We start from the raw sequence: 71,655 nt of genomic DNA on the forward strand, positions 1-71,655 counted from the left end.
TTATGGCTTTGTTTCACTTTGTGAGTGATGAGGCAACCAGCCCTGATCACTCAGGATCCCAACGTCCCAGGAGGAGTGGCCTTTGTCAGTGGTTTTACCACCATGCTCCGAAGAAGCCTCAGGTTTCCTACAGCTACATCTGAGATTTTGAAAATAATAACATCTTTGCCACCAAAGAATAAAGATTCAGTCTGAGGAAGGAACATGTTAATCACTCCTTCAAAAATATATTTTATACATTGGGGTTTAGACAGCATTTAAAGAAAGCATTCTGCTGCTAAGAAAGATAGCGAGTCTCATTTTCTAAAATGCCGTGGGTCATTGAGCTACAGGATACATCTGCTCAGGGGTAGAAAGTTATCATGGATCAAAGTCAAATATCCCAGCAAAGCAGAGGAAACCAAATCTTCACCTTGGGCTAACCAAGTACCTCGCTGAAAGGTGACCCTGCCTTCCCAGCATCCCCTCCTTGATCTGCTGGGACAACGGCAGGGTTTCCTCTCTCCCTGCCGGGCATGCATTGACCTGCCCCTTCTTCAAATCGGAGCCCGGGAATGGCCAGCTATCCCTTGGCAAGAGGGTCTGAACTTGCTGGTGGCTCTCCACTCCAAGGTCCTCAAGCTCTCGGAAGTGTAGAGCTGGGCAGGATTGAGCCATCCTTTGCAAGCTTGTGGATTTTACATGTGGGACAGGTGGAGGCCCAATATCTCAGGAGGTGGAAGACATGGCACCTACTACTTCCTACTACTACTACTCAGGCTGGCCTATAGGATTCTTTACATTTCCACTCCGGGTTCGAGAACCCAAAGACCTGGCTACATATTCTAGCCCTGGGACCTGGAGGCCAGGGGTGCTGGGCAGGGAGTGCTGTGAAGTCTTCTGGAAATGCAGCTATAGCTGATATTTCCTCCTCTGTGAGTACAAGAGATTAGGAAGGTCCGTTCATGCAGGAACAAACCTGAGAAAAGCAAACAGATGAAGCAGATATACACTCAGGCCTGTGTTCCTCTGTCTCCTAGAGCCTCCCCAGTGAGGGCAGGCCTGCGTGCTTACACACACGGAATCACATTCAGACTCAGTTCGGTTATAGTTCTTAGTAAAGTGGTTTAACTAGTCAGGTCAGATAGCCTGCTTGTCTGCCTCTCTCCAGCCAGACTTACCACCTCTCCTGCGTGTCTTTTTCTACTGTAGGTAAATAACCACAGGGTTCTGCCCACTGCAGCCCTGAGCCAGGCCTGGGCTCCCTGGCAGCTGGCCCAGCCATGGACCCCTCCCAGGGCTCATCTCCTCAGCACAGTCAAGGCCAGACTCCACGATCCTCAAGATCTCAGAAGTGTAGAGCTGGGCAGGATTGAGCCATCCTTTGCCAGCTTGTCAACTTTACATGTGGGAGAGGTGGAGGCCCAATATCTCAGGAGGAGGAAAGACATGGCACCTCTATCTTCCAAAGAGGCACGCAGGATCTCTGCATCAAGCTGGAAGCCTGTCTTAATTCAGAGACCACACAAATGGCGGCCCTTGGGCTGTACCGACCCCATAGGTGTGTTTTGTTTGGTCCATGCAGTGTGGGATGCCACACATTGTTTTGTAATTTAAATTTAAATTTTTATATGGGAAATGTTAGCCCCCCAAAGTTTAGATTTCTGACTTCTCTTGAAAACTTGCACATCTGGCAACCAAGATTGCCATTCCCATGTGGCAGGAGTCTGCCGAAGGTGAAGAGTCACTGTTCCTTTTAGGCTTAATTCGTTTCTCTTTCCAGTTGAGCACCTGTGGGCATTTGTATCTGCAACCTCTGTCTGAATTAAAATAATAAAAGAATATTGATAATTGTTGATGTAGAGTGAGTATCCCACTGCTGGTAGACACCATGCGAGGGACTTCCCATAAGTATGCCCTTTGCTTCTCACTAAAGCCCTGTGAGGTCCATTTATTATCATTCCCATTTTACAGATGGAAAGTAGAGGCTCATATGAGTTCAGAGATTTGTCCAAGGTCACACGCGTAAGAAGGAGCAGAGCTAGAATTAGAAGTCAGATTTTCCCAACTCTAGACACTATGCTGATTCCAAGGTGTGGGTAGACTCTTTTCCTGGAGAGAACTTTCATGAAGGTAACCCTCAAGATTTCTCCAATCCTTTCCTATACATTTGGAGTTTTAGTCTCTGTTTCCAACAGCCAGAGGGATTTTGCTGCTTGCGTGTCTATGGGTACTCACGGAACGAGGAATGTAATAGACCAGAGGGGACTTGACTTTAGTCTCCTTTCCAGACTCTTAACCCCACCCGTTCTTCCTGACTTCTCTGCTCATGCCACAGTGGCTATCCCTCCCTTTCATGAGCCATGCGGGCACTTAGACTTCATCACCGCCTCTCCCCTTCCCTGATCATTGTTTTCAATCAACATCCAACCAGACACCGAATGCTGTTCATACGTTCTCTGCATTTCTGGTTTCAGACCTTTGCTTTCTGTCTTCCACCCACCTCAAATCCAGTCTTCGAGGCATTGCCTTATTAATCTTCTTAGAGCGTTGGTTAGACCCCATCATCCCCTCCTTATACTGGCCATCCACTGCCTGGTGGAGGCAGGCTCTCCTTCTTTGGCATAGCCTTTGTAGATGCTCTCCAAGGTTGGGGAAATTTCTCCAGGCATAGCTTTCTATAATCCTCTTCACATTTCCGTTTTTATGTTTCCAGTTAGCCAAATCTACCTCTTCCCAACTTCTCAAATGTTCCCAGGGCTCTCGTGTCTAGATGCCTGTCCCTTCTGTTTGGAATGCTCTGCTGCTCAGCCTTCCTTGTGGAATTCCACTCAATGTTTTAAGGTCACGCTCAAAAGCCACCTCTAAGAAGGCTTCCCTGAACAAACTCTTCGCCTCTCAGTTCCTTAGCCACGTCTCACCGTGTGACACCTGTTTATGGGACATCTATTACGTGACAGGCACTGTGGATCCTCATTCATGCATTCTTCTAACTTCCGGCAAGTCCTTCCTGAGTGGTTACTATGGGCAGGCACCGTCCCCATAGAAGAGATACAATACTCACTCCCTGGACATGCTATCAGTGCCATGAAGAAAAGAGAAAGCCGTTGAGTCTGATTCACAGGACGTGATCAAAACACCTGAAGAGCGAACAGGGCCCACCAAACATCAAGGGATGCATTCTCCTGGGATGTGCAGGCCCAGCTGGACCTGCCCAGGAGCAAAAGTTGAGGAAGAGCCTCTGGCCGTTCCGTGGCTCCCCCTGCATCCTGACTCCCTCTTTGATGTGGATCCACACGGTGGCTGCTGGGCTTCTTGTTTCTCTCTCTCCCAGGGCAACGCAGCAGCCCCGAGAAGGATCAGCGTCTGTGGATACAGGAGCACCAAGTGGCTGGACCCTGGAGGCTCTGTCCTCCTGCCAAAGGCGCCACTATCAGAGGAGGACGTGCAGCGCTGGCCCACGAGGCCGTGCAGCCAGAAGAGAGCCTGCTGAGACGCAGGAGGACGGACGTTTCCTTCTCCAGTGAAGTCCCAAGTCTGCGGGTGGGATTGCAAGCTTTAGCGGAGAGTAGCTCAGGGTGCTGGCAGGGCTTTGGAAATCACAGGCAAACTGGCTGCCCCCTCCGTGCCCCACTCCCTCAAGTCCCAGCTGTGGAATGTCCCACGCCCCCGCCCTCCCTGATGCTGGTGCGGATGGGGATTACCAGGGAACATGTGCGCAGGCTCCGTGCGAGGTGTGCTGTGTGGTTTTCTCATCTGAGGCTCATGCACCGCCCTGATCCTTATTTTGTTGGTGAGGACACTGAGGCTTAGAGGGGTTAGGACATTTGCACAAGGGCACACCAAGCACACGGGAGTGTCAGAATTCAAACCCAATCAGACCCCAGACTCAAGAGCCCCTGTGTTAAACCATATTGCATGGACAACTCACTGTTAAAATTATACCTGACCCAAGGCTTTGTTCAAATATCACTTCTACTGTGAAGTTTTCCTTGATTGCCATGTCCAGCCTTGCCTGTGGCACACCGAACTGCACTGAGCAGTAGTTGTAATTCATGTCAGTCATTCATTCCTTGTGTATTGCATGTCCACTCGCCCTCCTCTAGGGAAGCCCCCTTGTTCAGTGAGGATCAAGGCTAACCATGCATTTAGAACTGGTGTGTCCCCAATTATGAAGAACCCACCATCACTTCCAGGACCCGAGAAAGCCGTGGGTCTTTTCCCGTGGTGTGAGAGCCAGAGACCATCCAAGCCACGTAAGAATTCAGGTCAGACATATGGAGATTCAGCAAGCTGCAAAACAAGCAGGTGGAGAAATAGCAGGGAGCTCCGCTAGGCAACGCAGTTGCTGGAGGGAGAGCATTTATAATTCTTGCCCTTCTCCTTGCAACCATCCTGCAGAGCTGAGTTTCTGAGCCTTCCCCAGAAAAAGTGAGGATCTGCTTGTGCTGTGCTCCGAGGGATTCTGCGTTGGGGGAGTTTGCCAAGTGTTTACGAAGTCACTTTAAGCAAAGCCCTTCTTTCCTCAGGGTCTGTCATTCCAGCACCTCTGAGACTCCTCCTCCACCGGGATGGCGGAATGTCGCGGGAGCCAGCCCCAGGCCGTGGCCTGCCAAGTTCCCAGGCTCCATCAGGTCCCAGAGAAGCGCATCCCTCTCCCACCCCACCAAATGACCTCAAGGTACTTCTTTAGTCAATTAGAAGACATTTAGAAAGCAGGATGGCAGGAGATTTCACTGAAGAGAGCCCCAGGCAGGGTATTTAGAAAATGCAGTCCTCTTTGCCCCATCGCTTCTCGAAAAAGATCTGACAGGGTCTGGAGGCCGTGGTTCTCAGCATCTGTATGGAACAGACGGACCTTTGAGAATCAGAGCAAACTTATCTAATTTCTCCTCACAAAAATCCCCCCTCTCCCACACACAGCTTAGTGTCTGGTTTTAGGGTATTCAGAGGCTTCCTGAAACCCACCCATGAACCCCAAGTTGTAAGCAAACAGGATGATTTTAGATGGTATGTGGAGAAAGATCGTTTAGCATTTTAATCCTCGAGTACTTACTTTAATATGTACCCAAATCATAATTAACGCTTTAAATCTGTGGTCTTGGAAATGTTTGGGGGATGAGGCTACACTAAAAAAAATATGAGCAGAATTGAAGACAGTTTTAAAGGGAGTGTTACATAAGTGAGCAGTGGTTCCAGGGGCCCGAGATGGAGAAAAGCCTGGAAGATGCTGAACACAAGTGGACTTTTTTTTTTTTTTTTTTAAGATTTTACTTATTTATTTGACTGAGAGAGAGAATGAGCCCAAGCAGGGGGAGCAGCAGAGACAGAGGGAGAAGCAGGCTCCCAGGACCCTGGGATCATGACCTGAGCCGAAGGCAGATGCTTAACCGACTGAGCCACCCAGGCGCCCCTGCAAGTGGGCATTTTGGATGCACTGTCCTGGTTGGTGGGTCCTCCAATCTGATTTGACACTCTCACTCATCCAGGCACCTGAGGCCCAGTGGGTTTAAGCGTCCTACCTAAGGGCTCGGGGTAGTCAGAAGCAGATGCCAGGGATGTCCCGGGGTAGCCGACTCGCAGGCCAGGGCTTTCTCTGATAGCCTCATTTGTTTTCTTGTTTCCTACCCCTGTGGATTTCACCGCAGAGGGCCAAAGGAGCCCTGTCATCTTACAAGGGCTTTTACAAGTATTTTCCTTAGACTCTTCTCACTGTTTATACTTATAAATGAAAAAATGTTTCAAGATGCTTGTCATTCCTCCCACATTGTTCCAGGTTTGCCTGTGTAGAGTCTCAGGAAATGATCTGATGTCTTCCTCCAGGGGTTTATTCTGTGTAGCTGGAGTCAGAAGAGAGAGTCGGTTTTGTATGTTAGGAGGCTTCTTTCAATTTGGGTTGGCATTGTGCTTGCTGGTCAGCTTGCCAGGGTGAAAACCAAGGGTGTAGCCTATAAAGAACTTTCTTTAACTCCTCTGCCCAGGTCAGCCCCCACCAGCCCCTGCGGGGAGCATTGTTCTGACTTCTGAATGCATGCCTGTAAGGGCGACACGGACCTAGGGGACTGAGGCCGGGTGGGTGTGGCGGGACAGGTAGGAGGCTGGAGATTGAATCAGAGGAGCCACAGCGGAAGGAACTGGCATTGGCCGGCTTGCACATGGACGACCCTCGGGCCCACTCCAAGGTCACTGCCTGCAGATCTTTAAAGGGTTGTTGTGGGGCCGCGCGGGGCAGGTGGGCCCCACGGCAGGTCCGCTGTGCTGCAGGCTGAGCGGGCGGGCAGAATAGAGTGGGTGGGTGGGCACCTGCGGAGAGCAAGGAGGGATAAGCAGCAGCTCCAGGTAATGGTCCTCATGCAGGACTGCAGGCTAGAGACCTGAATGTTTATATGAAATCTGATTTTCACGTGGTGGCCATACATTTCAAAAACATCTGAGAACATTGTGTGGCCAAACAAAACACAACTATGAGTCAGATCCGGTCTCTAGACTATGTTGTAACTTCTGCCTCTATGTTCGTGAGGTTATTTCGGGGTTCCCGGTTGCTGAGCCAATACTTAAGTCCAAGCTTGCACTCCCCTTTTTGGGGGGATGCCACTTCCTACGGCAGGGTCCTGTGCTCAGCATTCAGCAGACAGGTGGACTGAGGACTGCATTTTCACTACTCTCTAGGACAAAGTGGGAAGCCCTAAAAGTTGGGGGATCCCTTCTGGAGGGAAGGGAGGGTCAAGGCTGGGGAACGTGGAGGCGGTGGCATGGACACTGGAAATACTGCTCTAGAGGCAGGATGTCCGAGTTCTCGTGCCACTCTGCCATCCCCTAGCTGTGGGTCCTGGAACAAGTGACTTCTCTGCGTCTGTTTCCTCCTCTACACATTGAGGGATAGGATTGGATGGCGTTCTGCGATCTTATGATGGTCACTCCTCACGACCCTCGGCCCACCCCTCGAGGACTTCCATGTCCCTATATCCTGTGTTCCTTTCTGGGTTTCCACCAACCCTAAGAAATCCCGCTGCAGAGCCCAGCTGGGTCAGGTTGCCTGCTTTCTCTACCCACGAGCCCTTACTCATCCATTCCCTGGGCAGGTGTCTCCGGAGTCCGGGTCAGGTCTGTTCCCCAGTCGTATGTGCCTTTCCATCAGAGCACTCACTGTGGTTGCACCACATGTTTCTTTGTGTGATGATCAGATTCATGTTAGATTATCCTGGCTTAGATCATCCTGATGGCCTCTTCTAATGCTCATATTTGGTGATTCTAGGACAATCTACCAGTGAGGGCCAGAACCAGAGCAGTGGTCCTCAACCTTTATTTCTGACCCATGCACCGGGGAGGTCACAGCACACTCCCAGTGGGCACTGGCCTACCGGATTCAGAACCGCTCACATGAAGGTGAGGAGCACATTCTCTCTGCCCCTTGTCAGTTGGGCAACTTTTTACACAAGCCCCAGTGAGTCTCAGTTTTCTCACCTGGAACATGGACACAATGATGCTGCCCCCACGGGTTCTTGTGAGGTGGAAGTTATCTAAATCACGTAGCTCCTATCGGCTGCAGAGGAAGCAGGCCATACGTGGAAGCCCTGAGAATGGCTTCAAGTCTCAGGTCTGAGCCATCCTTACAGTATAGATCCTAGCTGGACTTTTGGATATTTGCTCCCTTCACCAATGAGCATCCCCTCGTCAACCAGAGGACTAAGGGAGACATGAGGACAAATCATGGTTCTCAACTGGGGGACATTTTCCTTCCAGGGGACATTAGGCAATGTCTGGAAACATTTCTGGGTTGTCACAGTGGTGGGCAGGAAGGTAGTATTGGCATCGAGTGGGTAGAGGCCAGAGAGGCTGCTAAATATTCTACAATGCACAGACCAGCCCCCATTACAAAGAATTATCTGGTACGAAATGTCAATAATGGACTAAATGGTAACCAGGGAAAGCAGACTATGATGAAAGAAAAAGATTTCATGAGGTTTTGCATATGTATAAAATATACATACATACATACATACATATGCAGGTGTATATGTATATAGTTTCTGTATGTATATGGGCTCAACAACGTGCACTGTATTGTGTACATATCATGTGCTATGTCTTAAAGCCCACAGACTTACAGTACTGACAGCCAGCATAAAGACAAAGCCATGGCACAGACTCCTAGCAATGAGCCAAACTGACTCACCCACCGGAGGCCGATTTACTGGAATGAGAAATTAAACACTTGATCTACGCACGACTCTTTAGGAAAGTAAAGCTTCAGGGAAACTGGGGTGTCCCTGGTGTCCTATAGAGCACGATCCTGAAGCATGCCATACATTCAGGCCCACACCCTTTTCCTGCCTAAACTTTCCAGGACCGAGCAGCTCTTTAGGAAAGTGAGAGGCTGAGAGGTTGCAGGCAGCGGTGAAATGACACGGGGCTGGACTTTGTGCTGTACCACCAACCGGCCAGGCCACCAACATTGACTCACTTTCCCCTCTTTGGTTTTAAGCCTCTCATGGGTGAAATGAGATTGTGGAGGAGATGACCTTGCAAGTGTTCTTTCTGTTTGGACAGCATGGACTCTTAGTAAGGGAAATGTGGAATTCCCTCGTGGAGGGTCTGTTCTCCCAGCCACTCTGCTCGGAAGGAAATCAAACGAGCTGGGAACAGCAGCTTGGGAATTAGAGAATAAGATAAACCCAGGCTGGAAATCCTATCTCCTTCTCTTACTTCTATAGATCCCTTGGAAAGTTACTTAAATGGCAAGAGCTACTTATCTCAATGTCTGACGCAGATTAAAGAAGATATTTTTTGAACAGTCTCTGACACAGAGTAAGTACTTGATGAACAGAAACTGCTATTATTATTACTAATTATTGTTATTATTAGGTATTGGGTGATGGCAGTAGTGTGATTAAGAAATGGTCTTTATACTGAAAGACTTCACAGTCTACGGAAAGAACCAGAGAAGTGGCATAGAAAATGATGAAATGGTAAGTAGAAGCATGGCCACTGAGATGTAAGGTGGGATTTGCATTTAAGAAAGACAACTTCATTCCAACTGGGGAGATCAGGAAGACTTTGGTTGGTGGAAAAGGCAGGGAGAGGGTTGGGAACATTCTAGAATATGCTAGAAAATTCCATCACCTAAAAATGGTTGTCTGGCTTCTAAATGCCATCATCTTTACTTTCCTGGCAACAGTGAAATGGGCCAAGCAAGTTCTCTCTGTGGGCTACAAGCTGTCTGTGGAACCGATGGATTCCACAAATACTTTATGATCTGCTCGACCCTTCTGTCAGAAAGAACTGGAAAGGAAGAAAGAAAGAAAAAACACCAAATACATGCCGTGTCCGAAAGGAGTACTTGGTGGCAGGACGCAGGTGTACAGATAAAGGAGGGTGGGGGAGACAAACAGAGAAGAGCAGGAAAATTCGCAGAGCCTCTTCCAGCCAGGATTTAGAGGGAGTGTTTAAAGAGTGAATGTCTTCCCCCTCACACTTGGGTTGCTCTGTGAGACTCACAAGCAAGCTGTGCGTGGTGCCTGGCCACACCCAGGGCACTCAGGGAACAGAGTGACTTCCATAGGAAGAGAGGGGCGGTGGGGCATGAGGGTGGGAGGCCAGGGCCCTGAAGCAGGTCCCACACAGTGGGACAGAGCTAGAGCTGATGTCACAGCCCAGCCTCCTCTCGCTAATGAAAGGTCCAGCAAAGGGGTGGGGCCAAAAGTCCCAGACCTGGGGTCCTAGCTGACCTGCGAGGGTATCTCCTGCAGCCATAGCTTGTATGGGATTAAATGGGAAGCCCCAGGTAAGGGACTGGGGAACAATGCAAGGTGCTCCATATGGAACAAAGGTACTATGACTGTTATTTTCAGAGAAGAGGAAGTGAGAAGGATTGAGGGAGAGGTCTTTGGCCAGGTCTCACACAGTTAGTTAGTGGCAGCTCTGGAGCAAGGAAGGTTCCAGGTCCCCAGGCCTGATGGGCAGGGCACGGGCAGGCCTGGGCCACCTGACCAGCTGGGCGCTCTGCTCCAGCCCAGAGCCAGGGAGCGGGGAGCCGGGGCTGATAAACACAGCCAGAGGCATATCCGGTCGGCCTGCACTGTGAGGCCTGCTCGCCGCCCAGGCACGCAGGTTTGTTGTGGGAAGCCCTGGGGAGCTGAGAGGAAGAGCTTGGGAGAACATGTGGGAAATTGAGCCCGCCAAGAGAAATGAACAACACGTTAGCTGGTGTGAAGGGAAGAGGATGCAGAGACAATCCATAGCTTCAATGTTTCCGTCATCTGCGGCAGAAAAGGTGAAAGCGACCTTCTGCCAGGCCAGCCTGAGTCCGAAGCCCAGGCTGCTTAAGCGAAATGCCTCTGGGTCTCGTCTCTGTCAGAACCTGCACGTAGACAGCCACTGTGCCAGATCACCGTGGCGCCGACATGCAGAATTTCCACCGTTTGGCTCCTAGGTTGCTCCCTGGAAACCAGCTTGTGTGTACTCTGGGGAGGGAAGGCTAATCTAAAAGATTTCCCAACCTTTTAAGTCAAGGGACACAGGATGGCTTCCATGCCAAGTGGCTGTGGTTTGCTGAGCAGAGTGATTGCCCTATTCGAGTCCTGGATTCCCCAGCAAGGCATCTGGATGGGAAGTGTGGTGGGGTCCTTCCCGGGATGCAAGGGGGGCTAAAATGCAAGGGGGACTCGAAGCAGAAAACACAAACGTGACTGAGTAGGACCAGGTGTTGAGGACGAGCTTGCATAGTTTACAGGCATTCTGTCCTTCAGATTTGAAGGTTTCCCTTGAGACTGTGTTACCAGTTGTAGGTTAGATATGGGGAATCTGAGGCCTGGAGAGGTTTGCGACGTATTCGGGATCACACAGCCGATAGCCACAAAGCTGTGATTCAAAGTCCTGTCTCTTGCTCTTTAAGAATCATGGTAACTGATATTCTTCCCCCGAAAACGATGTTGTCATAGCACGCACGTTCCTTGTTTCCCTCAGGAGCCTGTCTCATGTTCTAGCTCTGGATATTTTAGGGGAAAGATCCCAGGCTTTGGAGATGAGACATGAAAGATGTATGCGGGGTCTGGTTCACACGGTCTCAAAAGTGCCGCCTGTGTACATCTTTTCCTCAATTCCATGTTCAGTGATGCGGTGTTGGTAGCTTGAAACTGGCCACAGTAGGAGTATTCGCACCATGGAAATGGGCACACTACAAATCGGCTGCCCCCCACCTCCATCACCAAATGCCGGCTAACGAACACAGCCCTGGATGGTGTCTTGTCTCCATCACCAGCCGAGAGAAGAAGCATTTGGAAAGCTATGTAGAAATGTGATGTCTCTGTGACACCCAAGTTTGTGAAAAGTGCACTTGTGTCACTGAGCTGGGTTAGGCCGGCTGGGTGTCAACGAGTGTCGGAATCTAGTCAGAGGATGGGCACCCAGGCTCCTCGAGGTAGGATAGGGTCTGCTGTATTTTCCCCAAGTTCCCTCGTGAGTCTGGAGCCCACCACAGTCTGAGAACTGTTAGCCTGAACTCCAAACTGGGACTAGGGCTCCCTCCTTGACCTTCCTCATGAGGATGATTAACATAAGCATAAACAAACAAAATCAGATCTTTAAAAGGAAGGTGCCTTATAAGCACCACTCTGAGGCTCCATCTCCTTGCCTGTAAAATATGGATAATTTGGTCCTTGTCTGCCAGTTATAGAGATGGTGATTCTTTTTTTTTTTAATTTATTTATTTTAGGGAGAGTGAGAGAGAGCTCAAGCGAGCACGAGCTGTGGAAGTGCGGAGGGAGAGGGAGGCAAGCAGACTCCCTGCTGAGCGGGGAGCCAGGGCTGGATCCCAGAACTCTGAGATCATGACCAGAGCTGAAATCAGGAGTCGGATGCTTAAGCGACTGAGCCACACAGGCGCCCCTGAGCCACGCAGACGCCCCTGGAGATGGCGATTCTCTAGTAGCGGTTTTGTAAGCGGGGACGCTGTGCAATGTGTGGCATTGTGACGGCAAAAATAGGCAGATGAGCTCTCCTTTGGCTTGGTTTTACCGGGAGTGTTGGGGAACACCCTCCTTTCCCCTCCTGTTTCCACATCCTATTTTTGAACCTGGCATATTAGGGCCTAGGGATCAAATGACCAATGGGACCAACAAACCTGCGTGATTGCCCTGCCTCTGCTTTTCCGAGCACCTCAGCTCCCTGGGTCTGCCTCTTCCCCAGGGCGACCGAGGGTCTCCAGCCTGGGCTAAGGAGACCCAGCAGCCCCCATCTCCTTTCCTGGGCTCACTTCTCAAAATCTGGCACTTAGTGTTTTATGGAGTAGCTGCCCCATGTCAGGAGGCTACCTGGCTTTAATCTGTAAACTATCCCTCTCTCCCCTGTGTTGTGGCGTAGGGCCAGCCTGGCCGTAGCCGGTGACCTTTCTTGACGGGTACAGATGAAGTCCCCAAGCCTGTGGGCAGGGGCCAAGATTCTGGTGTGCACTTGCCACGATCTTGCCAACCAGTTTCTCCTCTCTGGGTCTCTGATTCCTCATCTGGTGTTCCCAGTGGGGAAGTTGTTGGCATTTTGCATGGGATGTTCCTTTATTAAATGTCCTAGACATTACAGGAAGTTTAGCTTTCCTGGCGCCCAGCCACTAAACGCCAGCAGTGTCTGCTTTGTCACCCTGACAACTTCAAACCCCCCACAGTACGCCTGTGTGCGTGTATGCGGACACACACACACACACACACACACACACACACACACACACTTCCAAATGGCCCCGTGGGGCTGGTTCTGCTCCGGGACTATGTTCTGAAGGGCCTCCCTCTCCTCATCTGGTAAATGGGCCAGGGAGGTTCCCCAGAACCCAAGGAGCCTCTTCAGGAGCAACCGCAAGACCTGCCCAGGGCCAGAAGGAGAGGCTAAGTGTGCCTCTGCTCTGTTCCCCACAAAGTTCCGCTTAGATTTATTTAATCTATATCAGTTCCACAAAATAGCTTGTTTGGAGAAAAACCCCTGTGGCTAAAAGAAGTGTAAAAACCACTGGACTGGATCAGAGGTTGCTAAATGACAGCCCAAGGGTCCAACATACTCTGTACACATGTTTGTTTTGGCATGGGATTTTAAGATATTTGAAGCTAACATTAAAAAAAAAAATTCTGGATTTAGGCTTCTTGAAAGGATTAAAAAACAACAAGGAAATGGGAAGATTTGGCGACACTGAGGCCAGATCTCTACAGGGCAACTGTGGGCTTCAGCTGAGTACTGGCTACCCACTGAAGTGGGGCCTCCAAACGCTTGTTTCTTTTACTTGCTTGGCTCTGGAGGCATCTGTGTGCAATGCTTGGATGAGCTCAGTGGTTCTCAACCCAGAACACCTGGGGGAGCTTTAAAATTCCAGTGCTAGGGCCCTAAGCCAGACTAACTTAAAAACTGTCTTTGGGGGTGGGGCCTAGGTATTAGTACCTTTAAAATCTCCCCAGGTGATTTTACTGTCATGAGAACCAACAGATTCTAGAGGGTCTCTAGTTTGGAAACTGGTACTTGCTCCCTACCCTCTTGCCCCTTAGGATCGCCAGCCTCTTTCCCTTCCTCTGGAAACCCCTGATTACCCCCAGAAATAGCCCCATCGGTCCTCTTGCTTAGTGAGTGAGTTCTCACTTGGCAGTGCATCCATCTCGCCTCCCACTGGACTCAGTGCTCTCTGGTCAGATCCGATCACTGTTCTGTTCTTACGGAGGCCCCACAGGGCTCAGAACCCTCTCTTGGGGTCCCAGCCCCACCACTGGAAACTGCTAGCCTCATACTCACTAGGTGCTATCAGCCTCTGCCACAGAAGCAAGTCCGGGCTCTTTCCTAACACTTCATCTGGAGTGACACCTTCCAAGACAGTGCTCTCTGGGCGTAATTCATTTGTATAAATCCCCAAAAGTAACCTATAAAGTAGAGTTCTCCAACTCAGCACTGTTGACATGTGGGGCAGAAAAGTCTTTGCTATATGGGCTGTCTTGTACATTGAAGAATGTCTAGCAGGATCCCTGGCCTCTATCCACTAGATGCCAGAAAGACTGCAATCTCCACCCCTACCAAAAGTCATGACAACTAAAAGAGTCTCAGGACATTGCCTAATGTCCTTTGGGGCCCCAAATCACACCCACTGAATACCACCGTTGTAAAATAATTCATGGTCTCACTTTCTCTTAAGGCATAGATGAATTTGCTAATACTGCAATTCTTTTTTATATTTTAAAGATTGTATTTATTGGGCGCCTGGGTGGCTCAGATGGTTAAGCGTCTGCCTTCGGCTCAGGTCATGATCCCAGGGTCCTGGGATCGAGTCCCACATCGGGCTCCCTGCTCCTTGGGAGCCTGCTTCTCCCTCTGCTTCTCTCTCTCTCTCCCTCTGTCTCTCATGAATAAATAAATAAAATCTTAAAAAAAAATAAAGATTGTATTTATTTGAGAGTGCATGCACACACGCGTGCACACGAACGAGCGAGCGAGAGAGAGGATGAGGAGGATGAGTGGGGAGGGGTAGAGAGGGAGAAGCAGACTCCCCACTGAGCAGGAAGCCCTACTTGGGGCTCGATCCCAGGACCCTGAGATCATGACCTGAGCAGAGGTCTTAACCTCTGACACTTAACCAACTGAGCCACCCAGGTGCCCCTAATATTACAATTTTTATGCCCGCCTCATACCTGTACACTCCCCAACCTTGTGTCCCCTGGGACCCCAGTTTCTCTTTACTGTAAATAGATCTCTCTAATCCTACCCACCCTTAATATTTGTTACCACACCTGTGATGACACATCCATTCATCCAGTTGCCCAAAAGCCTAGAAGTCTTTTTTGATTCCTCTGATCCTCAGTTTATGTAGCCAAGTAATCAATAAGTCTTAGGGGCTCTAGGTTAGACCTATCCCAGACCCTGCCACTTCTTATCATTTTTTTCTGGATGATTTCAATAGTCTCATTTCCTCTTCTACAATCCATTCTCCTTCCTGCAGTCAGAGGGGTCTTTAAGGAATACAAACAAAATGTGTCACTTAACTGCTTAAGAGTTTTTGGTGGTTTCCCATTCTTAGACTAAAACCCAAACTCCTTATGAGGGCCTATGAGGCCAATCTGGTTTCAGCCAACTCCTCCAGCCGCTCTTCAAACTACTTTTCCCCTATTGCATTCCCATTGACTGGCTGCCTTTCTACATCTTGGCTACACCAAAAGCTTTCCTGCCCCAGGACCTTTGCACATGTCGTTCCCTCTGCCTATTAGTTTTTTACATCCTGGTTTCTACAGCTGGTTTCTTCTTAAGCTTCAGAGCTCATCTTAAGGGTCACAGTTGCAAATAGTCACCCTCCCCCACCCCAAGTTATTCAATATCCGTTGAATAAAGTGGATCAATCCATTACATTTTTTATCTAATTTTCAAGCAATTCTTACAAACTGTAATTATCTTGCCCATTTTTTAGTTTCCCTGTTACCCTGGATCTTGCCCCAGAAGCATCTGTGTGGATAGATCCCTCCTCTTCTCCATTACTATACCCTAGGACCTAGCACAGTGCTTGGCACACAGCATGGGCACAATCAATTCCTATGGAAGGAATCAGTAAATGGATACTTGCAAGCTTCAGATCCCAGACTCCTCAATGTACTCATGGTAGAGGATGACGGATGCTCTTCCAGCTCTGACATTTTATGATGCCATAGACTCTGCACCAGAAAAATGTCAATTCACAGTGGGGTGCTGGGAATTCCATGAATCACTCAGGGGATTATTACAATCTTAGTGCCTCTGTGACCATAATAGGCGTTCTTTGGTGGAAGGATACTGATTTCTTAAATGTCAGTGCTAGAAGGAAACTTACAATCAAGGCACAATCTCTTCATTTGACAAGTCAGGAATCCACCCTTGAGCTTTATTGTCCACTCGCCAAGTGCACCTGGCACTGAGCGATATGGAAGACAGCCCCGTTCTTGCCGAGAGGGTCAAACCACCTCGTGCCATTGGTGAAAGTACTGCCGTTCTCATGGGCCTGGTTGGAGTGGCCTGGCGCTTAGTCAAAAGTTCTGGCCATGGCCTGTACGTTCCGCCAGTAGAAAGGAAGAGTTTGCACCCTGTTATTTTCACCTGAGGTTGGCAGAAAAACTGGTCTCCCAAGAGTTTGTGATGATACTTGCTCACTCCCGATATCAAAGGGGAATTGCGTGATTTAGAAGAGTTTACACTCTCCCCTTAAAATAGATATGGCTTAGCGCCCCGCTTCCGATGTCCATCAGTGGAATGGAGCAGGAGAGCAGCGTGAGAACTAGTTGTCAAAGATGATAAAGAAGAAGAGGCTTAAGACTAACAGGAAGGAAAGGAAGCTCATGGAAAAGAAGGATCATAGAAAAGAGCAAGGAAATGTTGCCGTACCAGCTGCTATACGGGGCTGACTGGAAACCCAAAGGCCCAAGGAGGAGGGCTGGGGAAGAGGGTGAGTCTCCTCCTGGGCTGTATGTCACTCTCTGCCAAGAATTTGGCATGGGACGATGGGCCAACCCTGTCTCCTCTCTGGTCCTCTGTGAAATGAAAGGGGTGGGGAAATGGTCTTGGAGTAATTTCTAGAGTCCTCCTTATTTGTCACTTTTTGATGCAAAACCACAGACAGATCCCCAGATAGAACCGAGAACCTGCTCTGACATCCTTTCAGTTATGTGCCTGTTTATTCAAAGTCAGCCGGTGGCTTTTGAAAAGACTGATGGACCAGAGTGATGCAATGAAGGAACAAGTGGTAAAATGCAGAGCTACCTCCCTTCGCTCAGGCAATCAGCCAGGCATCACAAAGTTCCTGACGACACCTGAACACCACCCCACTTCTTTCTCCCCAGAGCCCAAAGTCCCAAACACTTTGAATGAAAGCCAATAATAAAAGCCCTTCCATTTGTATACATGCCTTTTGAAGCTCATAAAGTGTTTTCACAGATTTTATTTCATGTGAGCCTCACAACAAACGTGAGAGGTATTATTCTTCTCAAATTACCGACAAGGAAACTAAAACTGAGAGCAAGTGATTTGCCCAAGGTCACCCGGGGTGCCAGTCAGCCCCTGTCTTCTCTCTGTTCCTTTGCTCATACTTTTCCTGCTGTGCTCTGCATCCTGGGGACCAACAGGCTGCAGTGTGGCTAAGGAGAGTGCGCAACAGCAGACTGGGCGAGAGGTGGGGAGAAGCTGCCTATTTCTCCTCTCTCTCTGCCTCCAGGGGCACCTCCCGCAGCGGCTTCAGGTGCTCTGTCAAATAACCCAGCTGCAGCCAAATAATTCCCTGGCTTCTGGGGTCTTGTCACATCACCTTCTCCTGTGTCCTTCCACAGGAGCTCAGGAGCTCAGGAGCTGCCGCATCCTCCTGCTGTTGCTAATCTCTGGTTCCTCACCGTCCCTGTTTGGCTCCCCAGCTCTTCTCTCACCTGTGCCTCCAATTCTTGATATGGAATTTCTTAGGTTGAAGGACCTAAAGTGGTTTCCATTCTCCTGGTTGGACACAGCCCGAATCCCCTGGCTGGGCAATCACTACTATGAGGAAGCTAGAAGCATGGCAGAAACGGCCCGAGACAGAATAGCAAGTGCGCATGTGTGTGCGTGAGTGTACATGGGTAGGCATGTGCATTGCACTATTAAATGGTGAGAACCTTTTTACTCGGGAACTGAACTTACATATCTTCAGATCTCAAGGCTCTAGCACCATGCCTGGCATGCCTGATATATCGGTCGGTTTGGTAAAACAAACCCAGCCAGAATGGCTGTTTAGTTTATCACTCTATCTCAAAGTGTCTATTAGACATAAGAAATACAGGTCCCTCTAGTCTATAAAACATACCGGTGAGCAATTCAGCCACACTCGGCAGAACCACACAGGGAAGAACATCATCAGTGATTTCTATGGGCTCTTTCTGACTTTGAACCATAGTGGTTATTTTAGATGAAAGATATTAATTACTTGAAACTTGGGGAAATGTACAATTGCCAAAAAAAAAGAAAGTGGGTGAAAACTGGATGAGAGACATGGGAAAACATGGGGGAAAAAATTCCTTTTTTTTTTTTAGATTTATTTATTTATTTATTTGACAGAGAGAGAGAGAGAGAGAGAATACAAGCAGGGGGGCAGTGGGAGAGGGAGAAGCAGGCTTCCCGCAGAGCAGGGAGCCCAATGCGGGGCTTGATCCCAGGACCCTGGGATCATGACCTGAGCCGAAGGCAGACGCTTAACAACTGACCCACCCAGGCGCCCCAAAACCCATTTCTTTAAATTATGTGCTCATGCAGGCCAAGTTTAGCAGAGTGTAGCTTTGGCCCAGGATTGAGAGATCTGGGTGCTGGGGTCAGCTCTGCTACTAACCAACTGTCTGGTCTTGGGCAAGTCCTTCCTCTCTGGCCCTTGGTTTCCTTGTTGGTAAAATGAAGAGGTACGATGACATGATTTTGTGCTAAAATATCCAAAAGCTTGTCAGTGTCTAGACCATAAAGCCCAGTTTTCTTATTTTGTGAAATAAGACCTCACCTAATCTGACTGTGATTTACCTTCGCAGCCTCTCTGCACTCCCCAGCCCTCCGTGCCGCCCGCTCAGCCATCACCTTACGGCTCTCGACCTTTACAATCTTATTCTTTCTATTTGTAATTGTCTTCGCTGCTCTTTACCCCACTTTGTGGCTCAGCTTTAGTTTCCCTCCTTTTTGCAGTCGTCTCATTTCCCCCTCCTATTGGGAAAAAGGAATAAGATGCCTTGTCCGGGAGAGGCAGTGTGGGGCGCTGGTTAAGAGAGCGGACTGTGGGGTCGGAATGAGTGTGTTTAAGCCCTGGGCCTGCGATTTACCAGCTGTGCGATGGCGGGGGTCGGCGGGGAGTCACTTCTTGGCTCTGTCTCAGTTTCTTCATCTGCAAAGTGTTGATCATTTTCCTGGTTGGACACAGACTAAATTACTTGGCTGGGGAATAACAATTAGTCTGGGGCTGTAAATGTGGCAGAAATGGGCTGAGGCAGCACACCAGGTGTGTGTGTGTGTGTGTGTGTGTGTGTGTGTGTGTGTGTGTGTGTGTGTGTGTTACTTATTAAACAGCCAGAGTCTGTCTTCTGTGACTTAAGCTTATACGTTTTTGGATCTTTAAGCTCCAGCACAGTGATCGATGTGGTAGGCACTAGGGAATGTTCGCTGACGTTTAGTGACACCTTCTGTGCCTAGAAGACAGCATGGCGCACGGGAACGCTTGGTGCTGCAGCCATTTCTATTATCATACCATTGTCTGGGTTCCACTGGCTTCGTACTTCCCTGTATTAGAGCACAGATCTGTCCATTTTTGTGTTCTCCCCAAATTCATATGTTGAGGTGTCAACTCCCACTACTTCAGAATGTGGCTGTATTCAGAGGTAGGGGCTTTGAAGAGGTGATGGAGTGAAGATGAGGCCGTTAGGGTGGGCCTGCTCCAATCTGGCCGGGGTCCTTCAGAGAAGAAGGGATCCGGACCCAGAGAAGACAGCAGAAGGGGTTTGGGACCCTGTGAAGAGGCAGCGGGAGGGTGGCCTCAGAGGAAACCAACCCTAACAGCACCTTGATCTTGGACTTCCAGCCTCCACAACTGTGAACAAATGAATAGGTGTTGTTTCAGGTACTCCGTCTGTGGGTGTTTTGTTCTGGCAACCCTAGCAAACTAATATAGAAACTAAGTGTTTTGTTTTGTTTTGTTTTCTCAGAAACGAAGTTTTTATTCACGTATTCAGCAAAAATTTACGGAGCATCTGTTATGTGCCAGGCACCAATTTGTTACCGAGTGCTGAAAAATCAAAGAAAAAGAAAGAGCTTCTGTTTTCAGGAAGCTACTAGTCTGGGGGAGAGATGGACATCTATAGATCACCTCAGGGAGAGTGTGGTTAAGAGCGAGCAAGGGGACATCCATGCCCTCTGAGGGTGCATCGTGCTGGATGGGGGTGGGGATGACAAGAAAGGGGTGTTTGGCCTTGTGTATTGTTTTATGCTTTGTACCCCTGCGGTGCTGAGCTCACAACCCATCCTCTGGGTGAAGTGAGGAGATTTCTTAGCCCTCAAGGGAACAGAGCCTAAGGGCAGACTCTGCTAACTGTTGACTGTTGACAAGGCCCCACAAAGCTAGGGCAGTGGAAAGGCTGATGGATGGGAAGGAAGAGGAAGTGGGTTCTCCTCACAGCCCTACCACAAACTGGTGGTGTGGTGACCCGGTACAACGCCCTTCCTCATCTGGACCTCTATCTCCTCATCTTTAAAACATGACCAGGTTGAGATAGTTCATGTCTCAGGTCCCTTCCAGCTCTGCAAAAATCTTTTCCGAAATCGAGTTCACCAAAGATACGGTCTGAGTCTCAGTTTCCTTTTTCATCACTTGAGGGTGTTAGTCATCTTTATCCTCTTTTTAATTCACAGAGATTTTATAAGTCTGTGAGCATTTGGAAACTCTCAAACCTTCCATCCCTGAGCATTGATTAATTTCAACAGACACTCGCCTCTGAGTTGAGTATGAGCTAGATGTAATGGAGTCTGGCCTCCATTTCTCCATTGACTCCATTCAGTTGTCAACCCTTATAATGGTTTATCTTCCAAACAGGAAGTCATAGAAATACAACCCTGTACTAACCGCAAGTCTTTGACTTAATAACTAGATCATCAACTAAGTCAATCCCCACTGAAGGAGGAGATAGGAAAACATACAAAATGAAGGACTGGTCTGTTGACATTTCCTGGAAAGAAAGTAATGTCTTCCACTCAGCTACTCACAGCAAGGAGTAGTTACCACAAGTATCTTAAAAGCCAAGTTCTATTAGGATGGTTTGGAGAGAGACTAGATCAGTTAGAAAAAAAAAAAAAAGAATTAATTGTCAGTGTCCAAGATTAGGGAAATGCTTCAATTAATTTTAATATATTCATATGTAATTTATGCAGCATTTTAAAATATCATTTTAAAAGCTAATTTCATAGCATGTAGAAACACAACATAATGATAAGAGAAAAAAGCCACAATTTAGCATAAACTTATTTTCTATCAGATGTATACTATATATTCTATATATACCTAGGCAAAAAGAGACCCCCAAAAAGAAATGCTCCAAAATATTAACAGAAGTAATATCCGGAAGGAGGAAGTATTGAGTGGTTTTTATTAGTTTCTTTCTACTACTCTCCATTTTCAAATTTCCTTCAATATGTATTCATTTGTTTGTATGATGAGTCATTTAGCAAATATTTCTTATGTATCAACTGTGAGCTACAGTGCTGTAGACATTAGAGATAGAGGCAAACCCCAGTCCTCCTGCAGTTTACCCTCTAGTGGGGCACAGGTCATAAAGAAGAAACACGAATGAATCATCAAGATGGTGCAGATGGTGATATGGCCTGGGAATGCACCTAGTCACGATGATGAAAAGGAGAGGGAGTGGGGCCTGCATCCCCCTTGCATGCACATCAGGGAGGATGGCCCTGAGGAGGTGCCATTACAGTTGAGACCCACTCACACAGAGAAGCCTGAAGATCTGGCAGAAGAGCAGTCCTATCCGAGGTAATGGCAAGGATGCAGGGGCTGAACTGCACCGAGACCCTGGGCCCAGGAAGATGCTTGGCTTCTTTGTAGTTGCAGTGGGGCCCCGGAAAAATGCCCACACGGGGGAATGATAACATCACATGCCCCTCAGAAGGATGACTCTGGCCGCAGAGTGGAGAGGGGCCCCTGGTAAGAGAGGCAGAGTAGAGACAGGGAGACCTGTTAAGAGACGTGTTTTCTTATAATTTGCCAATTCTGTAATATCCGTTTCTACAAGTGTGAAATGAGGCTGTTGGGCTAGGCCAGTGATTTCTAAGAGCACCTCCAGTAATTAAAACAGAAAAACGTTATTATTTTTTGTGTTTCTGTTTACCTTTTCGCGAAGTATGTAGGCCTCTTAAACACAGGGCCCAAGCCTTGTTCCCGCCTCTTTCTTCATTCCCAGTGCACCGCCACACACTTCTCAGGTCCCAGGGAAGGAGTGCAAGTCATGGGGGTGTATGGATGGATGAGTCATTAGTTCTCACGGTGAGTTTCTACTGTGCTTCTTGGGAACTTGCCTGCCCACCGAGGTCTTTATCCTGAAGGTAATAGGGAACCACTGAAGGTTGCTTCTGTGTTTTAGAAAGTTCTGTGTCTCGGGCAGTAATGAAGGGAAATCTGGAGAGGACCCAGTGCGGAAGCAGAGAGACAGAGAGACACATTGTTTTCCTAGAGAATGCCCCTGGGCTGTGATACTCGAAAAAGCCCAACTGTGAAAAAAGGGGACACCTCATGGGCACAAAACCACCTCCCTGGTGGTGGGGGCAAACACTGGGAGGTGAGAAAGTGTGAGACTCCACCTATTTATAATTGGGGGAAATGAGGCACAAAGAGACAAAGTGAGTCATGTGCCAAGGATTTCTGACTTCAGAGCCTCCTCTCGGCTAATGTGAAAACCAGACTCCACTTAGTGTGTCATCCAGGGGAGGGGAGGGGCTCTGCCTGTACCAGAATGGCAGGGAGTGTCGGGATGGGCCGCGTGGGGAAGGAGGAGACAAGTATCCTGGGCAGAAATGGAGACCAATGCTCTGGGACCTTCCTGCGGACACTCTCATAATCCAAGAAATGCTAAAATCGGCTGTAGAGCTTATGTTATGAAACCAGAGCAGATCAAACGAAAGAAGCAAAACTTGAGTCATCGGGATGACAGTCCTTGCAGAGAGCATGCAAACCCAAGCGAAAATAGATCAGAGACGCTTTCCCAGGAGACACAGAACTTCGGACCAAACGTGTCACGTGAAAGGTGGGGAGGCCAAGGTGGGGACAGGAGGGGGTGTCACACCCTGGAGATGGAGCGCAGGCTCCGCCAGCGAGGTCGGGACTGGGACTCGAACCCAGCTCTCCCCATTCGGAGGTCACTCATTCACAACTAATTCTGGGTCTAACTCCTTATTTCCAGACTTACAGATGGGCACAAGAGCAGGGGCAATTAAAGTGACTTCAAATCCTGTGGCCGTGTACACACACACACACACACACACACACACACACGTACACATTGCTTTCGTTTGGCAAGGTCTTTCTTTCACCAAGTATCATGGACTATTACTTACGTATCTGCATCCAACGCCCCCCATTCAAAGGCACAGCTCATGGAACCTAAAGAAATCTTAGTCCAACCCCTTTATCTTACAGATGAGGGCCAGAGTCCAGCATGGAAGAAGAGGCAGAGTCACTTAAAGCAAGAAGCGGGGCAACCTGCCCCCAAATCCAGTGCTCCTCCTAGCACTGGCCCAAGACCTGCAGGAAGGAAAACTGTGATCTTTAATACACATGCATTACTTTCTGTTCTCAAGTTCTCAAAAGGAAGGTGTTAGAGATTGGGACAATTTCCAGCTTATTGCTTTCGCTAAGGCCTGAAGTCTTGGCACACTGATTATTGCAATTATACAGAAATCTTTTAACTTCTCTGGAAGTCTTTACTTTGATGGTAACAATCACAGTCATCCATTAAATAAATATTGACTGAATGTCCACTTAGTACCGGCCCTCTTCTGGGTCTTTAGAATGTACTTTTAATCTCTTTTCATCTCCATGATACTATGATGCAGATATTATCATTCTTGTTTTTTTGATGCAGATATTATCATTCTTGTTTTTTTTTTTTCATGGAGGAAAATATAAGTTGGAGAGGCCAAGCAATTTTCTCCAGGTCATAGACTCAGGAAGAGGCAGAGTTGGGATTTGAACCTCTTTTGACTTCCGTTATGCAGAGTGCCTCAGGTATGCCGTGGTCGGTGTGGAGACCACCTGGAGGAGGCTCACAGTCCTGGGGGAGCAGGGAGCAAAGTTTCTCCACACCCCACCTTCTTCTGAGGTGCTAAGCTCAGATGTGAGCTCTTGTTTACTCATGAGGTCCATAAGTCACTCACAGAGGCTCAGGGTGGGGTTCCAAAGAGCCAAGACCCAAGGTAGCTGGGCTAGGCTATGAAGAGGCGAAGATCAGAGCAAAGCTCATTAACTTGAGAGGACTAATATCCTTGAAAGATTTGGCCCAGAGTTGTGAAGGGAACACAGTAAGAATATATCCAAGAGGGATAGACTCAGACAGCACAGGACATAATTTTAAAATCTGTTTGCCGGTGGAGGCCCCTCTGTGTTTTATGTGAATACACCTTTCCTAGCAGACCCAGAGAATTTCCTGCACAAAACAAGAATTTTCTCTCGTGTCCCCAGTAGCATTTTGGTTTTGCTTTAACATCTTCAGATGGGGAGCTCATTACCTTTCAGACTATTATAATTGTTAGAAAGTTTTAGTCTTTACCCTGGGCCAGAAATCTGTCTCCCAGATGTGTCCGTGCATTGGGTACAGCTTGGCCCTTTGGCTTACGAAGACTAAATCTGCTTCCTCCCTACCCAGCAGCACTCTGGATATTCAAAGAAAACTTTTATTTTTTATGCCAGCGTTCCCCAAAGTGTGCCGGGCGGAGTAGTAAGTTTGCACAATGTTAATGGGTGTCCTCTATAAAAAAAAAAATATCAAAACAAACAGACAAAAGACCACAAATAGCATTCTGTAGGCATGCTAAGTTAAACCAGGTCAACCAGGTCTGTTTCCCACAAGAGTGCTCAGAACATTTACCACGCTTCTGCATAGTGTGAACTCCAAAATGGGAAGGCTGGCCATGTAATGTTTCCCAAATTTTCGACCTTGAAAGCTTTTTTTTTTTTTTCTCCCAGAGTATCATTTGCTATTTTCCATATATACTATTAGAAAAAAGTGTTTGGAAAATGCTTCCCTACAAAAATCTAGGTTCTTATTATCATTGTCTCCAAGCTAGAAAGTCAGGCTTCTCTAAAGATTCCTTTTGAGACACATCATTGAGATTTCCTCACTATCTTTGCTCTTGTTCTCTAGTGTAGGGCTGTCAGATAAAAATTCAGGAAGCCCAGTTAAATTTGAATTTCAGATAAACAATGAATTTTTTTTTTTTTGGTATAAGTATGTTCCATGCAATATTTGGGACATATTTATATGAAAAAAGAATTTGTTGGTTATCCAAAATTAAAATATAACTGAATGTCCTAGATTTTTATTTGCTAAATCTGGCAAGCATAGAAGGGCCCCAAATGTCCCCCTTCCCTTGAAAAAATGTGGCTTCAGAATTGCACACAATACTCCAAGAGATGTACCAAGACTGAGACCATTGGTAACCTTGGAAGCCACTGTCAACTACACGTTTCCCTGAGATGTGTTTATTTTTATTATTTTTTAAATTTATTTATTTATTTGAGAGAGAGAGAGATCACGTGGGTGGAGGGGCAGAGGGAAAGAGAGTCCTGAGCAGACTCCGCACTGAATGCAGAGCCTGATGCAGGTCTCGATCTCACCACCCTGAGATCACAACCTGAGCTTAAACCAAGAGTTGGGCGCTTAACTGACTGTGCCACCCAGGCGCCCCTCCCTGAGGTGTTTTTATAAGGAAGACAGTAATATTTTTATGGATGATTAGGAGTCAGTCTGAGGTTGACATATACCTCAGCAGATTTCCTAGTCCTAGTAAAATCCTGACAACCAATTTAGTATATTTAAGTTTCTCTGGTGTTAATATTGAGGAATGTGATCCAAAAATGATTTACAATTCCCTTTTCATTGTCTGTCTTCTCCATTAGACTGTAAGAAACTAAAGCACAGGGACCCACCATGTCTATGTTGGTCATAGTTCCATCCCTCGTCGCTAGCACAGGTTCCGCCATTTATAAGTGTTCAAACATCTTTTCAAGGAAGGAATGAAGGAATCAAGCAATCAATCAAATGTTGTTTGGAGAGCTAAGTAAATCAGATAAGCTGACACTTGGAGGGGAAGCAATTGGCAATATGTCCTCCATCCCAAGTTTTCTCAGACCTGTTAAATACTGTTCACCTGTGCTGAAGGCAAATCTGTTGGAAGATGTGTGTGCAAAACAAGAACATCTAATTCCTGTGACTAAAATAAGATATTTTAGTCCAATACGAGCTGTTCTCAAGAAGTTGAAATACTTCCTGGAGCCTGCAATTTTTACTGAGGTGTGGAACTTGGCTCTTTGAAGCAGGCTGGGCTGTGCCCAGTGGGCATGGGATTGGGGCAAATCACACCAGGTCTTCCCACAGAAGCATCCTGGTCCAAGAGGAATTGGGCAAAGCGAACAAGCATGGCCTCAGGGAGCCCTGCGCTGCCCAGCTGGGTAGGTGTGTGATCCCATGGCTCCCACTTGTTGAAAGTACATCTGGTGACTGGCAGGAGGAACCCGAAAGGTCTGGAGCTTTTGCTCGAAGCCACAGTTGACAGAGATGAGCACTGCCCTCTCTCAGCATGAGCTCACCCAAGCTTGGGGCTTGTCAATATTGAAAGCATCCTGGGGACTGTCTTGGGAGCAGGCAGTCACTTATCTGAAGCCTGGCAGCTGTGGCTTCCAGTGCTAGGGAGCGTTAGCACTGAATTTATAAGGTAAAATGCAGCAGAAAGCAGAGAAGTACGATAAGAGGAGCCTGAGTCCTAGAAGGGCAGCTGAGTGCAGGAAAACTTGTGTTATTTCCTGACTGAGCATGAAGACCTAAATTCAAGTCCCAACCCTGCCATGTGGTAGCTCCATGCCCTTAAGCAAATCCTGTAACCTCAGTGTTTTTTGTTTTGTTTTGTTTGTAAGATTTTATTTATTTATTTATTTGAGAGAGAGTGAGTGGGGGGAGATGCAGAGAGGGACGAGCCAACTTCGAGCTGAGCGCAGAGACCGAAGCGGGGCTCTATCCCACGACCCTGAGATTATGACCTGAGCTGAAATCAAGAGTTTGGACACAACTGATTGAGCCACCTGGGTGCCTCTAACCTCAGTCTTTTTATCTGTGAAAGGGGAACAAGCATACTGCCCTCAGAGTTGTAAGGATTAGATAAGAGGGCAGATAAAAAGCCCTTTGTAAACTGCCAAGTGCTAGATCAATATGAGGGATGGTTACAGCACAGCGTCCCCTTGAGCACCGGGCTGTTGTCTGCAGCACTTGATGGGTCTGATATGCTTGCGGCCAGGGCAGCATAAAAGAGCACCCAACTGGGAGAAAAGAAGGATGTTCCTTACACAGCCTGAAGCAAAATAAGAAGAGCTTCAAATTACATTATATAATTCTTTTTAATTATAGAAGAAAACATTTCCCAGCACACATTGGAAAACATCAAATCTCAGTGGGTAGGAGTCTTTAAAGTATATATAAAAAAAAATCACTCAGGAACGTCTTTATGGCCTTAAGATGTCAGGCTCTAGGTGAGCCTTGAATTCGGCATGAATGTTCCTGTTGATTGCCCTGGAGTCTGTCACTAGCTCTCATTAAGGCCCGTACGGGCTTTGCTGGTAAACAGGAGCAAACGCACACAAGTGTAGTTCCAGTTCATCGGACGGAAAATAATGCAGTATTGTGGCTGAGAAATTACTCGTTGCTTTCTCTGTTGAAAGATGTTACACCCACCAGAGGAAAATTTGTCAATGAGCAAATATATGTGTACATGTGTTTACTGTGCCAAAGCAGTAAGCATGCAGTGGGACATCTTGCCTTGGAAGGCTTTCCTGCCAGACTTTGTCTGTTTCTTCCTTCAGTGTCACATTTCGTGCAGTGGTTCCTTATGGAAGGCACTACTTGGCGTCCCACCACAGTCGCCACCGGGACCTGCAGACCTCTGATTTCCCATCGTTACATTTTCTTCGTGGTACTGCCGACTCTGGGCAAAGGGTGCTCGGGCTTGGAGCTGGGCAGAGGCTCTGCTTACAGCTCTGGGAGGGCACAAGGCAATCTTTATGCAACCCAACCTGCCCATCCTCCCCTCCTTGCCCAGGCCAAGAATAGTCAATAATCATGTTCTGAAGGAAACCCCACCTTGTCATGGTGTGCTCCGAGCCAAGAGGAGTGGGAGAGGAGCAGGAGGCCAAGCCTAAAAGCCCAAAGCTCCAAAGTTAGAGGGTTTGGATTGGGTCTGATACACCACTAACCTAATCCCCACCCCAAGGACTGGCTTAGGCCTGATGATACCCAGTGAGGAATATGTTCCCACACCTCCCAATGCCCGCTGGGTTATACCATGCACATAAATACATAAGAGTGTATTCAGAGAGGCAGTGTTTTTAAGTGAATATTTACATGTAAAAGTGTGTTTCTAAGAAAACACACTCAAGCGTCCCTGTGAACCCATGTGTGTGCCCTTATCTACGTGAGAGTGTCTTGTAGAGTAGATACAAATCTGATCTCTACTGTAAACATATCAGTGATTTCTAAAAGCTTTTGGGACAAAGACCCAAATCTTTAGTGTGGCCTAAAAGTCCCTTCACGTGTGGCCCCGCTCTGCCTCTTTCGGGCTTACCCTGCACCCTGCCTTGCTCTCCCTCTCTGCACACCGACTAAACTGACCTCTGCTCAGTCTTCTTATGCACGAGGTTTCCTATTACCACAGGACATTTGCACATGCTTTTCTACCTAAGTGGCCTGCTCTTCTCTCCTTTCTTTTTCAAGAAATTATCTAGCTATCCTTCAGCTCCCAGCTGAAACCTCAGTTCTTTGGGGGAACCCTTACTGAGCTCTTAGAATTAGTCAGATTCCTCAAAACACCACCTATCTCCTCCATAGCACTGATCACAGTTACAACTTGGCATGCATTTTTTAAAAAGTTCTCTCTCTCATTACATACCAACTCAGTAAGGGCAAAGATAAACTGTCTTTGTTCACTCACTGTTCTTCAACACCTAACAATTCCTGGCACTCAATAGGAATTCAGTACACGTGCATTAAATCAAGGGGTCTGCACATGGACCTGTGCCTACTTTGGCAGCAGTGGGCCCATGATTACATGACGTGGCGTGTTTGCTCATTGGGAGCACACAAGAGTGTACTTAGGAATCCCTACATGTGTTTTTCTCTAAGGTTTAAGTCTGAGTATGTCTGTGTCCTATATGTGTGTACATATTCGGGTGGGCGTACACACAAAAGAACCTAGATGTGGCCACACTGCTATGTGGAAATGAGTGTGAGTGTGTGTTTGTGTTGACACGGGTATAGGCATCAATGTAAAAGTGTGTGTGTGTGTGTGTGTGTGTGTGTTTATTTGGGTGTGTGGAGGTATATGGGTGAATATGTATGAATCATACTCTTCTCTGCAGCTGGCTGGGACCCCCGTCAGGTTTCTAAGTAGCAGGGTTTATGTACATCGGGCAAATAGATTCATATAGCCTTTAGCATGATTTGGCTTAACCAAGGCATGGTGTCCGGGAAGAAGGAGCCCTAGACTAGGAGCCCATCACTGCAACAGAATCCCTTTTCCTCCTGTCCTGCTACCTTCTGGTCTACTGCAGAAGGTTTGGGACTGGGCATTTTATGGTCAGTCGGAGTAATTCTTTATCACTTATAAATTGTTTTCATCTACATTGTTTTATTTGGTAACACAGGAAAATTAGGATTCTGTTTATTTGATAGGATGATTTTTTTTGTGAATGTATGCAACTGTACAGGATCATTTCTTTTGTATGCCTACATTTTGTGCTCTTTAGTGGGAAGGGCAGGGAAGGGAAGACAGTGCTAGTTTTAGGTCCTCGAATTGCCTCAGAGCACCTCAGAGCATCGCAGTCCTCTGGGAGATATTGTGGCAAAATACAGATTGCTGGCTCCCAACCACAGTCCTGTCAGATTAGAATCTCAGGGATGGGGGCCAGGAATGTGCATTTCCTCAGAAATTCCCCCAGATCATTTTTGGGACCCCCTGCAGTAAAATAAAATAGTGCCAAGAAACTCCTACCTAAACTACCTAAACTGTTATCACTTAGCCCTTTCACGATCCTATAGAAAGAGATTTGTAAGGCTGGCCACCTCAGGCTCTTGAGGTTCACCCTCAGTTCTGTGAGGCTGTGGAGGCCAGGTGATCATTTGGAATTACAGAGAGACACTGGGAAGTGAAACAGGAAAGAAGTCTAGAGGTGGTGAGCAGAACAGACTTAGAATTGACAATGTATCTCAGAGAACTGTGAGCACCTCTTAACCCAAACAAAACAATAAAAACCCACCCACAGATGGTCAGGCTTGTTTGCAGTACCTAGGAACACCTAATAAGATTTTTATAAAGAGGAACATTCGGCGGTAGAACAGAGACAGAATGGGCCCAATGAAGAAAACTCTCCAGACAAAGGCAGTTATGGTTGAAAAGAAAGCAAGAGTTCCCTAGGACCCTAATTTTGCTTTGTCATGAGTATGGCTGTTGTGATTTTAAAAACTGTTTTCTCTTCCTGGAGAAGTGAATATATTCAGAAACGCCAGTCTTCCTCCTCTCAGCACTGGAACAGTGATAATAGAACCAGCCAGGAGAGATGGTCCCTTCCCAGCCCCTGGTACCTTGTCACCAATCCCACCTCTTGGAGCCTGGGGTTTCTTAGTACACTTGGGAAGGAACGGGCTTGCTCAGCACCCATCCCACCTGGATATTCTCTAATGTGAAATCTCAGATACTAACACAGACCTGGGCAGAGAGATGGGAAAAACACCCCAAAGCCAGATGTCAAGAGCTTCCTGCCATAACGGTCAGGATTTGACTCAGCGCAAACCAGTGTGCTGGTACCAGGAGCCCATCTCTGCCTCCTGCCTAGCAGGGGAAGCCCGCAAACAGTGCCTGAATGATGGTGAAAGACGGGGGGCAATCTGGTTTCCTCGTTCATACTTCGCCACAGCCTACCCCCCACTGGCATGGGCTTGCCTCTCAGTCACGAGGCTCAGAAATTAATCAGGCCTCAGGAAAAGCATCCCTGGAGAATGAAACCAAGTGCACCCAGTAAAAATGTCTTATCATCATCCTCTGTCCCCTTCTCTCTGACCTGACCCCCGCAAGAGAGAAAGATGGCGTATCCTAGCGGTGAGGCACATGGGCTCTGGTTCAGAATACCTCCGTTTCACTCCAGTGGGTCGTGTCATCTTTGGCAACTTAGTTAACCCCTTCGAGTCTCAGTTTCCTTATTTATAAAAGGAGGACAAACACAGTGGTACCCATTCTGTAGGGCTGGGGTGAGCACTAAATGAGATCGTGCACAAAAATTGCCAAGCACGATGCAGAGTTCATAGTAGCACTCTGGAGTTCTTAGCCATTATTCTCACGAGAGGTGCACCGTGGAATAGAAGTCTGCTGTTGTACTTTTCAAATAATAGGTTTTGGTCACTATATAACTTGAATAGATTTATTTTAACAGAAGTCAACTAGCTGGGCTGGAGGCATTTAATAATGCCCGAGGAGTTCAGTGGTCAGTTCCCTATGCTCTGAGAGCAGACTAGAGCTCATTTGCAGAAAGCATGCTTTCCAAGAGACAAGTATGGAAACATCTTTTTCGTCGACTAGCAAGGAAGTGGGGGGCGTTCTGTTTAATTGACAGAATTTATCTCTGTAAACTTATTCATCAAAATGTGATCCTTGGACCCCCGGTGTTAGAGAAACCTGGGGGAACTTGCTAGAATGCAGATTCTTGGGGCCCAGCTCAGACTTCCCAATCCAATGCTCTGGGAGTATTGATTCCTCTGTACCCTGAAAGTTTTAAAACTGTTGGACGCTGTATATTGCCAGGTTAGTTATGCTATCTGGATCGTATTATACATAAAATATATTCAAGGAGGAATTTGTAAAATTATTATCAGTGGGTCCAAAGTTGTATTAATAATCTAATTCATTTTTATTTAAAAATGTATCTATACGTGTTGCATAGCCAGGCTTAGGACAAAGACTGGAAGCATACACATCACGTTTAACAATGGCTATCTCTAGGGGCGCCTGGGTGGCTCAGTTGTTGGGTGTCTGCATTCAGCTCCGGTCATGATCCCAGGGTCCTGGGATCGAGTCCTGCATCGGGCTCCCTGCTTGGCAGGAAGCCTGTTTCTCCCTCTCCCATTCTTCCTGCTGTGTTCCCTCCCTTGCTTTCTCTCACTCTGTGAAATGAATAAAAAAAAATCTTAAAAAAAAAAGAGGTCCAAAAAAATTAAAAAAAAAAAAAACAATGGTTATCTCTAGGTGGTAATGTTATGGGTGATTTATCTCATTTGGGGCTTTCCTCTATTTTTAAATGTTCTACAAAGAGCATCTATTACCTTTTTAATGAGAAGAAAATGTGCTTTTAAAATAAAAGCGTTGCAGCTAGATGTGCAGCTTTGAACACTTTCTGAAATTTTACAGAATTCTGGAAGAAGGAAACACAAGACTCATGGAAACCAAACTATCTCTCGTTCAAGAGGATGAAACCAGGTTTAGAGAATGAAAGTGACCTGGCTGCCGTGGCCCAGCTGGTTAGTGGCTGGACTGTGAGAGACCCCAGGTCTCCAGGCTCTCGGACCAGAGGGCTTTGAAGTGTTCCATGCTTTCCAGGGACCTGCCTCCCTTCCTTCCCGCCCTGCGAGGGTGACGGAAAAACCACAGGAAGGAAGTGCACTGATTCTGAGGGTGGAGAAGTATGTAATAGCCTTTGCAGAGGGGACTTTGCAGCTCTCATTATTCTCTCTCTGGGAGTTAGTAGGTCATTTGCAAAAGCCATGGGAAGAGCAGCTGATGAAAAGGTCTAATAGTTTGGAAAACTGCTTAACCTTATTTCTCTATTTCTGGATTTCCCCCCATGGCCAAGGACTGTTGAGATCCTGATTTCCCCCGGAGGTTTCCTGTTTAGGAATGCAGTGAAACCTCTGAAATCCAGAGGAATTGGGGAGAAGGCCAGCTGGAATTAGGGACAGTCTGAATACTTTTTAAGAACATTCAGGTCTATTGTTTTCAAGGACATGGAGACACAGATTTGGAAGGAGCTTAGTCCAGCCCCTGCTTGGTGCAGGAACCCTTTGTGCTTCATCCCACACAGAGCTTTGTTTGGGCTTCTCTTGAATGCTTCCAGTCATAGGAGGCTCACTCTTCTGAGAGATAACCTATTTCGATCTTAGTCTTTTTTTCACCTGGGCTGAGAATCTACCTTCCTCTAAGTTTCTGCTTGCCTTCTGGTGTTCATATAAAATTGATGTGCTCCTACTGGGTTTTATGCACAAACAATGAATCATGGAACACTACATCAAAAACTAATGATGTAATGTATGGTGATTAACATAACAATAAAAAATTGGTGTGCTCCTTTCCCCCCAGATGGTCCTTAAATATGTGAAGGCAGGTACCATGCATCAAATAGGTCTTCACAACATTCTCCTCTGCCAGCCGACCACCCCCAGGATACTCAATCATTATTTATATGACAAATGTCATCCGTTCTAGTTAGAATTATGAACTACTGGCTGTACTTAGCTTCTAAATTAATGGCTGTCTGAATTCATACTTGAGTGGAGCTTAGAGACCCCCTGCACTGGCCTCATGATTTTACAGATGAGCAAACTGAGGTCCACTGAGGAAAACGGCCTGACCCAACATGGGAGAGAGAGAGAGAGAGAGAGAGAGAGAGAGAGAGAGCAAGCCTGAGTGGAGACCTGAAACCTCTCTGCCTGAATCCCAGATCAGGCCTCTTTTTACCTCACCCTGCCTCCTATTATTCAATAAGATACCAGTATTTCTCAAGCCCTTGAGAGTGCTTGGGAAGTTTGTTCTCTTAGGTATTTCAAAAATGGCTCCTTCAAATTGTATTTGCACTGTCAGTGAAGGAGGGATTAGCACAGGGCAGAATTTCGTGGACGTGATACTGTCCGTGAAAAGTCTCGTTCCAAGTGCATTCACTGAACTTGCTCTCCTCTGTCAGAAGACCGTCTCCCTGGCCCTGGAAGGTGACTGCCCAAAATGAACAGCAGCCCTGAGAGGGCCGCCTCGGCCTGCCCCATTTCCCATCAGGTCCCAGCTGCCCGCTCCATTTCCGAGAACTTCCTAACTTCGGAACCAAAAGTGAATTCGGGATGTGAGGCTGGCTGTGTTTCTGCTCCACCCTGGTGCTCCTTTTAAAGTTTCAGATCCTCTTTTCAGCGTTGCCTGATTCTCAATGAAAAGACAAAGCAAAGGCTCGGAGAAACAAACTAGGCACTTGGGTGATTGGTTTCCTGTCCCAGTCCCCGGCAGCCCTGCAGTCACATGCTCCGAAGGGCACATTCCTTCCTGCCCCAGCCCACAGCAACCTCCCTCTTCTCTCAGCAAGGTATTGCGTTTCAAGCTCTTACACTCTTTCTGGCATGGATTATGAGCTGCCTTGGGCTGCTTCCTGGTCTGCAGGGGTTTGGACTCACGGGGACCCGGGTTCCAGTCTGACTGCAGCTCGCCAGTTTGTGCAGCTTTGGAAAGTTACTTAATCTTTCTAAGCCTCTGTCGTCCCATTTGTTAGGAGAGGACAATTATCTTGCCTACATCATAAGGCTGTCCAGATGATGTAATGCCTAAAAAGGTGTCTAGCACTGTCCCAATCATTTAGTAAGATTCCATAAAAGGGATCTGTTTAGTATTATTCATCTTCTGCTACAGAAGGTAGAGATTGAAGCCTCTACTCTTCTCACGCTGCTCACAGTAGGTGCTCCATAAATGCCCCTGACTGATTCTAGCCTGCGCTTCTTTTGGTGGTAGTTTCACCAGAACTATGCTAAGCGTTGCGTGACACCAGGTCCTACTTCCAAGCCCCCTTTGCCCCAGATTCCTTCCCCTGGTGGTGACCTCAGTGGGGAGGCCCACCCTGACCCGCCACTTGGAACACCTGCCGGCTTGCATCTCAGGATAAGGTTCTCGTTTGACAGATTCTGAGAACTTGCTGTCCAGGCAAAGAAAACTTTATGATGATGAATCCAACACAAACCTTATGTAACCAACCTGTCAGCAAATGGAGGGACAGAGGGACACCGACAAATGCCTGCCCACCTCCCCCCACCCAAAGCGCAAAACAAAAGATGACAGAAAGCAAGGGATTGAGACCTGCCTAAAATGCCTGTTTGTCAAGACCCTTAAAACCGATCAAAGTTTTTATATTAAAAGGATTCCTAAAGGAATATGGCTAAACTCCCTTGTACCTGAATTTTAACTGAAATTACATTAGATGCTTCTCTAACCAAAAGAATATATATACAACATTTTTTTTTTTTAAAAAACAATGTTTATTGTCCACGGGACTTACAGCGATGACAGAAAAGTTTACAACAATTTCTACTTGAAATTTCTACCTGGAGTGGCTTGGAATTCCTGGTGGGCTAAGGAATCTTGTAGCTTCCCCCTAAACACTAAGGATATCCTAGTAGACTCTTGCTGAGTAAAAGAACAATTCTTTCTCTTGCCCCTATTGCGGATTATTTGGTCATTGCCTGAATTTTGTGCTAAGGACCTGAGAGCAATAAAAACATCCACTGAAAGGAGTTTGTTATAGGACAGCCCCAGGGAAAAGCTTCCACAATTGAGGGTGAGGACAGAAGTCAATGACCATGTGGTGGAGGGAACACAGCAGTTCCTGGAGTAACAGCCGACAGTTGGCTTCTCCGGCTGTAGCCCGTCTCTCACATCCTTGGCTTCTTACCTTGGGCAGGTCATTCCCCCTCACAGATTTTTCATCTCCTCAGATGCCCAATGCTTTCTATGGGCTCTTGGAAGTCCAAGATCCGGTGACGCCACCAGGAGGGTGAAGATTAGCTGGAGAAGCGACCCACACCTCTGGGTCGGGGGCCCAGAGCAGGTGGAGAATGTGAGAACGGGCAGGTAAGCCCTTGGAGAAAAAGCAAAAGTGCTGAAGGGCAACCACTTTCCCATTTGTCATGGCACGTTCCAGAAACTCGGGCACCTAGCTTTCTCCCGAGAGCTGAGTGTGCACCCGGACACCCATCACTGAGCTGACAGGAAGCAGAGGAAGCCAATGCTTCTCTGGCTGGGGACCTTGGCTGGGACAGAAGGGAAGAAAGAAGTGGAGTCAGCTTCAGGAGCGGGTGAAATGGCAATGAACCTGCAGGCTGATCCTCTCCAGGCTGGCGTTGCCGAGGAGGACGGTCCACTCTGTCAAACCTGGGCCAAGTTCTGGCTCAGGCACACAGGCAAAAATAGAAAGGGGGTGGGAGAAGAAATGTGTTTACTTTTGTGATTTTCCCTCCTGTGCCTCTTCACAGTATTTGAATCTCTCCACAAAAAAGCTGTAGGACTCCCAGGCCTGGCTTCCACGGATAAGCCCTACCAAATACTGCACGTCCCCCGCCCCCAAATACAGTCATTGTCAGGGCGACTGGAAGGTGAGTTCGGAAGGCAGCATGGGGGTGGAGGGAAGAGCGCTGGCCTGGGGTCTGTCACTAACTGGGCGACCCATGGAAAATCCCTCTCGGATGCTCTGCAAAATCAAGTGGTGGCATTAGACAGAATCTAAAAATCTAAACAGATTTCTATCTGTGGTTCTCAACCAGGGGTGACTTCACCCCTCGAGGAGTATTTGGCAAGGCCTGGAGACATTTTTGGTTGTCACAATTCAGAGGGCGCTCCTGGCATCTAATGGGTAGAGGCCAGGGATGCTGTTGAACGTCTGACCGCACACAGGACGGCCCCCCACCACGGAGAATCATCTGGCCCGCAAGGTTAATAGTGCCGAGGCTGAGAAGTCTGGCTTTATACCCGAGTGAGGAGGGTCAAAGGGAGAGGGGGAAAAGAGACAGAAGTAAAGAAGGAGGAGGGGCTTCAGTCCCCTTCCGAGCTCATGAGGTATTCATCGGGTAAGTGTTTTCCAGCTTTCTCCCTATGACCAGTGCCCTTTTCAGTTTCCCTTGGAATTACCGGGCTGTGTTTGAGTGGCTTGCTCATAAGAGCTTCTTTCTTATCTTTAAAATACCAAACCCTGATGCAGTGCAAAGATCTCCACTATAAGATGCAGCCAATATATAACAAAAGCAGCTATTAAACAAGTAGGACTGGAAGGTGGGTGGCAGGGGTGCACAGAGGGACAAAACAGATGCCCATAAGTCCGTTTCTATGAGTCAGTGTTTCTGCTGTAACAACGCAGAATCACCATAGGACCTGTGAGACAAGCTATGCTGACGGCAGGCAGAACTGCTCTGAGGCACTGGCATTAGGAGAGATACAGGTTTGCGGCGGCAGATTCAAAGGCAAAGGAAAGGGTTAAGCAATCAGTGCATGCCATTCCTGTATCATTCCATATTAAGTCCCTGGGCAGTTATTACAAATAGTTACCTGCGGTTTCCAGTGGGGGAGGCGACCACACTCCGGTCAAGGGGTTTTGGAGAAACAGGTGCAATGAAGTCATGGTCAAACAATTTATTTACTGTAAACTTTAGACTTTGCTCAGGAACACAACTGAAGTTGCCCCTCAAATCCCTGCCTACAACACCCTGTTTGAGCAAATAAGAGGAGCGGGGAGAGTCCGTGTTCACAGCTGAAAGGTCCAAGATACTCAAGGTCCTCCAGTGCAAAGGTGCAGGAAGGAAAGACTCCTTCACATACAAATTACCAGCAGCAATATATATTACCCCTAATACTTGACCAATGAGGTAGATCCACAGAAAAGTCATCAAAACATAACAGCCCCAGGTCCTCTGGGACTGAAGCCCTTCAGACACAACCTGACATGTTCCATGCAAAAAAAGGAACTGAACTGTACAAGAAACAATCACTCGAATATGCTTTCTCTTTTTTACAGCTTAAAAAAATAAAAAAAAAGGCAGAAGGCTGTCCTTCCTCCTGCATATCTCTATACAATTTTATTCTAAATGTATTACACTCAAGTTAAATAGTCTGTTTAGTGTTTTGTTGGGGGGGGATTCATAAAAAGTAGAAAAACTGCATTAGAGCAGTGAGTCGTTTGTACTACAATTCCTCCCTTGCGAATCAATGCTATCGTTAGGCACAGTACCTTGACGGTTCACAAGGTCTTCCGTGCCTGGGGGGTCCTCACACAGCAGTTCGCTGTCTTTCTCCTGCCCCAGGTGACATCCACTGTGCTCCCCAGCATAGTCGGTTCTGCTGTTACTGTTGTTGGAGTAGCCATTCCCACAGGCCTTCAGAGAAGACCTGCGCAGGCACAGAAGCTCCTGGAAGGCAATCCTGAAGTCTGGGCTCCGGCAATAGATAAGGGGATTGAAAGCAGAGTTGACATAGCCCACCCAGTTTAGAAGGATGTAAACTTCCTTGGGGATGAGGTTATCCTGGATCACGTGCACTATGTTGACGATGAAGAAGGGCAGCCAGCATAGGGTGAAAGTGCCCATGATGATGCCCAGAGTTTTGAGGGCTTTGTGTTCCTTCAGGCAGAACTTGGAGGCCCTGCGATGTCCATGCCCGCTCCGCCCATCGTGCTCCACTTGGCTGAGGTTTTGGGCATGGAAGCGGCCCTCAGATTTGTCTATCTTCTGGAGCTGCCTTTGGGCCACCTGGAAGACCCTGGAGTAGACGAAGACCATGACCACCAGGGGAAAGTAGAAGGACACGATGGAGGAGGCAATGGCATAAGCTTGGTTCGTGAAGAAGTCACAGCAGGTCTCCTTGGCGTAGCAGTTGATGGCTTCCTGGTGGGTGGCCCGGTACCAGTGCATCTGGATGGGCAAGAAGGAGGTAAGGCCTGACACGACCCACACCATCAAAATGACCACCCGGGCCTTATTCTTGGTCAGTAGGCTCTGGTACTTGAAGGGTGATGTGATAGCAAAGTAGCGATCCACTGCGATCACGCACAGGGTCTCGATGCTGGCCGTGACACACAGCACGTCAATGGAAGTCCAAAACTCACACCAGAAGTTGCCAAAGGTCCACATTTTCATGAGGATGTGGCTGGCCCCAAAGGGCACCACCGCCAGGCCCATGACCAGGTCAGCACAGGCCAGGGAGGTGATGAAGTAGTTGGTGACCGTCTGCAGACGCTCGAACCTGGCGATGGCTGTGATGACCAGCACATTTCCAAACACGATGGCCAGGACGATGAGCGACATGACGATGCCCATGCCCACCACCCACGCCTCGTTCCGTTCCTGCGTGCCATCTTGGTCCGGCGCGTGGCTTCCGTTGGGCGCCAGCAAGAAGACGCTGCGGTTCCCGGGCTGCCCCATGGCGCGCAGGCTGGCAGGTGAGCGCACTGGCTGCGGGCGCACCGGCCGCGCCTCAGCGGGCGGACCTCCGGCGCGGCGCTGCGGGCAGCGAGTGGACGCCGGGAAGCCTCATTCAGTGGCCGGGGGGTGGCTGTGCTGGGGGCGCGTCCTGCACTGAGCTTGCGGTGTGCTGCGGGCTCCCCGTGCGCGTTGGACCCGGCCGGCGCTCTGGAAAAGCCGCCCCGGAGTGCGCGCTGCCCGTTATGTGCACAGGACTTTAGGGAACTGCCCTCCCCGTGACGTGCGGCAACTTTCGGCCAATGGCGGGCGGGCAGTCCCGAAAGGGCGAGGTCCCCTCCCCTCCCCGTCCTCCCCTCCCCTCTCCCGCCCCCTCCTGGGGCTGGCCCGGGCGGGGCCCAGCTGCTCCCGGGTGGCGGGCGGGCCACCTCTCCCTGCCGGGCTCCCCGGCTGGCCCCGAGGCCTGCAGCTGGGGCTGGCGCGCTCACCCGCCGACCCGGGAGCCTTGGCCTCTTCTGGGGGCTGCTACCTATCTGGCCCGGGCGCCTGGGCGGCCGCTCCCCAGCATTCGGAAACAGAGACGACAGTGCCCACCCAGACACGCACGGACAGGCACACAGGCACCCCGACAGACATGCTGAGACTTATACAGAACCACAGCCACCGACACGGAGACACACCCGTCCAGCGCACCCACAAGCACACTCGCGTGCGCGCGCACACAGAAACCCACAGGCACAAAGTCACCCCTGTCCAACAGAGACGGGGCCAAGAAACAAACACAGAAGCACCCAGAAGCGCAGAGGCATGGGCACACACACAGAAAGAAGTAAACAACACACAAACGCTCGCTTGGGGGGCAGGCAGAGCGCCACAGATTCGGACGTCCCCGTCCAGGTACTCCAAACCCCCTCACTTGTGCATACGACCCCCCAAAATCCCCCTCCCCCCGCAAACACACACACACACACACACACACACACGCATACAGGGCACATTCCCTTTCAAACATTTGGCAGGACCACAGGAGGTGACTTCAACAGCTGCCCGATTTCCTCAGCGCGCTCACTGTCAAATACTTTTGGTGCCCTCCTTGGGAATTTGCAGGCATTGAGACATACAATTTCACCCTTGGTTTTCATTTGGAGCTGGAGCTGGGGTATGTATGTATGCGTTTGGGGACAGAGAGAGAAGGTTGTGCGCTTAAATTTGTAATTCTTGGGAGTGTAGCATCACTCCCTGGTTATCTGTGGGAATGAAGAGGAGTTGAAAATGAAATAATTTTCCTTTTAACCTCATCTTCTTCAGCAAGCCCACTGCAACTAGAAAAATCCTTTCATCTGCCATGCAGTTTGTTGATCTGTTGGGTCGAGCCATATGAAATTGCCACTCTTCTGTGGTGTCTAACTTTAAAAGTGTCAATTTTGGCTCAGACTGTTAGGATGTTTACATTAAGAAAGTTTTGAAACCACGGGAAAGAAGATAATCTCTCCTTTAAAAAAAAAAAATCAGACCAAGCCTTCAGACTAGGGTCTTTGTCCAGGAACTATTATCCTTTGCATCTGGCGTATGACTTTACTGTTAAAAAGAAATTAATTTTCAGGGTTTGATTTCACAAGTATTAGTAGCTTCTTTGAAAGACTGAAAGCATTTCATGCAGTGTAACCAAACATACTTTGTAGATTACATAATAACATAACAATGGCTAACATTTAGGGAACATTCTGCTATGTACTTTTCATGCATTATTCCATTTAATCCTTCCCACAGTCCCATGGTGGGGGGAGTACTATTTTTAGCTTAATTCACAAATGGGGCTCAAAGAGGAAAATAGCTTGCCCAAGGGCACAGGGCCAGGCAGTGCCAGAGGCAGGAGATGAACCCAGGTCTTCTTGACTCTAAAACTCATCTTTTCAAAGTACACTATCATCACATGCAGAGGGGAATGGAGGCTAGACAAGAGACTACAACCAGAACTGGAATACTCAGGTTCCAGACCCCTGTCATAGCACTTTCTAGCTTACCTTCCTTAGGCAAGTCAAAAAGATGGAGCCTAATTTCTTCCAACTCTAAGTGGAGAATAAAGTCACTTCCACTGGACAGAGTGAGAATGGAATATATGATAATAAATGTGAAAGTACTTTTGCACATATATATGCCACACAAATATGGGTTATAAATGAAATGTGTACAAATCACTTAGTAGTTTAGAATGTGTTTTAGTCTTCTCTAATAGAACAATCAAATACTTTAGGACAAAAGTAACTTGGGTGTTTACTGTAGAAGTAAAGCTCAGAAACAAAATTTAACCTGCATGCTCCCTTTAACGTCCTTTACCAGCTGGAGATTGTTTTCGCAGGACAGATGCCTTAAAAAGCAAATATTTCCCATAAAAGGCACAAATAGTAATTAAAGATCAATTATGTTCCCATAGTTTTCAAAATATACCCACCCCATATTTGTGTTTTCCAAAATTGGCTCTGGTATGATGCATTTTAGGAAGAAGCCGTGTCTGTTATGCAACACAGTATCTTTAAATATACATTTAGCCCAAATTGTGGAACTAAGCCATTTAAAACCTCCTTCCTGTTTGCGAAGCTATGGAATAAATAAGCATATTGTTTAACCTTCCCATAATGACAACAAAAAGAACAAAGAAAGCCCTTTTAAGACAAACACTAATTGATCATTTAGATGTACATATGAGTCATCTCAAAGTTTAACTTTGAATATTTTGGGAAACACCTTTTTAAAAACCCACAAACACTAAATCAAGAGGGGAAGATGACTTATGTCAACGAGGTGGTTCCAGGCTCTTACCCATCAGCTTTCCCAGATGGACAATCTCTCCTCTCCCCCCACCCCTTCTCGCCTTTTCTTTCTCTCTCCCTCCCTCGCTCCCTCTCCCTCTCTTTCTCTCTGCTGCATCACCAAGCTGGTAGGAATTCCAAGATGCTGTCTTCACACCAAGAGTCTTCTCCTGACCTCCTCTTAGAGTTACAGGAGTAGAGAGAGTTAGAATGGGACAGAGTTTAATAGATCATTCAGTTCATTTCCCCCCACCCCCTCCAGTTTGCAAATGAGGAAACTAAAGTGCAGAAGTAAGAAGTGTCTAGTCGAAGGTGGCAGGCAAGATAAAGGGTCCAGGCCTGCTCCTCACCCAACGCTGTCATTTCATTTCCCAGCAGAGTACTTTGGCCCTGCTTGCTCGGCTTGCAGCCTTAGAGACTTAGTGCTTCGGCTGAACTGGGAAGTTCTTAGACTACATGCACCTTTATCTGATGTAAGAAAAAGCAGGGTCTTTTATGGTAATTGATAGTGTCTAATTACATATTTTGTCAATCCCTTAAGACACTGATTTGTCATTTCCTGCCTGCCAAACAGGAAAAAACAAAACAAAACAAAACACATTTTGATTTACTGAACAAATGTTTGAATAGGAGTAAGGTTCCATGGTGCCAGGGGATGTCCTCACACCATTAGCTGGACAGCTTAGGAAAATCTAATCCTGTTCTTGGCTTAGAACACATTTCATCTTTATGATCCTCTGAGCAGAGAAACATCTGTAGATTTCTTTCTAAATAATGGTCTTAAATGTCTGTCTTTAATATCACCTCTGTATACCTTCGTCCCATTAAATTTACATTAAAGGAGATTAAATGCATGTAAAGTGTTCAGCCTCCTCCCTTGCAAAAGAGGTAACTCTTACTGTTCTCTTATTTTTGAATCAAAATGTACATGCAGAATGCACATTGATCTTATCAGATCCTATGTGTGAAAGGACCCTTTGAACATGAGTAATGAGTAATTTGTTTTTAATTGGAATTTCTGTGAAAAAGAATGAAAACAGGGACAAAGCTTGGTGCCTTAGAAAGAAACATGACTGAAAACTTAACCATTACCACTGAGTTATATAATATGCTGGGTGGAATGTTCATGGTTTTTGAATGAAGCATCTTACAGTCTGACCAGCCCCTTACACAATACATGCACCAAAACTCTCAGACAGCTCTATTGAGGGCAAGCTCACCAGAACCTTCTGCCTTTGTATGTTTCTGACTGTCCAGATAGGGAACTGAAATCCATCTTACAGCTCCTGCCTGTGGATTTTAAGTCTGCCCCCTTGAGGCCACTCGAAACAAGCCTCCTCTCTCTTCCCCAAGACTGTCTACAAGCTTTCAGGAGAATCCCTTGGAGTTCTCCTGAGCCTTCCCTTCAGCTTAAATATCCCTTGTTCCCTTGGGTTTGGAGACTTCTTTACCATCATGGCAAATCTATTCATACTTGGGTCTGTCAGTGTCTAAACTTAACATCAGTACCTGGAATGATCATAAACAAGTCCTCAAATAATCAATTTGCCGTCACCTTGGCAACCACAAAGAAGCAGAGCAACCAACAAAGCTTTCAGAACAGCTGATTATACCAGATGAATTTAATTTCCTGCTGTGCTAGCGTTTTATGAGAGACATGCTAATAAATTCCCCACGTCTCAGGGGGACTGAACAAGGGGAGATGGCTTAAATGAAAGCAGGAGAGACTTCAGTTTGTCATATGAAGGGCTCCTTGGCCTGAAAACATCCAAAGAGGCTAACCTCCAGCAACTTTTCTCAGCTGGGGCTTTGCAAGAGAATTAAACCTTGCAGGAAACGGAGTGACTCTTCTTACCAATTCTCCCAAGAGTGGTACCTAACTATTATCCTCCTAGGGATATAAGAGAGAGATTAAGTTGTGACATCCAATGTAACGGATGCCTTAGGGCATAGGGCTTAATTTTTTTGCTGAATCTGAGGGGCATCGCTTGGCGTCTCCTGCAGATATGGGAATGAATGGTGTGTGATGATGCGCACTTCCGTGTGATGGACCAGTTTGGTGCAGAGGAGGGAACATGGATGGGGGATCAGGAGACCCAGGCTCTGGGCCCAGAACAGCTATGACGTTACAAATAACCTTAATCAAGTCACCTCCTTTTTTGAGCCCCAATATCCATCCATGACATGAGGTTGGCCTAGGTGACATCTAAGGCCCTACTATTCTAAGCTGAATGAGCCTGTTGTGGGAAGGAAGCATGTGGAAGGTCACTGAGGAGTTGAGTTCTTGACTCTGAAGCCACTGAGGAGCTGGCGAGCAAAACCTGTCAATATCCTACAAAACAACTTGGCTATGTTCCCCTCCCCACCCCAGACTTCACCATTGCGATTCCTGCTATTCTGAGTAGCAGGTGTACCATTATTTACTAAATATTTTTTTGACATTGACTTATTTCTAAAATGCAAATACATTTATTTTTGAAGAAAATTTTGTATTACTGCACGTGGAAAACCAGTGTCATCTGCCATAAATAGAAGGTAACCATGAAAACAAAGCAATGTTAATAAATTCTAGCTAGATTTTGTTGCCTGCCAAAGTTCTGAGCCTGAGGCTCGCTCTCTTTTTATTGAGAAGGAAAATTAGCAAGTGCTGGGGAGATATTAATGGTGTTCTAGCACTGAATGGTACTTTCTCCATCTATTTTAAAAGATGGAAAGAAAATCGAAAAGGGAACAACTCTTAAGTACTACACTGTTTTTAACGTAGTGTTACGGAAGTATTTAAAATCATTTCTTCTTCCATCTAAAGGGATCTCAGCCCCAGACTTGTGCTACTGAGACCCACCACTGTGATAGAAAAAAGCATTTTTATTTCGGAACCAGGTGGGTCTGGGTTCCATTGACGACTCTGCCCTTACCCAGTTGAGTGCTTCAAGCAATATGCTTAAGCCCTCTGGACCTCAGAGTGGTTCTTTGTAAAAAGGGGATAAAATTCCCAGAATGGTTGTTGAGGTAATAGAAAGAATGCATGTAAAATTGGGTTTGGAAAGGAAGGGAGAGAACCAAGAGACATGACAACGGAACAGATCAGCATAACTTGGATGGGCTGAGGGTTGGGGAGTTGAGTCAAAGGAGATAGGGCCATTGCCCAGCAGTGGCATGAGGGTCTGCAGGACAGGAAGCAGTGATGAATTCGGATATGGCCATTTTGAATTTGCGGTTTGGACTGGACATCAAGATGGAATATCATAATGATTAGGAGATAAAGAGATTTGGGGTGATGTGTCTGTCGGTGGTTGTCATTACACTGGACGTGTTCCCTGAGCAGCAGTGTACCCACAGAGGATGCCTTTGGTGGTTAAATGAAATAATGCATTTAAGGAACTTAGCGCGGAGTTTCCAAAAGTGTTAATCATCATCATCATCATCCTGGATTTTCCAGCACACACACCTCCAATTTCAGGACATTTTACTCATTTCTCCAGGGGCAATCTTTTAAATGAATAAATAAATTGATCCAATGGGGAAACAGAATCTTTTGAATACATCAAACTGCTGATGTACAACCTTTGGGATGGATCTTTGGGAAATGTCTTAGGTTGGATTTCCTAGCATCTGCTTCAGAGATGAAGGTTTGTGTGCAAGTGACTGATGGAGGAAGGAAGAGAAACCAGCCATGGAGGGGAGAGGCGAAGTCGGTGTGTGGCTTCGGGCAGTGACCCAGGCACAGCCTGGTCCTCTGGGGAGCTCTGGAGCAACTCTGGAGCCAAATGCTTGGTTTGCAGGCCTGGTTCCTCTGTTTCTGAGCTGTAGAACCTTGAACAATTACTTACTTAATCTCCTTGTGTCTCGATTTCCTCATCGGTAAATGGGAGTTGTTGATAATAGTATCTCATGTCTCATGGGGTTGTTAAGAAGAACAAATGAGTTAATATCTGCAAAGTGGTTAGAACTGGCTTGGCACAGAGTAAGTGCAAAGTTAACTGTTGGTATGAAACTCAGAGACGCCATGGAAAGGTCTGTTAGCTATGGCACTCGGGACACCTACCACAGGGGAGAGCTTGTCTACGCAGCCTCTTGGGCTGAAGAACTGCTAACTGCAAACCTCCCAGGGTTTGAGCCTCAGAAAAGAAAGTGCATAACGTGTGGTGGGCCCTACAGGCGAGAAGTAGAATGATTGTGGGGATCAAGCAGTGTTTGCTGGAGCAGAGGAGGGCATGAAGTAGGGCTGAGGGGAGAACAGAAAGCTGGCTGTGGTGGGCGAAGAAGGGCAGAGGAAGAACAGTGCCTTTGGTCCACTCAGGAAAGGAAACAGGGCCAACCTCTCTCCAAAGCAGTGTCCAGTGAGGGATCTCACTGGGTCAAGGAGAGGAGGTCCGGGGGCCCCAGCTAGGCTAACCACTGTGGGGCAGCGAAACATGCCCCGGGCCCAGAGGAGGGCGAGCCCTGTCCTGGCCCTCACAGCTCTGTGTGGTTGTCCCTCCCCGGGTCTCAGTCTGGTCCTCCATCTGTCAAATAGAAAGGCTGAATTGACTAATGGCATTGCAGTCAAGGGGTGGTCAAGGGGCCCGAGAGACAACAGGCACACTTCTTATTAACTGTGTGTGTATTATATACAGGAGCTGGGCATAGCGCCTTAGACATACTCTCCTCTTTTCTCATTTCTGTGCAACGTTAGGAGGTAGATGCAGTTATCCCCATTTTACAGATGAGAACATGGAGGTTTTTTAAAGAAATTACAGCCTGCCCCAGGTAACGTGGTAGGTAAAAGGAGCAGAAGGGCTTCAAACCCAGTTCTGTCTGATTGGACACCTGACCCTGACCCACTAACTCCGGACTCGGATATGGAAGTCCAGCCAGTGCAAGGACTGCATGTCCAGGCTGGGAAGCTTGCAGCTGACTTTTACCAGACTGCTGGGGTAAAGAGGCAGCAGTTCCCAGTCACTTATGGGAAAAAGGCTAAATGACCAAGATTTGGGATCAAGCATCCTGGTCACAATTTCTAAAAAGAGAGGGTGGATGTCAGAAGTTGGGTGTCCGTGGCCATGAGCCTCTGAACTTTGCCCATGTCCTTCCTCCACTCCTAGTGCTCTTCCTTCCCACCTCCTTCCCTTCTCCCCTCCTCCTGCACAGGTCCCCAACCCCAGCACACACACACACACACACACACACACACACACACACACACACACACACATTTACCTAGATATTCTTAAAATATGGGGCTGGGGGATATTACAAAATAAGCAATTGAACAAAGGTCCTTGCCTTTAAGAAACTCACACGCTGGTAAGGGAGGTTGGTACATGAACCTGCCTGCCACGTAATGAAGTAAATACTGTGATAGAGCTAGGGGCTTGGTTTTGTGGGCAAAATGATGAATTCGGTCCTCTGTCTCACCACATAAACACTGAGGAAGAGACCTAGGGAAAAGAACAAGTGAGCATCAGATAACAGGGAGTCTCTAGCCAAGAGACTAATGAGATTCTTAAAAAGAAAAAATAAATTAGCAGAGCTGTTTGGAGAGTAGTTTGGTAGAATTCACCAAAATGTAAAATGTATATATCCTTTCATCTAGCAGTTCCCTTGCTTGAAATTTGTTCCTTCTATGTCAGATGTATATGTCAAGATCCAGTTTCAATTTTGTTTGTAATAAAGAATAAAACAAAACTAATTGTTCAGAAAGGGGAAATGATTAAGTAAACCAGAAGAAACCCATATATCATGATGTGTAATTATTAAAGAGAATGAAGTAGATCTAAATGTGTGGACTCCGGAACTTGCCCATGCTTTTATCATTAAGGTAAAAAAGCAAATTGTATACCAGGTTTTATAGAATTATTTCAGTTTTGTTATGTTACAAACATCTGTGGCAGAGTTTGGGGCACCTCAGTTATGACTCACGGGTCCTGCTGAAAGCCCTAGGGGGTCATGGTTAGCCGTTAAACACGGTGCTGCCTCTCAAGGATTTACTGTAACACGGCAAAGATAAGAAGGTTAATGATACGACAGGGTGTGTGGTAAAGGCTAAAAAAGAGGCTTAAAATAGATCTGCATTAACAGAAGCCTGGCCTTGTTCATTATGTGAGGGACGAAGAAGAGAAATCAGAGTTGCATTCGGTTGGTGGCCATGAGCTGGGCGTGGAGGACAGACGTGACTTTGGTAGTCAGGTGTGGAAGGAGGGAATGCCACAGAGAAGAAACCGTGGGAATGGGTATAGACGTGGGAAACTTTGAACTATGCTAGAGAAACAGCAATTATTCCCAGAGAGCGAGGCCACCTGGTCCATGGGTCGGGGAGCAGTAAGGTGTTATTTGGGCTATGTATTTTGGAAGTCCCTGAATGCTGGGATAAGAAGTTGAGGTTTACAGGAAATCATGGAAGGGGGTGGGACAGTCCAGAAACAAGCCCAGAGTAGGATAAACAAGACTATTTCACAGAGGTGTGCCAAGCAGCCCTGGCCAAAGGGGCAGATAAGGAAAGAAACAAATGCGGCAAAGGAGTGACATGGTGCTGCCCCCATGGCTCTCTGCTTGGTGCCAGGTGTTTGCTTCCTCCTCTGTAAAGCAGATTTGGACTCTTCTCCTATCTGCCGCCACCGGACTGGTGGTGAATCAAATGCACAAGTGTGTGTGACTGTGGGGCTGGTTGCCAGGAACCAGGGACTGGTTTATTGCTGCAAGAAAATACAGGACAGACCTCAGCAAGAGGAGAGTTCAGGCTGACACAGGGGGAGGGACCTGGGGCAAGCTGTGGGAACATATGGGGTGGTCATCTGCGCCACGGAGCCTGAGAGGAAGTGAATGGATCTACATGCAAAATCCAGAAACAGCAAGAAACCTTTTCTTATCTACCACACCGGCAAAATGTAATGCTTTACAAAAACTCAGGGTTGGAGCAAGACTCAGGAAGACGCTGTTATCACACATTACACTGTTACACGGTCATTGTCCCAAGCAGGCAGATCTGTAACACATATATGGAAAGGATGGTCACTGCAGTTTAGCAAAATTTAAAAAAAAATTATTTAGCATAATATTATTTAGAGTAGTAAAAAAACAAAACCTGGAAATAAGGCTGCATAATGTATTGACATACATGGATGATTATGCAAACGCAGATACTTGTAGCAGCTTTATTCATCATTGCCAAACTTGGTAGCAACCAAGAGGTCCTTCAGTAGGTCAGTGGATAAATAAACTGTGGTCCATCCAGACAATGGAATCTTATTCTGCACTAAAAAGAAAGGAGCTATTAAGCTATGAAAAGATATGAAAGAAATATAAATGCAAATTACTAAGTGGAAGCAGACAGTCTGAAAAGGCTATACACACTCTGTGACCCCAAATATATGAATTTCAGGAAAAGCCAAAATTAAGGAGAGAGTAAAGAGACCAGAGGTTGTCAGAGGTTAGTGGGGAGGGAGGAACGAAGAGGCAGAGCACAGAGGATTTTTAGGGCAGTGAAACTAGGTTGCATGATACTATGATGGTGGATATATGTCATTGTACATTTGTTGAAATCTTTAGATTGTGCAAACCCAAGAGCGAACGCTGATGTAAACTACGGACTTTGGGCGATTATCATTTTTCAACGTAGGTTCATCAACTGTAACAAATGTACCTCTCTGGTATATATATGTGGGGGCAGGGAGTATATGGGAAATCTCTGCACCTTCCTTCTCAACTTTGCTGGGAACCTAAAACTGCTCTAAAAAATATTAAAAAAAAAAAAGAGGAAGCTCTGTACCAGCTGATATGAAGCAATAGCTAAAATATATTATAAAGTAAAAGGGCTCACTGTACAACAGTGTGATATATCCTCATTTGATAAACAAACCATGGTATGTGGCATCTACTTAACAACACAAATATGTATCAATAAGGAGACGTGTAAATAGATTCAAAAACTGAGTGCGACTCTACAGTGGATTTTATCCTGCAGTTCAAAAGAATGAGATCAGTACGTGTGATAAAGATCTCTAAAAGATCTCTAAGATACTAAAAGAAAAGGGTTGAAACAAAGTAGTATGTATATCACCTTTTTGTATAAATAACATATGTTTCCATTTTCACAAATATACTCCGGAAAGACACTCAGACACAGTTAGCAATGTCTAATATAGGGGACTGGTGACGAGGAGATGGGGCTGTGGGGAGGGCAGGGCAATAGGCTTTTTCTTTTATCTTGTACTCATCTGTTCTGTGAGATTTTTCACTCTGAGTATGTTTTTTTTTTATTTACGTATAATGAACATAGAGTGTTACGTTAGTTTCAGGTATACAATATAGTGATTCAACAGTTGTACACACTTCTCAGTGCTCATCATGGAAAGTGTGCTCTTGACCCCCTTGGTCTATTTCACCCATCCCCCCGCCCCACGACGAGCACTATTAAAAAGTGTAGTTTAATAATAATAATAATAATAAAAGTCATGCTTTCAGAATTCTAGAATATACTGTCATGGCCACAGAGTCCTTCCTTTTGACTACCCTTTTTTTGGTGAAGAAACTGAGATACAGTTTAACCAAAGGTGGGTGAACTGAATGATAAGTCGTCTCATCTATGGAGACCAGGAGTGGGAGCAGGGAGGGGATGTGCAACAGGTAACAGCCAAGACGTAAAAGTAGAAATTGTTAGAATTTGTAGTAACTTCTTCGCTGCGGGAAGAGGAGGGGTGTGAGAAGAAACTAGGAAATGAAAATAGAAATGGCAAAAACCTGAACAAATGAGGAAGTTCTCCGAGAAAAGCCTGAGCTTGCCGAAGCTGTTTCTGGGGCCCGTGTTCTGTTTGGAGTGCACGTGGGTGCAGATCCCTGCCTCTGTTTGCTGATGTGACCCTTTTAGACAGTCCAGCGGATTGGCAGGGCTAGGAAGCATTCTGCCTCAGAATTGTGGTGCCCCTCTCGTTTGCCCAGCTCAGTGGAGCCCCCACTTCAGCAAAGGGGGCCTCAATGCAGCACAGACAGCAAGGGGGCTGGCGGGAGGCCCTGGGTCCCCTGCCACCTGGGGCTGCCCCACTCCTAGCCACCTCCTTTCGGTCTCCTGCTTCTGCATAAATTAGGTTTGTGCCGATTTTTCATTGCTAATAAGATCCCCACTGATAGGGGCGCCTGGGTGGCTCAGTTGGTTAAACGACTGCCTTTGGCTCAGGTCATGATCCTGGAGTCCTGGGATCGAGTCCCGCGTCAGGCTCCCTGCTCGGCAGGGAGTCTGCTTCTCCCTCTGACCCTCCTCCCTCTCATGCTCTCTCTCTATCATTCTCTCTCTCAATAAAAAAAAAAAAAAAAAAAGATCCCCACTGATATTCTGACCCTTCCAGGGTCCAAATGGGAAACTGAGATCCACAGTGAGGAGGGAAGCTGAGAAATATGGTAGAGGTGGGAGAAGGCATGGGTCAGAAGCCAAGGGCTCTGACTCTCAGTTCCCTTCAGCTTTTCATTCTTATGTTTTAGGTGAAACTGCAAAGAGGAAAAGACCTGGAGCAAGCTGAAATTTCAAAGGCTTAAGGTGAAAGAGAAGGTTCCCGGGGTGGGGTGGGGGGGTTATTAGACTCACAAAAACCAATAGGGAGAAAATCATGATCAGGCATTAGAATAGACAAAAGAGGAAAATTGAACCTAAATATTTCTGAGGATCACCTGGACCCTCAAATGGAAACAAAGAATTGAATGGCAGGGTTTAAAAAGAAAAACTAGCCGGTGCAACCAACAAATACGTTGTGATTACCTACTATGGACCAGGCCATTGTTACAGTGCTGTTGATGCCCTGATGAATGAGTCAGGGTCAGTTCCTGACCTCGGTGGGTTTGCTGCCGAGTGAACAGTTTGGCAGTCTGCACAAAACAAGAGCGTGGATTCACTTACACAAGCTCTCGTCTGACACACTCTTGCGATGGACATAGCAATCATCTGCAAAGTGCAGCAGAGCCTGAGGGGCCCTGTCTGGCATAGAAAAGATGTTGGCCTCTGCCTCTGTCAAGTTCCAAGTGGAGAGTGAACCCAGCCGCACAAGGGAGGCTGTGGAGGGGAGAGACCTACGGCGTTGCTTACTGGTTATGATTACAGGAAAGTGGAGAAGAGCCGGGTAAACCCAGCCAGGGAAGGGAAGCGGTGTGTTGCTAAGAGGAAAAGGGGAGGAGGGTGAGCAGAGGCTACAAGCTGACACATCGATGCACTAAACGAGGGAAGGGACCAGTTGGTGACCCACCAGCTCAGAGGGTAAACTCAGACCCTCAGAACCCCAGCTTCCTAGAGCCGCCATCCAACTCTCCTGCACAGAGGAGCCCAAGGCCCATCACAGGCAGGAAGGAGCTCACCCGATGTCACACAGCAAGTCGGAGGCAGTGCTGGGAGCCGAACCCAGGACTTTTCCCATTGGCCCGTCCTGCCGCACTGAAGGAAGAACACGGTGGTTCATTAAGTGCAGGATGTTCTGGAGTCAGACTGACCTGAGTCTACACCCTACTTCTGCCACTTGCTGGTGGTTTTGTGATAACTGGGCCAGTTTCTCTCTTTACCTGGATCTCTTCATCTGTAAAATGGGGACAGCAATTGTCATGACTAGGAGGGCTTATCTCCACCACGCTCAACATCGGTTCCTTCCTTCCTGTATGCATGTGCCATTGCCCCATCAAAAGGTGGGGTTCATCTTTCACCCTCTTGAATCTGCTCTGGCTTGTGACAGCTGTGACCAGTGACTACAACAGAAGGGACACTGTGGCAGTTCCAGAGCTAGTCTTTGTAAGGACTGGTAACTTCCACCTGTCTCTCCTGAGTTACTTGCTCGGGGGGGAAGAACCCCACCAAACACACTACCCAAAGACCGCCATGCGAGGAGGCAGCCCGAGCCAGCCAGGAGGTGGCGAGGGATGCGCCTGCCCCTCTTCCAGCTATGCCAGCATCACCCCAGCCTCCAGGTGACTCCCGCCCCAGCCACCGTGTGACTGTAAATGCGTGAGAAGCCCCAGGCAAAACCCACCCAGCTGAGCCCCTGCCGCAAGCAAAAGAGATAATAATAAATTGCTGTTGTTCAAGCCATTAAGTTCAGGGGGTGTTTGTTACACAGCAGTGGTAAGGGGACCACATGCCTTCTGAGGAAGGATTCAAGAGACAATTCTTTAGAACAGAGGTGGCGACATGTGAAATTTGAATAAATGGTAGCTTTTTATTTTAATGAACTCAATGCAAACAACAAATTCTAAACACCTCCATCAGTCTCTACTAAAGAGTATGTTGCAGCACCACTAAGTGAGGCATTTGCAGACCACACAGAACAAGCTTCATTCTCCCTTCATCTGACAGTACCTCAGTCCTTTGAAGACAGCCCCCATGCCCTGCTGCAGCCACACCGGCCTTCTCAGACCTTCCTATGAGTCACGTATTTGCACGTGCTGTTCCCAGTGCCTAAAAGCCTTTCCTTCCCCCTGTTTACATCTTTAGTGTTACTCAGCTCTCAGCTCTCAGCTGAATCATCATTTCCTCTGGAAGTGTGGGTCCCCACCCTCTGGGGAGATACCCTCAGGACATGGTGCCCCTCTTCTCCCAACACAATCTCAGTTTTGCGCCTACACGTGTATTCATGAGATTATTCAATCACCATCTTTCCCAGAAGACTCCCTCAGGGCAAGGACAACATTTGATTTCATTTGCCTTTGCTTCTCACTATATCCCCCCAACCTAGCCCTGGCTGGAACCCTGCCACGTGTGGAGGCTTGGTAAATACTTCTGGCAAGCAAGCCAGGCAGCTCCCACTTCCTTCGTGCCTCTTCTGCATATGAAGCACCTCCGTCCCCTCTGTGGTGTAGGACTCTGTTTCAACTCCATTCCTCTTCCCTTTCCTTGGCCTCCGGTCCAGGCAACTCAGCCCACAGGTCCTGCCCTACAGCCACTTGGGGCTTGTTTAGTCTTTCTGCTATTTTGGGAGGAGGCATCTCTAATACTAAGCAGTTCCTCCCCCACGGTTGTCTGTTTTCAAACAAGGCACTTCCTTCCTCAGACTTGAACAGTGGGCCCCAGGGCTCTAGGCAACACTGCAACCTTGGCACCCCTCTTGGGCATGCCCTTCCCTGCATCGATTCTAGCAATACCACACCCTCACCTCTCCTTCCAGTTGCCCCCTCCACTGCCCCAGGTAGGGCACCAATCATCCGTCCCCTGGAATGTTATCCCTCCCTCACACCAGCTGCCTCAGGAATTTCCTGAACTACAAATCTGCTCTCGTTACATCCCTGCCTAGACTTTCAGTGAAACCTACCTACCCCTCATTGTCTTTAGCAGAGGTTGCAAATTGGTGGCCACATCTAGCCTATAGATGTCTTCGGCTTGGTGGGGAGAGTTAAAAAATTAATTAGGCACTAATATTTGAAAGTTGGGGACTTTCACATAAAATTCCAGATGCTCAACTTCTCTTAAAAATATCAATAATCCTTGTGTTTCAACTATACTTCAACAAAAAAAAGAAAGAAAAAGAAAGAAAGAAAGAAAGAAAGAAAGAGAGAGAGAGAGAGAGAAAGAAAGAAAGAAAGAAAGAAAGAAAGAAGAAAGAAAGAAAGAAATAGAAAGAAAGAAAGAAAGAAAGAAAGAAAGAAAGAAAGAAAGAAAGAAAGAAAGAAAGAAAGAAAGAAAGAAAGAAAGAAAGAAAGAAAGAAAAGAAAGTAGGCAGAGATAACTTCAACATACAAAAATCAATTTTGCATTTCAAGTAAGGGGCTTGTTTAGTCTTTCTGCTATTTTGGGAGGAGGCATCTCTAATACTCTAATACTAAGGGAGGAAAGATAGACTATTGAACAAATGGTTTTGGAATAAATGGCTAACATTTGGGGGAGAAATTAAGTTAAACTCCTGTATTACATCAGACACAAAAATAAATTCCCGACAGATCAATGTACCAAATATAAAGAATAGAATTATAACAGTACTAAAAGGAAAAAAAATATCAGTGATCCAGCCACACTGGAAACATGGAAGAATGGGTGGAAGGGAAGGAGCCTGTGGAGCACGTGGTCTTGAGTTTGTCACAGCCCCCATTCCCCGCTAATGGCCCCCATCTTTCCCACCAGCGGTCAGCGGCTACTCATCATTGCACTGCAGTGCCCAGTCCCAGCTGTGTCACCTGTTATACTACCTTCCTGGTTTCCCTCAGCCCTTGCACTGCCACCCTTACCTGGCAGAGGAGAAGTCTCAGTTTCTGAATCTGTTAAGAAGTAGAAAAGAAGGAAAGGAATAAAGAACATTTTCACCAATCTGTCCCTCATCGTCCAGGAGCATGTGTAATTTACGGAGAAATTTTAATTTTGTGTGTGGGAGGAGTGAGATTACAGTCAGTTTTTATTTTCTCCTCCATACTTTCCCAAATTTTCTACGCTAAACATGCTTTCCTTTTGCAAAGCTAGACTGAAATACAGGAGGCGCCTGCAGATTTTAGCTATGTCTTATAAAATCCAGAGTACTTGACTTTCATTCTATAGATACTCATACTACAGGCTCTGTTACCTAAGTAGATTGCGTCTTACCACATCAGATTAAACTAAATTTAAATTACCTTTTACTTCTCTTTCTTGTAGTTTTACTTTTTTTTTTTTTTGAGGGTAATTGTTACCCTCATTTTAATAAACACATTTCAATGCTTAATGCATTTTTATAAAATGACCACACTCTTGTAAATGGCACCATCTTGGGAAAGTATTTGCGCACACATTAGCTCCTTTGATCCTTATGATCTTGAGAGGTAGGCCGACCTGCGGGTGAGGAAATTAAGGCTCACGGGAGGCCACAATGAATGGCTTGCTTTAGGCCTCTGAGCTGGCATGCGGCTGAGCTGCGACTTGAACACAATCTCCCTGCACCATGATGAGACTCCAACCAGACCATGGGAGGCAGAGAGCAAGGCCAGCACAGGAGGGCTGGAGGAAATTGTGTTGGTGTGAATCAGACACACAGTAGATTCAGGCCCTGCGTGCACACACAACATAGCCTCTTTTCAGTTGCCTCCTCCCGACTTGCTCCTCCCCACCCCCCTTGCCGACACTCTCCGTCTCATGTTTCTGTTTATTTAACTGAATGTGAACGTTCCCCTTCATGGCTGTTTTGGAATCACCATATTAAAGGTTTGTCTGAGAGAGTCACCATATTGGAGAAAGCCTGTCCTGCCTTCCTTCCTCTGCCTTCTTTGGAGCATGTAAACAGTAGCTGGAGAATGGGAAAAAGGAAGTGTCGTATTTATTTGATGGCTAAAGCTGGGGATAGGATCCTCTGAGTGACAGCATCATTCAGAAATCCCTAGCAGCTCCCCGGTGCTTCTGTCACATCCCTGCTCATACTTGCCAAGGCCCTGAGAAGCCATCTAGTTTCTGCCTCCTGCCACGGATGGGGAACCAGAAGCTCAGAGGAGGGAAGGTGCTGGCCCAAGGATAAGGTCAAGCTGTGGCAGAGCCAGGATTGGAAACCCATGGCAGGAATCTTTCCTAACTAAGTGAAGTTGATACACTTTTGCATCGGGTTCTTTGCTTGTGCTGGTTATGTGCCTATTGCCTTCTCTGCCCTGTGACACTGGGGGTGGGAGTCTGCAGACTGCGTTGCCCAGAATTCCCTGCTGGGCATCTGGATGTTTCCCTCTGACAGCAGAGGGCCATCCTGGCTCTATTTCTGCGACTTCCAGCACACTCTGCATCAGCTGTGGGTGTTCTCTGGGGCAGAGGTCGGAGCCACGGCCACCATCTGAGAGCTCAGCCGTGGCCACGCAGGGCACTCTCCTCTCTTGCTTTCTGGTAACCTTTCCATTTCCCTTCTGTTGCCTCTGTCCTAAGGGTGGTAATGGTTTCCTGCAGTTACTCATATATGGATTTTTCTCAGCATTCTCTTTTTGCTTTCACAACCGTCCAACAACTGCAATCAAGTCCCTGTATTAAACGCCTATCATTGGAAATACCAAGCATGGTGTCTGATCTTCAAACTAAACTCTGTTATGTTGCTTGAAAAATTTGCTTGCTAATTTTTGCAGCTTTCTTCTTCCATGCATCCATAGAAGCATAAGATAGGTGATGCCCAGAATACAGGAAGAGAACCTAGCATTCATTCATAGAACAGCTATTTACTTAGGATCCATCCTGGTTAGCAACCCTTGTCCGTGAGGGATTTGAAGTGCTGTGGGGAGTTGGGTCAGTAAGCAGGCAGGTAAAGTGCAAAGTGGTAAAAGTTGTGGGCAGGGAAGCCCAGGGGTGCTGGGAGAACATGAGAAAGGTCCCTAAACTGAATGGGTGGGTTGGAAAAACTTTAGGGAGGGTTTTCTCAAACAAGGAATATCTAAGTGAAACTTGAGGGCTATGTAGGAAGGAGTTTGTCAAACAAACTGGAGGGTGTGGGAGGTTGCTAGGAGAGATATCATGGACACCGATGATAAGCAAACATGTCAGGGCCTGTTCAAGGCTGAGTTATGCAGAAAATTTATGTTTAAGTTCTAACAGCTAGCATCTCCAAATGTGACCTTATTTGGAAATAGGATTGTTACACATGTAAGTAAAGTTAGATGAGGTCACACTGGAGTAAGACGTGCCCCTACACTGTGATTGGCGTCCTTATTAAAAGGGAGAAATGTGGAGGCAGACATCACACAGGGAAAAGGCCGTGTGAAGGTGAAGGCAGAGATTGAGGTGGTGCATCTATAAGCCGAGGAAAGACAAAATTTGTCCAGCAAACTACCAGAAGCTATGAGAGAGGAACAGACTCTCCCTCACAGTCCCCAAAAGGCGCCATCCCTGCCAACGCCTTGGTCTTGGACTTCTAGCCTCTAGAACCGGGAGACCACCAAAATCTGTTGCTTAAGCCACCCAGTTTGTGGCACTCTGTTATGGCAATGCTAGCAAACTAACACACGGCCTCATCACGAAGGGTATTGTAAGGCTGGTTAGTAATACGGTACATTTAATGAGCACTTACATAACGGGATCTGATTTATAGGAAGTGCTTTATAAGAATCTAAGGACTTTATAGGAATTAACTCACTTAATTTTCATGACAAGTTTACGAAGTAAGTACTATTATTACTTCATTTTGACAAATATGGAGAACGAGTACAAAGTACAAAGGTGACTTGGTCAAGGTTACCCAGTTAATATGTAACGTGATGAGTCTGGGCTTTGAATCTAGGCTGAGAAGGAACAATCTAAGCATGACATAATATTATGGCCCCACGAAAGCTTAGATTTCTACCTGGAGAGTGGTGACTACTGGAGAATTTTTAAGTTGGGCTTATGGAAGTATAGTTTACATAAAGTGACATTTACTCTGCTTAGGTCTGCAGTTCTATGGATTCTGACGAACACGTATGGTTGTGTGGTCACCACCGCCATGATTTGTATAGCCACCACCATTGGTCAGTTTTCAGGAGAACAGTGACGTGATACAATTTTCACCTCACAGATATCGTCCTGGCTACAGGGTAGAAAATGAATCGGGAGGGAATGAGAATGGAGCCAGAGGTGAAAGATGGTGGTGTCCTGGACCCGAGCAGCCATGCTGGACAGGGAAAGAAGGAAGAGGTGCCAGAGATATATAAGAGGTGGAATCCATAGACCGAAAAACCGCTTCTTCTTGAAGCGTTTACATGGGTCAAATACAATCTGAATGACTCCACATCATCTGAGATCTTTCAGTAAAGACCTCTTTTAACCCTATCAGCCAACACACCAGCAATAACGTATATTCCCCTACTGCTGCTCATTCCTGCAACCAACCCCGTCCAGGATCACTCAGTTAAGTTTAGAACAGTTGATAATAATGATTAGACCTGAGCAAATTATCTAATTTTGAGGCTACTAAATTACACTAAAACACCATCATGATGAGATCTTGCCATTTGCAACGACGTGGATGGAACTGGAGGGTGTTATGCTGAGTGAAATAAGTCAATCAGAGAAAGACATGTATCATATGACCTCACTGATATGAGGAATTCTTAATCTCAGGAAATAAACTGAGGGTTGCTGGAGTGGTGGGGGGGTGGGAGGGATGGGGTGGCTGGGTGATAGACATTGGGGAGGGTATGTGCTATGGTGAGCACTGTGAATTGTACAAGACTGATGAATCACGGATCTGTACTTCTGAAACAAATAATGCAATATATGTTAAGAAAAAAAAAAGAAGAAGAAGATAGCAGGAGGGGAAGAATGAAGGGGAGTAAGTCGGAGGGGGAGACGAACCATGAGAGACGATGGACTCTGAAAAACAAACTGAGGGTTCTAGAGGGGAGGGGGGTGGGGGGATGGGTTAGCCTGGTGATGGGTATTAAAGAGGGCACATTCTGCGTGGAGCACTGGGTGTTATGCACAAACAATGAATCATGGAACACTACATCAAAAACTAATGATGTAATGTATGGTGATTAACATAACAATAAAAAATTATTTAAAAAATAATAAAATAACAATGCCAAAAAAAAACCACACACCATCATGAAATTGGACTTACGATGAAAGACAAAAAAGCAGGGAGAGGCTTAAAGTTTCCACATACATCTGATTTAAATCTGAGACATTTTCAACAGTCATTTCCCAGCAGTGGGCCCTCCTGCAGCATTAATGTCTTTAGTCCCAAGTAGCCTGTGTATAATTTCTTATGCTCCTTCTTATGAATCCTTTCTTTACTCAGAGGTCCCCTCCTCAGAGCGCCTTCACTGATGATTCCATATAAAATATCCGCTGTTCTGCACCTCTCATTCTCAAACTCTTGCCCTACTCTGTTTTCTTTTGGGGGCTTATCTTTTCTCTGGAAATTTTACCCCGCTTATTTTGTATTCCTCACCCTTACCCCCATCCCTAAAATACAAGCTCCATGAATGCAGGGACTTTGTTGATATTGGTTACTGTTACATTCTTTATGTCAGGAATGGTGCCAGGGACACAACACACACTTGATAAGTGTGCGTGGAATGAATGAATAAAGCTAGAGCCCACCATGGAAAGATTTCCACATCCATGATCTAGGTCAGCCACATCTATTTGCAGGTGAGGAAATTGAGAGCTGAGTGAGGGGTGAAGAAATCTGCTTAAGGCTCCAAGCAGATTGGTAGCTGGGTGCAGGTGGCACCCAAATTCCCTGGTCTTTGCCCAGACTTTCCCCCACAGCTTCCTCTCAAGCTTGTCTAGCTGCAGCATGGCAGAGTGAGTTAAGAACATGGACTTCAGAAAACAATCTGGGTTTACCTCTACCACTTGGACAGGTGTTGCTTTTCTTCTCTGAACCTTTTTTACTTACCCATCGGTCAGGGATAAAAACCCACCTAGTAGCATTGCTGTGAGCCCTAAAGGAGATAATTCCATTGAAGTACTTTGTGCAGGGGACCTGGCACAAAATAAATTCTCTATGAATGCCAGATACTGCTATTCCTTCAAGAGAACCGCCAGTAGGCATCATCTCTTTCCTGACTGTTGATCGGCTTAAAACATTTCTCATTTTTTACATTTTGTATTTTTTCTTTTTTTGAGAAGGGGGAGGGGCTGAGGGAGACGGAAAGAGAGGATCTTAAGCGGGGCTCGATCTCATGACCCTGAGATCATAACCTGAGCCCAAATCAAGAGTCAGACGCTTCCCTGACTGAGCCACTCAGGTGCCCCAATAATTTTTCATTTAAATTTAAACTGTAAATACCAGCAAAGTACTAGGGGATATGTTAATGTTTGATGGGGGAAAAAAAAGGAAAACAGTTCCCTTGTATGGGTGGGAGACAAGCATATAGAAAGAACTGGTCCCCTGACTCACTGAATCCTATTTTCCTCAGGTTTAGAGTAGAGGGTTGAATTTGATAATCCCTATGATGCTGTTTGTCTGATATCCTGTGATTCATCTCCTGAAAATAGAATGAGGTTTTAAATGGTTCATGCTTAGTACGAGTGAGAAGTTGAAGGAAGATAACCTGGTGCCTCAATCCCTTCTTTTTACCTCTAGCAATAATCAATCACTTTGAAACTCACTTCCTTCTTAATGAATAGGCATTGCCACGTCTCCCATGTGCAAGGACCTGTGATCGGCATGGGATTGGCTTTGTCTACTGGACTCTGAATGGATGGGTTTTCCCTGCTTCTGTCAGGCACACAAGTGTTCCTGGGTCAAATGCTCTGAAGAGTACTGTGTTCATTTCCTAGGGTTGCCATAAACTGGGTGGCTTAAAATAAAAAAAAAAAAAATGCATTGTCTCCCAGATCTGGAGTCTAGAGGTCCAAAGTCAAAGTGTCAGCAGGGTTCACTCCTTCGAGGACACTGAGGGAGAATCTGTTCCATATCCCTTTCCTGGCTCCCGGTGGTTTTCTGGTACCATTCATTGTTCCTTGGTGTGCATACTTCACCCAGATCTCTGCCTTCATCTTCACTTGGCTTTTTTCCTGTATGTGTGTCTGTCCCTCTGCCCAAAGTTCCTCTTCTGATAAGGACACCAGACATATTGGATTAAGGCCCACCCTAATAACTTCACCTTGACTTGATCATCGGCAAAGACCCTATTTCTAAATAAGGTCACATCCACTGGGGGTTAAGACTTTAACTTCTTTTTTGGGGGGGCACCATTCAACACATAACAAGGACCCTTCTTTCAGCCTCAAATAGCAGCTTTGAGCCTTCCCTACAGAGAGGCCCAAATATGTTCTCTTGGCTCTGACTTCTCATGGAATTAGACTCACAGATCCCAGAAACCATGAGCCCATGAATTCAGCCCAAGATTCCATTTGCATTTCTGACAGTCACCTCCCATCAGGGGGGTCATGTTAAGCTTGTGGTCAATTAAAATGCCCAGATACCTTTCCTATTAGTTGACAAACCAGTTCCTCACACCCAGTGCTTAAACATCTGATTTTATGAAGCTAAATACCAAACTTTATAGAGAATACTAAATGATTAATCTTTGAATACTTCAAGTTAGTATCATGAGAACTTGAGTTATTCACAGCTTTAGGCTCATAAACAATTTCTTCCGTTGCCACAGCCCCAGGACCTGGCTGGAGGGCTCTTCTGTACAGGTGATTGGTCCCATGAGTCATAGGCCTTTAGCTCCTCCTGAGCAATCTGTCTCATCTCTGGAGACTTACTTATATGGCCTCCTCAGGCTCAGACTCTGGAGGTCTTTCCAGAGCGCTAGGACTAGGGTGAGGTGAGTGAGGCACTTCCTCAGGCACAAAAATTCATGCAAATACACCCACGATGAGCAAAATACCAAATTTTCAAATAAAAGACAGGCTCCAACTGGGCAGGGTTTAGGGTGAAGCGAGTGAAGTGAATCATGTAACGTAGGGTCAGATCCCAGCTTTATTTAAAGTTTGGATGTTTTGTTCATTGTGGATATTTTGTATTAATTTTCATTTAAAAATATTGCATGAAAATATTATTTATCTTAGGGCCTCCTTAAAATTTGCCCTTGAGGTGAATGCCTCACTCAGCCCACCTTGTTCCTGGCTTTTGGGCATGGAGTCTAGTGGAGTAGAGTAGAATCTGGGACCAGCCTCACAGCTGGGAATCAGGACACCTGGGCCCTCACCCAAGCTCTTCTATTAATTACCTGTGCTGCACTGAGTAAAGTTATTTCCTTTTTCTGGGCCTCAGTTTCTTCAAATGCAAAATTACGTGGATAGACTCCATGATTTTAAGGTAAAACCTAGTCATAAGATTTTGCGATGCTAACCAGAGCTCTGGCTGGAGGTCAGGAGGCTTCCTTCTCTGATCCTATCTGTGCTACCCACTGACTGTATGACCTTGGGCAAGTCACTTGCCCAATTAGACACAGGCAGGCTTCCTTATCTCTACTAGTTAAGAGTGCCACTGAAACGATCTGCCAGGCCCTTTTGAGCTCTGTATTTCTCTGATTCTTCCACTGCTTAAAGGCAAACAAGAACATTCACATAGCATAAACATTACTAACAGCCAGGCGCCAGTTATAAGCAACCATGTTTAACAAAGGGACTCACTCAAGAGCAAAGTTAGTTATTTGGCAAGATATCAGGAGGCCTTTTCTACAAGGAAAGAGAATTCAATGTCAAAGTATTGTTTAATTTTGAAACACCCTCATTAGAAACTTGAGCTTGTGTATTTTGCTGTTGAGGAGAAAATTACGGATCAGGGTGCTGATATTTTTCATTGACACAGTGGCATCTCATCCACTGACGTTCAAAGTGCCCTCATGGGAGCTCAGTGTGAGTGCTATGTAACCTTGAGAATGGCGTATACCTGCTTTGGAATACTTTTTCACCTGTGAAATAGGGACGAGTCTTGCCATGGGGTTGCAGCAAAAAACAGGTAAGGTGTGACTATGTGGGAACGTGAAGTTTCAAGTAAAGAGTTCACAGAAGTTATGAAATCTCATTCACAATTACTGGAAGGCAATTTGAAAATGCATATCAAAGGCATTTAAAATGACTCAGTAATTCAACCCCCAGGTATTTAAGAACATGCACAAAGATGTAGATGCTGTATATTTATTTCAGCATCTTTAGAATGAAAACAAAGAAGCAAAAAACCAGCTTACTGGTGCAATCATAGAGGACTGGCTAAGTATATTGTAACATCTCCATATAATGAAATGTTATGCAGATGTTAATAATGACTTCATGGAAGCATATTTATTGACATGTATAGATAATTGGAACACATCATTGGGGGTGCCTGGGTGGCGCAGTGGGTTAAACGCTTGATTCTTGGTTTTGACTCAGGTTATGATCTCAGGGTTATGAGATCAAACCCCGTGTTGGGCTCCGCGCTCAGCACGGAGTCTGCTTGAATTTCTCTCCCTCTCCCTCTGCCCTTCCCCCCACTCCCTTTCTCTCTCTCTCTCAAATAAATAAATAAATCTTTAGAACATATCGTTAAGTGAAAATTACAAAGTAATATATATAGTACAAGCCCATTTTTGTGAATATATGCCTGGGTTATCTCTGGGTGGTGGTATAATATGCTTTATTTTTTTTCCTTGTCTTTTAATTACTTGCATTTTCTGATTTTTCTGTAATGAACATATATGACATAATCGTTTTTTGTTTGTTTGTTTTTTAAAGATTTTATTTTTATTTATTTGACAGAGAGAGAGAGACAGCGAGAGAGGGAACCCAAGCAGGGGGAGTGGGAGAGGGAGATGCAGGCTTCCCGCCGAGCAAGGAGCCCAATATGGGGCTTGATCCCAGAACTCTGGGATCATGCCCAGAGCCAAAGGCAGACACTTAATGACTGAGTCATCCAGGCGCCCCTGACATAATGTTTTTAAAGTCTATCATAAAAAGTATAGATACATCCAGGAAATTGCTCTTTTGAAAACAGCATTGATCTCATGTTAAAAACAAATTAACCAGTATCAAAGGATGTTATGATGATTTTTTAAATTTTATTTTTAGGAATAACATTTGTGGAACCTTGATCTGGAAGAGGATTTTCATTTTGCCCCAATTTTCCTACTCTATATTCTTTTGCCGAGCCCTCTGCATATCCTCATTCACTGATTCAGTCCCTCACTCATTAATTCAAATCGCCAATATTTATTGAACACTTGCCATGTCCCAGGCAGTGGGCTAAATACTCTAAGTGATGCAGCATGGATGCATAACAATTGCTTGGCCCCCTTGTTCTATTCCTTCTCAATTTCTCCAACATAAACTTCAACCAACTCCAGAGCTCCAAGTCTTGGAGCAATCATTCAGTCCCCTCTGTGCCCATTTTGTCATAGTTCTGCTGATGACCACCTCCTGCTCCCCATCCCCTTTCCCCAGAAATCCCACTCCCATCAAGTTCTTGATTTTGTTCTTTCCCCTTGACTTCCACACCACATCTCAGTGCAAGCACCAGGCACTTCCTTCTCCAGGTCATCTCACTCCAAGCTTTCCATGATCCCTATCCACAACCTTTTGAACATCTAAGCCTAATGTACATATTCATAAATCATATGACATGTGCCGCTTTCAATCCATGTATTAAATATTAGAATATGAGTTTCTTTATGGCTTTTTGAAGCAAGATAAACATAACCAGACATCATCATGTTTTCTTCCCGCCCATCAATGGGTCATCTTGCAAACTCCCTGATATGCTCTGAGAGGTCTGCTCTATCTTACAGTTCTCAACAGGACAGCAAAAGTGACCTTCTCATGTTTTTATTTGTTATGAACTTCATCAAACTCTAAGTTGACATGGACTCGTATTTACCTCAAATGCCCGATCCATAGCTTCAAGGTCTATTGATTATACCCCTGTTTTCATCTCCAAATAGGTCTTAGCTTGTTTTAAGCTGACCTCGCCACATTGGGGTTTCCCAGCATTGTGTTAGGGGAAGGATCCTGTGGCAAATAAGTTGGGGAACACTGCCAACTCCAGCCTGGTCTGGAAGAGTCCAGGTGTAAATGAGCACGCTGAAGTTTCTGAGGAAGCCTCCAGGAAAGAGACCAGGTTACCTTTTCTGAACAGAGTATTTCCTGAGCTGACTCAACTCTTTATTTTATAAAGTTTATTCCCACACCTTAAAATAGTGTGAACGCGAGCTACTTCTGGAAATGTTAATTTACATAACGTAACTGACTTCTGCGTCATCACCACATACATTACTTACCATCGCCAAGAATAGCTTCCTCCTTGCTGCGAGCTAAACTGTCCTCTCTACGCTGGGATCCATGTTCCCTCCTTAGTCAAATCATCTCAGATGAACCATGAAAAGCCACAAACCCCCAGGTGTTTTAGAAATCACCTGATGTCTCAGGGACTAAGTGTAACAATCAGTTACAGAGTAGTCTTTTAAAAGCTTAGATCATATATGTCATTCCTCTGCTGGGAATCCTCCAGTGGCTTCCCAAAACATGCAGAAGAGAATACAGACCCTTCAGAGCTCAAAGATCTGCCCCTTCTGCTTCTCCAACCTAATCCCCATCCCTTTCTACATCTTCCCAGCCACACTGGCCTTTCCTCACAGATGCCAAGCTCCACCCGTTTCAGGGACTTTGCACTTACTCTCCCCTGGGATGCTGTTAGCCCAGAACCTCACATGGCTCACTCCCTCCCCTCACTCAATCTTCCTCACATATCATTTTCCCAGTGATGTTTTCCTGGACCTCTGGACCTCAAGCCCCCACTTCCTTCATTGGCTACTTTCTGACTGCATGCTCTGCTACTTTCTCTTCATAGTTTTACCACTACCTATGTTATGTCATATCATCTTGGGTCATATAAGAGTCAAGAGGGAAGGAGAGTTGACTGTCTTCTTCACCTTTATCTTCAGAGCCTGAAAGAATGGTTGGCATATAGCAGAAATTCAAGAAGTATTTGTTGAAGAAGTGAATAAAACGTTTAGTCAAGGTTCAAATTCTGTTTATTTGCATGGTTTAGCTGCATAACTGGGCCTCAAATATTTCTCTCCACGGGGCTAATTGTTTTAATAAATGGGACTGCCTGATTATTTCTGTGACTATGCTCATCCCAATAACCCAACTACTAGACTATAAATTAGAGAGAAAGAAATAGTATTTTATTTATTATTCCTTGGCTCATAGACACAAGCACAGGACTTTAAAAATAAAGGCATTGTCAACTTGATCCCTGCTAGTTCTGAGTAGCCTAATTCATTAAACACTCTGAAACACATAGCTTTCTTCAGAGTATTTTAGTTTGATAGTCATGAAAGCTTTAGTGTGTTTTTTAAAATTATTTTTCAAGGCCAATGTAATTTTAACCTTCAAAATACTAACTTTGATCTTTATGAAGAATATTACAGAATTGTAGAATGTCAAGAAGAATGTCTCGGTTGCTTCTAAATACAGTTGTAGGTGCTATTTGTTATGGCTTGTAATGAATTGAGATCATATCTTGACTCACGGGCAGTGGTACAAAGGCACTGGGATTGAGAAAGCCTTGGACTATACACTCACCTGACTCTTAGAAGGATCTACAGTCACTTTTAGGACTCGGTACGGCTTGAGTATGTTTTGAGAAATTGAACTGATTTTTCAAATTTAATATTGAGTTGAATTCATTGGCAAGCAGGTATGTGGCCAGCTCTAGCATCACTTCGGGGGTGAGGACAGGTAAGTCATTTATCCTCTTCTGTAAAATGGGTATAATGATAGTACTTACTGAATACAGTTATGAAGATTAAGTGAACAGTACAAGTGAGATGTGTGGCACAGTAGTAGATCCCATTCTTTCATTTGTTGTTTTCCCAGCACTGACTCCATCGCCTAGCACATAGTAAGGACGGGGAAATGTTAGCTAATGCAATTCTTCACTCAGATATCTCCTTTTTCCTAAAGCTTGCAGACTGATTCCCTATCAGTCAGTCAATGCACATTTTCTCGGGACCTTTTCTGTATCTGGCACTCAATTAGGCCTGGTAAGAGGACACATGGACATATGAGAGATGTATCTGAGATGCTTATAACTCAGAAAGCATAAATGTATAATAATATGATTTGAAAACTGGGCAGACTCGGAGCATTGAAAACAGATAGAAATGAATGGAGACATCTGGCTAAGTGATGCTCGAAGGCTCAGTACTACCCGCCCTGCAGGAGAGGAAAGGGTTCTCCAAGGATGGAGAACACAGGGAGGAAGGGGGCAAGATTGGAGAGGGGAAGGTGTGGTGACCAAGGGAGGGGGGTTGACAGCATGGAGGACAGCGAGATAGATATGCCAGGAGAGGCAAAGGTAGGGAGGCACTGTGGGAAGAATCAAGGGCCTTGGGAGACTATGAGTGAGTGTCAGGTTTCCAGCCTAGCCTGCCAGGGGTGGTGTCTGTAATGGACATGAAGGTCCAAGAGGAGAAGGAGGTAGAGGGCAGATGAGAAAGTAGGTGATGCTGTGGAGAGGAGCAACAGCTCAGGGCCTAGGTTCCTGGGGAAGGTTGGAAAGCATGAGGAAATGGAGGATTTGGCTTTAGGAAAGAAGAGACGTTTGCCCAGAGATTGGAGGAGGGATGGGCAAAGAGAGCACCAATGATCGAATCCCAAGTGCATAAAAGTACATACATTGAGAGTAGGTATCACGTAATGTGCCCTCGATAAGCATCATTTCCTTTAATCCTCCTGGTGGTTCTATGAGACCAGTCCTTTGAGGCTTATGTAAAAAGCTGAGTTGCTGGTTCAGGGTCACACAGCCCTTAAGAGCAGAGCCAGGATTTAGACGCAGAGAGTCAGACTCTGGAGCCCAGTCCCTAGACGGTATGCTGTTGGGTGGTCCGAGGCCCAGGGGGCCCCAGTGCAGGCAGGAGGAGGCTGGGGCCTCCCCAGTTAACTCAGGAATAGGTCACAGGCTGAGGGAGAAACTGGGAAGTGGGGTTGGGGAGAAAGGAGAGGGCAGGGTCCTGCGGGGTGAGTTGAGGATTTAAGGAAAGAAGTCCAGGAAAAGCAATGTGGGAAAATACGCTCGGGAGAAAAATGAGAAAGAAACAAGAGTCCTGATTCAGAGCAGCATGAGTTGCTGTTCAGGGGGGCAGAGAAAATTATTTGAGGTGAGCCCTGGAGGCATGTGGGAAGGCTTCATCCTCTCCTCTAGGGCAGAACGGCCTTCGGGGTCAGAGATTCCGGCTCCTTCCACCGGTCCCAGCGCGGCTCTTTCTGAGGGGACCTCCGTACTCTGGCATCTGCTTTGGGCACGGGGACGTTGTGGCTGGCTGGGTAAGCCAGAGCTACTCGGGGGGATCCGAGAGGCCAACCAGACCTAAGTTCACACCCAGTCGTCCACCCAGGGGCTGTGGAGACGGGAGCCAGGGACCCTTGTGCCCGTTTCCGTAACTGTACAGCACCTACCTCAGAAGAGAGCTCCTGGAATTAGATATCGCATTGTTACCTTGGGCTGCTGTAACTTCCCTGACATCTAGTCCAGCCTGAGAACGGTAAGTGGCTACACTGAATAAAGAAAAAAAAAAAAGATTTAAACCACAGTATTGGTTATTGGTGTGAAGAAAATTCTGTTCTGAGAAACTCTGTATCAACGATCAAGCTTTAGGCACTACGTACATCTATATTACTATTATCACTTGCTGTGGGCCACGTAATGATTTTACACTAGACTCAGTCCATTGGGTTGGCCCTTCGTTTGTCCTGTTGCCAACTCTGTCCTGCTCCGTGACCTTATTCACCTTTCACTGAATGACACTTGGCAGTTTATGTAAAGTGCTTTTCACTTACATGATGTCATTTCATCTTTAAAGTAAGCCCACCATGTAGGTGCCTCGCGTTACTTCCACCTAAGGGAGGAGGAAGGCTGATGTTCATATACAGGATGTGATTTTCTCAAGGCCATGCTGATTTTCTACCTTGAAACCTTTTTTTTTTTTTTTTTTTTTGCATGCAGCAAATTCTTTGCCAACACAGAACTGTTGTGTTGACAAGATAACAGAGTTAATTATGCCTTGACCACGTGAAAAATGTTACGGTCAGGTGTGGGTTTGGGAAACGAGGGAGGAAGACAGAGGGAGCCGGGATGCCTTGGCCTTGAATCCTGGCTCTGTCCCCTTGGGTAAGTCATCTAACCTTTCTAAAACTCCATTTCCAGTTCCTTATCATGTCTGACCCTTAGCTTCTGAAAACACAGAATGAGCATATTTACTTACTCATGGCGTTGTTCTGAGAATTAAAAGGGATAGTACACTTGAGCATTGATCCTAGCTTAAAGCATGCTGAATGAATTATGTACTACTTTGTCTTTTATTTCATGCAACCCGCCACGATGCATTCACAAAATACCTATTTATCTTTAAAGCGAGGAGAATTCCTCTCTTGCCAGCTTGTCATAGATTTCGTAAAATCCCCTAAAGTCTCAAGGAGCTTGGTCTAGTGGTTAGAGAGCAGAGACTGAGTCACAAAGTCTGTGCCCAAAGTGAGTCACTTTCCAGCTAGCATTTTGCCTTTGTAAGAGTCAGAGCTGGGGAAGAAGGGAGACCCACTGCGGGTAGGGGCTGCGGATGGCACTTCTTTCTTCGGCAAGCAGCTCTGCAAGGAGTAAGTGCTGTTTCACTGGATGACTTTTTTTTAGCTTATCATTGCTTTTGATGTTTACATGTTTTCAGCTTCCTTCCTTTACTCCTCTCCAGGTTCTTTACTCCAAGAACCTCCTCTTAGAAACATGAACCATACTTGCTGTGTGCCCTTGGTCAGGTCTCTTCCCCTCTCCGGGCCTCATTCTCATATGTGAGGTGCTGGGATCGTGCCTGGTGTCCCTAAGGTTCATTGTACTTTGGCCTCAGACCCTCTGGGATGGAGGCTGGAGACTCAGGTGTGTTCTTTCTGTGCCAAGGAGAAAGAATGACATGATCATCACACCCAGCTTTTCCTGGATCCTGACACATCATCCTGTAATTTCTGACTGGCTCCCAGGGCACCTTAATGCCAGCCAGTGGTTTTCCATCCTGACTACAGCTCTGTAATTCTCCTGGTGTGAGGTATTAGTGCTAGAGAGATCTCACATTTTCAGGGGGGCCAAATAGCCCAAGGGCCACGTGCTTCTTCAAGGCCCTAGGTGATAGCTCAGGAGTCCGAGGGATGACCTCGACTTCAGACAAAACCATTTGTCAGGAATCACTTCCCATTTATGGCCAGTTGTTGTGGTTACCAAACAGATGTACATGGACATACATGGAATTGTATTTCTCCCTCTCTCACTCTCTCCGTCTTTCTGTCTGTCTCATTTTTTTTAATAGTGAGGTGGGGCCATTATGGGATCAGCTTAGAGCTGTGAGTCACTGGGTAAAGGACATGTTTCTATTTGTCTCAGCATTTTATTATTATTATTGAAGTGTGTGAGGCCCTGTGGCGACTGAGCCTTAGCTCAACCACCTCTCCTCCTCCAGATGGCCTCTAGGTTCTTCTATATGTCACAAGCATCTTGAGGAATGGCTATGAAACCATTCAGTAATGTAGGACACACCTGTTGAATTTGGGCCCAGATTTCTGCACACGTGACCAGTTTGTAGACCTATAATGGTTGAAAAGAGTGGAGAATTTTCAGAAAGGGGCAGATGGAGAGAGCACTGAGTTGGGAACCAGGAATTTAAGCTTGATTGCTAAACATAGTAGAAATTGGGTCAATATAAAAAGTAGGGTGATTAGAAGGGGTGAAGAAAATTAAATTCATCTAGTTTCCCCAACCAGTTACTTGTTGAGTAGCTGTCTGTTGTGGTACACTGAGAATTATGGGGCATCACTGGGCCCTGGGGGGGCTCTGTGTGCAGAGTGCTGGGTTCAATGAGCAATGTCTGCCATGGGCTCTTGGAGCCAAGAGTGTCAGAGGAGTAGAGTGTCTGCCATTGAGGCACTGGAAGATCTCTAAAGTCCCATCTAGCTCCAAACATTTCATAGTTAGAAATGGAAGAAAACAAACTTGCCCCAAATCTGTCACCACTTCAATTTTCATGGTGGGATTTAATTACCGGGGATATAATTGTCAAATATAGCCACATTATTGGCAAGGTCACTGGGACTCTTGTTACATGCGTAACACACATTAGATCTGATTAAAATTTCCAAATAAAAACTATAAGAACTCCAAGCCATCATCAGAGATGTCCTCTATAATTCTCAAGGGGGCTAACATGGGATGGGTGGAGAATATGTGCAGTTTGGGGAAAAAAAGTGTGTTCTGAATACTGTTTTCATATTATAAACGGCAAAATATACCTCCCATGTCCCCTTCCCCTGGCCCCTTCCAGATCTTGGCTCATGTTTGGGGTATGTGTTTAAAAGAGCTAAGAAATATTGCCAGTCATAAAGTTGAGGCGGCTTTTTGAGGAGCATAAATGATGTTTGGGTGCAGGCAGAGGGAGCTGGCTTGACAGAAAGGGATGTAGGAGTCTTTGTTAAACACAAGCTCCAGAAAGCCAACAGAATTTTTGGGCTGCTAAAAAGCTGAGCTAATTTCCAGCTAAATTAATAGAAGTAT

General features: G+C 46.4%; 1 protein-coding gene across 3 annotated transcripts; it reads right to left on the reverse strand.

Annotated features, from left to right (window-relative positions):
- Positions 1-3,668: 3,668 nt before the first annotated feature.
- ADRB2 (adrenoceptor beta 2) lies at positions 3,669-39,201 on the reverse strand. Of its 3 annotated transcripts, none has more exons than XM_028106554.2 (2): positions 37,778-39,201; positions 3,669-4,818 (listed from the first exon to the last, which is right to left on the reverse strand). In XM_028106554.2, the coding sequence occupies exons 1-2, from the start codon at positions 38,964-38,966 to the stop codon at positions 4,688-4,690; spliced, it is 1,320 nt and encodes a 439-aa protein (XP_027962355.1). In that variant the 5' UTR covers positions 38,967-39,201; the 3' UTR covers positions 3,669-4,687. The 3 variants fall into 3 exon arrangements, with proteins under 3 accessions (XP_027962355.1, XP_027962356.1, XP_027962357.1); XM_028106555.2 differs by lacking the exon at positions 3,669-4,818 and adding an exon at positions 35,023-35,943; XM_028106556.2 differs by lacking the exon at positions 3,669-4,818 and having other exon boundaries at positions 37,168-39,201.
- Positions 39,202-71,655: the final 32,454 nt, after the last annotated feature.

The sequence above is a fragment of the Eumetopias jubatus genome, unplaced genomic scaffold (assembly GCF_037043125.1).
Source record: "Eumetopias jubatus isolate StellerSeaLion01/CBP00866 unplaced genomic scaffold, mEumJub1_p1.0 scaffold_5, whole genome shotgun sequence".
NCBI classification, from domain to species: Eukaryota; Metazoa; Chordata; class Mammalia; order Carnivora; family Otariidae; genus Eumetopias; species Eumetopias jubatus.

Excerpts from the sequence above, each read along its gene's own strand:
- ADRB2 (XM_028106554.2), bottom strand. The coding sequence starts at position 38,966 with ATGGGGCAGCCCGGGAACCGCAGCGTCTTCTTGCTGGCGCCCAACGGA. Across the intron at positions 4,819-37,777 it reads AGACCTTGTGAACCGTCAAG|ATGCTGAGAACCACGGCCTC; the intron begins GTACTGTGCCTA and ends TGTTCCATACAG.